Here is a 72,089-nt window from a genome sequence, read left to right as displayed (position 1 = left end):
TGGTAATGTCTTTCCTTACCACCGCCATCTGACCTGGTCTTACGACCTGTTAGCTTCCTTCATCAGACATGAGCACCAGGATGGCAGAGGCCTCATCTGTCTTGTTCCTCCTGTGGCCTGGGTCCTAGCACCATGTCTGGTACAGTGTAGGTGCTCAAGGGAAGTTTACTGTTGAAGAACTGTCTACCTGGGAGAGGTTACTGTTAGTCTAACCTGCACTATTTGGTAAACCCCTTGCTGTTTTGCAGATCCCGGTCAGAGTAAAACATTCCATGGGAACTCGGGCTGTGAGAAACATCCTAACCACCTGACTGCAGAAACATCCTTATCACATCCTGCTGGGCAAAGGCCCAACAGCCTGACTTCAGGAACATCCTTATCATCTTCTACTGGGCAGCAAGCTATACTGTCCAGAGTGCTCCCTCCCAGCCCCATGATTACCCCAGCCTGTGAGCGGCAGTGGGCGCTGACACTATGCTGGTTTCCCCCTCCGCAGGGTTTTGCTAGTAATAAACCTGTGTTGCTGTTGAAGCGGCCAATCTCTGTGTGTGTGTGTGTGTGTGTGTGTGTGTGTGTGTGTGTGTGTGTGTGTGTGTGTGTGTGTGTGTGTGTCTTTCTTTAACTCTTGCCTTGCCTTCAAATCCTTACAATAACTCCACTTCTCCATTTTACCATGGAGGATACAGGACTCAAGTAGAGCAAGTAACTTACCCAGAATTGCACAGCCAGTGAGTCACAGAGTCTGAACTTGAACTTAGTTCAGCTGAATCCAGAACTCCCGTCTTCCTGAGAGTGCAGGAAAGGAAAGGTGGACATGCAGCTGGTGAGCAGCCCACATGCTTTTTCTAGGAGACCCCAAGGTGGGCTCCTGGGAATTGTGTCTTCATGGTCACAAAAGGACTGCTCACCTGTGCTGTGCATCAGCTAAGTGTCCCCATTGTCCCAAATCTGCATTTCTTTTTATTCTTTTATTTATTTATTTTATTTTGAGATAATGTCTCACTCTCTTCGCCAGGCTGGAGTGCAGTGGTGTGATCTCAGCTCACTGCAACCTCCACCTCCAGGGTTCAAGCTATTCTCCTGCCTCAGCCCCTGAGTAGCTGGGACTACAGACGTATGCCCAGCTAATTTTTGTACTTTAAGTGGAGATGGACTTTCACCATGTTGGCCAGGCTAGTCTTGAACTCCTGACCTCAAATGGTCCACCCACCTCAGCCTCCAAAAGTGCTGGGATTACAGGCATGAGCCACTGTGCCAAGCCTCAAATCTTCACTTCTTTTCAAAGATTTTTTTTGTTTTTTTTTTTGAGATGAAGTCTCACTTTTGTCACCCAGGCTGGAGTGCAATGGTGCCATCTCGGCTCACTGCAACCTCCACCTTCTGGGTTCAAGCAATAGTAGGAAATCCTACTATTTGTGACAATGTGGATGAACGTGAAAGACATGCTAAGTGAAATGAATAAGCCACACAGAAAGATAAATATTACATGGTCTCACTTATACATGGAATCTGAAAAAGTCGAACTCATGGAAACCAAAAGTAGAAGAGTGGTTACCAGCAGTCAGGGGGTGAGGAAAATGGAGAGATGTTGGTTCAAGGGTACAAATTTTTAAATATAAAATGAGTAACTTTCTGGAAACCTAATGTAGGGCATAGAGACTCTAGTTAATAATAATGTATTCTATACTTGAAATACGCTAAGAGAGTAGATCTTAAATATTTTCATCACAAAAAACTCAGGAGGCTGAGGCAGGAGAATCGCATGAACCTGGGAAGCAGAGGTTGCAGTCAGCCAAGACTGCTCCACTGCACTCCCAGCCTGCGTGACAGAGTGAGACTCCGTCTCAAAAAAAAAAAATGCTATGTATGTTGATGGGAATGTTAATTAGCTTGGTTGTGGTAATCATTTCACAATGTATACACATATCAAAATATATTGTACACCTTAAAGACATAATTTTTATTTGTCAATTATATCTCAATGAAGCTAGCCAAAAAAAAAGAAAATCTGCATCCCAGCCTTGGGCAGTGGTAGACAGTGGATTCAATGGTTAATAGGATGATATGGCTGGGAATGACTCTCAGAAACATGAGGACTTGGTTGGATGGCTAACCATCCCAAGTTAACCTGGTGAAGAGGAAGGCAAGAGACCTGGAGCCAGATTCCAGAGTTAAAATCCCAATCCAAAGCAGTCTTAGGGTAAAACATTGGTTGATATCATCTTTCTTTCTTTTTTTTCTTTTTTTTTTTTTGAGACAGGGTCTCGCTCTGTCACCCAGGCTGGAGTACAATGGCGCCATCTCTGCTCACTGCAAGCTCTGCCTCCTGGGTTCACGCCATTCTCCTCCTGCCTCAGCCTCCTGAGTAGCTGGGACCACAGGCACCCACCACCATGCCCGGCTAGTTTTTTGTATTTTTAGCAGAGACGGGGTTTCACCGTATTAGCCAGGATGGTCTCGATCTCCTGACCTCATGATCTGCCCACTCGGCCTCCCTAAGTGCTGGGATTACAGGCATCAGCCACTGCGCCCGGCCGATATCATCTTTCTAGAGCCAACGACAACAGCAGCACTTATTTCCTGTACCATTAATTTGTGGGATGATTCAGACCAAATTCCTCAGCCCTCTTCAGGACATTTTGGCTAACTGAGGTCTTCTTGTCATGTTGGAGAAAGGGAGCAAGATGGGGATTCTGCACAACTCAAGCTGCAACATGTGGGGACAGACTCAAGTAGATCACCATTGAGGCTTTTTGTGGTAATGTGGATACTGGGAAGCCTGAGGAAGGCTGTGGCCACAAACAGACTCATTGAATTTACCCCTTGAAATCTGCACATGAGCCATCACATTTATACCTGCAGCTATGACCTTTCTCTTGAGCCTCAGACCCTTATATCCTCCTGAGCACTGGTTATTTCTACTTTGATATTTAAAAGGCCCCTGAAAATTAACTCCTCTCAAACTAACTGTTCATGTGGACAATTGACATGTCAGAACCAAACCTTAGACTTCTCCTCCAAACTTACTGTCCCTCAGTACCCGTTTGCTGTGAAAGCAACATCATCCTGACAGGTGTTCAGAATACAGCTTTTTGGTATTTCTTGACTTATTCCCCTGTTGCCTCTTCTCCATCCCATCAGCAAAGCCTCTATCCCTACCTTCAGGATATGCCTGTGTCTTACCACGTCTTTGTCTTCATCTGTTCTTGACACCATCACTTCTTGACAGGATGACTGTGGCTGCCTACTAACAATATTCCTTCTCCTGCCCTTGCACCCAGTCTGTGCTCCAGCCAGCACCAGAATAACCTCCCAGGTCACTCCCCAGCTCAAAACCCCAATATATTTCCACTCATCAGAGTAGAAGCCAAATTATACCCATCACCCATGAAGTCCAGGCTGAGCTGGCCACTGGTTATCTCTCTGATCTAACTCCAGAGCTGGGCCTTTGCTCACTCTGCTCCAGTCTAAAAGATCACCTTGCTGCTCCTTGAATGCACGAAGATGCACCTGCCCCAGGGCTTGGCATTTGCTCTTCCCTCTGCCTTGAATTACTACCCCTGCTATCCAAATGATGGTCTCTCTTCTGTTACAATCTCTGCTGAAATGTCACCTTGTCAATGATGTCTCTCCAGATCACCTGTAGTGATCATCCATTAGGAACAGTGTTGACACCCACCCCCAAACCACCGCCTCCTATTAACTTCCTGCCCCATTTCTCTTGTAGCTCTCATTATCATTCAGCATGCCAAATACCATCCTTATTTGTGTATTTCTCTCCTTCATTGCTAGATTGTAAGTTTGATGAGGGCAGGATTTTTTTCCACTTTGCCACTGCTTTATCTCCAATGACTCTTACAGAGTAAGCACACAGTAAACACCTGTTAAAAGAACGATTGAATTGCATGAGGACAAAGAAACTTTTATTTTACTGTCATAATGCCATGACTTCCTCCAAATCTCCATGTGGAGCTCTATGCCAGCTTTTTTCTGCCTCTACTTAATTTTCTCCAAGACCTTCCTTGGAAATATCTGTATGCTTAAGAAGTTTTAATAGAAAAGAGTGGAGTAACAGGTAAAAATAAAATAAGTGATGAAATATACTTAGCAGCCATGAAACCTCAACTTATAAAATGCAGAGAAGGCCAGATTTGTTACATTCTCACCTGTTGGGGGTGGCTGAGGAGTTGTTCTTTGTGTGGCCTAAATCAGAACTTAGATGGCAAAACTGACTAGCTCAAATCTCAGGCTAGTGAAATCTGCAGGAAGCAGCAAGTAAGTCTTGTGAAAAATGTACCAAACTACAGAAGCAGGGATGCCAGCGGAAAGAGATTTTTGATTAAAGAATGCAATAGAATGCTGAGGCCTCTAGAAGAGGCAGGAGTGAATCTCCTAGGGAAATTAAGACATTAATAACAGCTGTCTATGTGGGATATTTGGAAAAATAGTGCACACATAGGCCCATGGAAGGTCTATGTCCAAAGACCATAAGCATTTACATTAGAGTGATTAACAAAGGGCTTCCTCTGTGCAGAGCCATTCTTCAAAGATTGGGAGAGGTGGCCACTTAATCCAAATTGCAGTTTTCAACAAAAACTTACAAGGCATACAGGAAATGGGAAAACATGCATAGCCCATTCAAAGGAAGAAAATGAATATCCAGATCCGTCTTTGAAAAAACACAGGTCTCAGACTTACTAAATTAAGATTTCAAAACAGCTGTCTTAAATATACTTAAAGGGCTAAAGGAAAACACAGACAAGGAAATAAAGGAAATCAAGAAAACAATATATAAACAAATAAGAATATCAACAAAGAGATTGGAATTGTAAAAAGAACCAAATAGAAATTCTGGAGCTGAAAAATAGAGTAACCTAATAGAAAAATTGACTAGAAGGATACACAAGCAGACTTGAAAAGGCAGAAGAAGGAATTAGCAAACTTGAAGATAAGTCCATTGAAACTATCAAGTTAAGGAGCAAAAGAAAAGAGTGAGAAAAAGTAAACAGAGCCTAAAAGACACCATGCACCAAACACATATACATTATTGAAATCTCCAGACAAAAGAAAGAGAAAAGGGCAGAAAAATTATTTGAAGACGTAGTGGCCAAAAACTTCCCAAGTTGGAGGAAAGATGTAAATATACAAATCCAGAAAGTTCTGTGAATCCGTGTTGGTTAAACCCAAAGTTACCCATAGTACATTCATGCAAAATTATGTAGCATTTGAAGATAAAAAATTTTGAATGCATTTTATTATAGCATCCAAATACATAGGGATACACTTAACAAAAGTGTGTAAGAAGACTATAATGAAAACTAAAACTTTGCAGAGAAAAATAAAACTACTGTTAACAGATGACTTCTTTCCAAATGTATCTGTAGATGCAAAGGAATACCATTCCAAATCCTAGTTGGTTTTTAAAAATAGAAACTAACAAGCTGATTTTAAAATATATATGAAAATTCAACCTAGACTATATAAAATATATATGGAAAAACAACCTAGAATAGCCCAAAGAATTTTGAAAATGAAGAAATTTAGAGACGTTACACTACCTGACTTCAAGATTTAAGATAAAGTCACAGTCTTCAAGATTATAATGTACTGGTGAAGACAACAAAATAAAGCAATGAAAAAGATTCCAGGAATAAACCCACACATATATGGTCAAATAAGTTGTTCCACAAAAACCCAAAAGCAATTCAACAGAAAAAGAAAACAATTTTTTTCAAAAAATGATGTGGAAACAACTAGATATCCATATGAGGAGGAAACAAACCTCAACCCTTACTTCACACCTTTTATAAAAATTATTCCAAAGGGATCATAGGCCTACTCATAAATAAAGTAAAACTAGAAAGCTTTTAGAAGAAAAACTAGGAGAATATGTTTATGACTTTGGGTGTGGACGTAAATTTGTTAAGGAATTCACAGAAAGCACTGGGCATGTTGTTTCAAAAAAATTGAGTTCATTAAAATTTAAGTCTTCTAACCATCAAAAGACACTATTAAGAAACAGGTAAATCTCAGACTGAGAGAAAATATTCATATGTATCTGTCAAGGGACTTATGTCACGATTATATTTTCTAAAAGTTGCTACAATTCAATAATAAAAAGACTAATATTTAAATTTTAAAAATGTATAAAAGCCCTGCCCTCCACAATCTTCAATTTATAGCAGAAAGCAAGGAACACACACATACACACACAGCCTGCTCAAAGTGAGTCTGCCCTGGAACACGTGGGAGCTGGCCTAGCTCTGCATAAGAAGGGAACACTGTATAAACTGACTTAGTGGAGAAGGTCATCCGAGAGGAAATGAGCCCTGTGCACTGAGCTCTGAAGAGCAGGAGGGCTGAGGTGGTGCAGGGGATGGTGGTGTTTGTGGGACTTAAAGTAAGATTATCTGGAATTATCTGGGTGGATCCAAACTAATCCCAGAAGCGCTTAAAAGCAAAGAACTTAGCCCAGAAGCAGAAGACAGTTGCATGCATATACTACAGTTTGGTTATGCACTTCCCAGTGGATGGACATTTGGGTTGTTTCTAGTTGCGGGCTGCTGTAAACACTTTTCTGCAAGGCTTTTTGTGGACATGTGTTTGCATTTCTGTACATGTTGTGAGTTAAATGGAAGAGATATGTATAAATGTTTTAAGAAACTTGCAAACAGTTTTCCAAAATGGTTGTATCATTTTACACCATACAGTAATGTATGAGAGTTGCTGTTGTGTTAGTAGTGATTAGCCTTTTTCATTTTAACAATTCTGGTAGGTCTGTATTCGTGTCAGGTTGCGATTTTGATCTGCACTTCCTTGATGATTAATGATGCCGGGCATCTTTTAATGTGCTGATTTCCCATATATCTTCTTTTGTAAATTGTCAGTTCAAGGTAGAGATTTTAGCATATGGTAAATAGGTCACATATTGGGTTCAATAACGAAGATGTAGAGGGGTGGGTCTAGAATTTTCTATTTTAGATGCAGTGAGATTATGCTGGGCTCAGTACAAAGTGAATCTTCCCAGAGAATATCCTGATTTGGATCCTACCAAGGCTACTAAGACCCAGTTGTGTAATTCACTGAGGTACAACTGGCCAGAGCAGTGTGGAGATGGAGATGCTGTCTGCACTCAAGTCTAATGATGTAAGGAAAGGAGGAGCTTCCTTAGGAGAGTACTTTCCCTTCTCAGCAACTCTGAGCTCAGGTTGGTGATGGGCAGGAGTGAGCAGAGTTCAAGTTTAAATTCTTTGAAAGGTAAAAGAAGCAGGGATGTTCTGGAGACGGTGAGCAAAATGAGAAAAGCTCAGAAACTTGGTGTTGAGATTGGACATGGCCAGAGAGGGCTAGAGGGAGGAAGCAAATGGAAACCAGAGGGAATTGGAAAAAAATGCCAAAGTGGGGCCCATGGAGTTGAGAGGACACATAGAGTACCTTCGGCTTCAGCTCCTGGCATGGCCGCTGAGCCAGCTTCCCCACAGTCAGGAGATCCACTGCTCAGAGACCCCCTCTCCACCCCATATCCCCTCTAATCACTGATGGGCTCATACCTAACACTGCTATACTTGGATGGTGCATGGTGTCTGGCAGCTTTACAAGAGTTGTCATGTATGCAACAGTGGTACATCGCTTTTCATTTATGCCGAGTTTCACAGTTTAACTTCCCACAAACATGCTAACTGTGATTTGTGCAGAGCATAATTATTTCCATTTATAGAGGAAGAGACTGAGATTCAGAAGGATTCTGTCTTGCTCAAGAATACAGATCTTGGCAGAGCTCACCATAAGGCCAACGGAAGCCATGGAGAGTGCTGTGAAGTGTGGGAATTGCTGCAGGTGGCATCTAAAAGGAGATTTATTGAGGATCAAGGCAGAGGTCCCCAGAGGACAAACTGTACATCTGATTCCTTCCTGCTGCTTTTCTTCCTGGCAGAAATAGATGATTGAATTCATCTTTCTCCTGGCACCTTGTCTCAGAGCCTTACCTTGCCACAGTTCCAGACCCATCCAGGCCATGACTGCCATGTAGATGACACACCTCTCTGCTCACGAATAACTGGCCAAGCCTGAGGTAGCCAGGTTTTGGAGCATTGATAATATGGGCTTTTCCTGTGTTGCCCCTAAACATGTTGTTTCATTTTGTCCCCTTGTCATGGGGTCTTCACACAACTCCTGCTTTAGAGGATAAGAAAAGGCTCTTGCTCTAGCAACTGTAGACACCAGTGTGCACTAAAGAGGGAGGTGAACCTTGGCAGAAGATGGAAACTTTTTTTTGGAGAAGGGGATTTTTGGATCAGTGCTTGTGGCTCTGACTCTCTTTCTTAAAGGGAACACCCAAGAATATGAGGATTTTCTGTATCTAGAGCTTGAAGACTAGCCTTCTCCAGTATTTTGCGCTCTTCCTTAAACGATCACAATATAGTCTGAGGTCAGCTTTCTTCAAAAAGGAATGACTTTACAGGCAGAGAAGATAGCTATAGGTGGAGACTGTTACCTCATACTGTAGACTCAGATGTGTAGGATATGTTGAGATCCAACTGCCCAAGCTCAATTTGGAGGACATGCCATTCTTGGTACTGTTCATTTTGAACTATAAATTTCTTTGTCTGCTTCTCAAGACATCTTTCTGGCTTGTGTTTAGTGCTTAGGACACCAAACCACTTTCCTTCAATTATGATAACAGTGAATCATTTCTGTGTGCTTACTATATACCACATAACTTAGTATACAGCATGTAACTCATATAAGTTAAGAATTTTTTTTCATTTTATCATCACAACCACCTTGGGATTGCCCATTTTCCAGAAGATCAAATGAGCTTTCTGGAGGTGAAGTGACTCTCCCATCTCCCAAAGCAGCAGCTCCCAGCCAGAGCTGGCCCTGCCTGCACCCAAGACCTCGGCAAAGCAACCAGAGCCAGAAAGAACCACGAGAGAAGCTTTCAATAACTTTCAGCCGCTTTGTCCCCCTTTGTTTCTCTTCTCCTCTGCTGCATTTTTCTCCATCTTCAGGTACAGTTCAGGATGTGGATGCCTGTCCCCACACAAAAACACTTGAGATTCATTCCTCATACCCTAATTCATCCCAATTTACCCCCCTTTACAGTCAGATCTCACCTACCTGTTTGGTCAGAGATGTGTGTTTTAAAATCCCTGAGGAAGGAGGCAGGGACTATGCCCTGAGATGATTATTGGTGAAGTGGATTTATGCTTAATTTCAGTTTAAGAGAATGTTGTTGTGTCTCTGCCTAGGACAGGCAGCCCGTTGTGGCCCTGGGTGATGAGGGAAGCCCACAGAGGCCAAGGATTTTATCACCTGTGGCTGTCAGTGTCTGCAGAGCCAGAATTGAGCTAATCCCATGAAAGAATGAGCACTGGTGGGCAGTTGTATGGCAGGTTGCTACGGGGCTTCTTGATCTCTCAAATTCCAGGTGACAAGATCAATGCATCCTTGAGGGGCCCCTTCCCAGCAGGCTCTGGTGGCTACAAACTGGTTCAGGTGTGGAAGATCATACCACTTTACCTTTGGTTTTTCTTTGAAAAACAAACAACGAAAGACAGATGAAAACAAGAATTCTACCAGTGGGCAGACAAGAATTCTCTTCGGGAAAAGGGATGTTTGTGGCTCTTCCTCACATTGGCCTTGAAAGAGGTTGTTTGCAGAGTGGCTATTATTAAAATGTCCAAAAAATAGAAAATGCTGGTGAGGCTGCAGAGGAAAGGGAACGCTTATACACTGTTGGCGAGAGTGTAAATTAGTTCATGGAAAAATTATAAAGAAAGCAGTTTGGAGATTTCTGAAATAATTTAAAACAGAACTACCATTCCACCCAGCAATTCCTTTACTGGGCATATACCCAAAGGAAACTAATTGTTCTTCCAAAAAGACACACGCTCTTGCACGTCCATCACAGCACTATTCACAGTAGCAAAGCCATGGAATCAACCTAGGTGGCCATCAGCAGTAGACTGGATAAAGGAAATGTGGTACATACACACCATGGAATACTATGCAGCCATGAAAAGAATGAAATCATGTCCCTTGCAGCAACATGGATGGAGCTGGAGACCATAATCCTAAGCAAATTAACATAGGAATGGAAAACCAAATATCATATTCTCATGTATAAGTGGGAGCTGAGCATTGGGTACACATGGATGTAAGATGGGAACAGTAGACACTGCAACTACTAGAGGGAAGAGAGAAGGAGGGTGGAAAGGGCTGAAAAACTACCTATTGGGTACTGTGCTCACTGCCTAAGTGACGAGATCATTTGTGCCCCAAACCTCAGCATCACACAATATACCCGTGTAACAAACCCACACATATACCCCCTGAATTTAAAATTAAAGTTGAAATGATTTTTTAAAAATGGAGCCTAGGCCAGAAGCTGTGGCTCATGCCTGTAATCCCAGCACTTTGGATCACTTGAGGTCGGGAGTTCAAAACCAGCCTTGCCAACATTGTGAAACCCTGTCTCTACTAAAAATACACAGACAAAAAAAAGAAAATTAGCTGGGCATGGTGGCAGGCACCTGTAATCCCAGCTACTTGGGAGGCTGAATCACTTGAGCCCTGGAGGCTGAGGTTGTAGTGAGCGGAGATCATGCCATGGCATTCCAGCCTAGCTGTAGTTGAGCCAGAAGGAGATGTTTTATGTGAAGGCTGAGGTGGGGGCTCTTCAGAGCCTCTGTGAGCAGGAGGGCCTAAGCCGTGGCGGTGGACAGAGTTGCAGCTTTCTATCTCTTTGCCCTTTGGTCTGGACCCACAGGTGAACAGTACCAGCCTCCATCCCGAGCACACGCTCTGCAGACCTTCACATCTCACGGTTCCATGTGAGCAAATGGACTGGGAAAGCTGTGTGGCCTGAGAAAAGGCAATGCCATGGCCTGGCTCTCACACGTATTTTGTCTTGGATTTTGAATAAGTCTTTTTTTTTTTTTTTTTTTTTTGCTTGTTTTGTGTTTTTGGTGGTGGTGGTTGTGGTTTATTTTACACTGACCTCTTGGAACAAATCCCATGGTTATCTGTGATTTTCATGCCCTGTTTCTGCTGGCAACCCTTCTGAGTGGGGTGACTCACTTTCCTGTATAAAGAGTCTGAGTGGCCCAGGTAGGAGGTGGAAGCAGCCATCTGGAAGGCCACTGGGACCCTTATGTCTGTCTCTTGGCTTCAGGTGACCAGCTGGGCTTTGATAGGAATGATCTGAATGGAGACAGAAAACAGTGGAAACTAACGCTCCCCACCCAGCCCTGTTTATATGAAGCATTTGGTTCTTCCCTTGACTCTTGAATGATGATGAGATTCAGACAAGGCATTGACATTATGGTAAGAAAGGGAGAAAATGTATCTGTCTTGTCTGTCTATCTATCTGCTGGATATATATCTCCAAAAGCAGACAAACCCAAGGCTGTAAGGTGAACTAGGGTCTGCGTTTGGACTCCATAAAAACAAAATCCATATTGAACAAAGTGATGTTTGTATGCAGTGACTCTCTGGGTGACCCGTGTGTATCTGTCCATTGTGTGCAAGCCCTGAGCCCTGTTTTCCTCAGAAGATAGTGAGTGGTAGCCGTCTCCTCAAGTGAACCACACATCTGGAGCACAGATGGCCCTCTCAAGGTAATTGATCTTACACATTTACTGTTCACCAAACAAGTGTCTGATGCATACTTGGGTGTATTCCACAGCATGTGGACTGCAGTCCCCTGTGTTTGCCAGGAATGCTGTGCTCCATGTAGAGGTTTTCCTCTACTCCTCACTGCAATTTGCACACTGCTCCATGGACACTTGGAGGCCTGTGCTCTGTTCCCTGTAACTGGAAATGTGCTCTGAACTTGTCTGTCTCCCTTGGCTGCTCCTGGCCCTTGGTACCAGCTCCCAGGGGTGTCCACAACCACTTGGGACAGAAGCTGAAGGTGGAATTTCAAAGAGAAGCTTGCTTGGATCTTCAGCGACAAACTTGGATGAGCTACGGCCCCAACATGGGCCCTCTCAGAATTGCCAGAAGGAGGCTTTGGCAGGTGCCACAGGTGTCACGGGACCGGCCTCCCTCTGCTGCATCCATGGATGCAAGCCAGCCAACATGCAGCCAGAGTGGCTGGATGGTGTCACAGCCCTCAGATGTCCTTCCTTCCATGTTTTTTAAAGAGTCCCAAATAATTCACTTGAAGTGTCTCAAAGGGGAGTGAGTTTTATGAAAATGAATCCTTCCTCAGTTAATTGATCAAATGGGTGAATCTTGACCCGCTCTAGTTTCTTCCCCTGGTCAGAGTGGGGAGCTGGTGTTAGCTGTGGGATTCACTGCAGCGTCCTACCACAAAGGCAAAGAAGATGAAAATGCAGCGTGCAGTGCTGGGCTTGATTCCCAAGTCGCAGTCTGGCTCCCACTATGGTAGGCGGAACATCTCTCTAGCCTGCTCACAGAGATGGAACTAGGGAATTGAGGGAAGAGTTAGGGGGCCAGGGAGATTTACTTGAGTCTGATTTTCCAGGTGAATGAGAAGGGAGGGCTTGGTGGAGGATTTGGTGCTGACACGTTCTTGGGAGAGGCACGTCATCACCAACAGCATTTGTCATGATTGTTGTATTTTAGCAATAAGATTCAGCTCATCAGATTTCTTGGGCCGCCTCAAAGATGCTGACACATTTTCTGTGCTGTGATTGTTCTGAAGGCAGAGTAGCTCTAACAGCTGTGAGAAGCCCAAATAAAAATCAATACCGCCCACCCAAAGACCACCTTTCTGAAACACTTTTCTCTAGAAAACAGTGCCCCCTTTCTCCCAAGCTTCTTCTTATTTTTGGATTCCATCTCTTTGCATGTGCTACTCTAGTGTACCATGGAACACATTTTGGGAGCTGGGGGCTCTGCTTACCTTTCAGGGGGACAGCCCTGTCTGACCTGACATTGGAGGATGCTTTCCAGTGTGAAGGAGTGTGAGGGAGCCGGCACAGACACAGGCAGTGAGAGCAGGGCCACTTTATTGGTATAGAGACTGCAGAGGGACCGGGGGCTTTAGCTGTTGGCAGCGATGGTGTCCTTAATCCAGTCCACATAGTTGTAGACCTTGGTGTAGACTCCAGGCCTGTTCTTCAGGGCACAGCCATAGCCCCAGGAGACAACTCCTTGGAGCTTTCCCTTGGAGACCACAGGGCCACTAGAGTCACCCTGGAGGGAACAAGGGACAAGTTGTATGAAGAGAGAGATGGAGGAGGAATATAGCTACTTTTACTCTGAACCTTAAAAGACCCCTTTCTAGCCAGCTCTGTGGCTCCACGTCCTTCTCACGGTGGCCCATTCTCTGTTCTTCCTAAGCAGGCAGCGTGCAGCACAAGGGAGCCTTCCTCATTTCTCCATGGGGACACTGCAGGGAGCCTCCTCAGCCCCGCCACCTTGGGAGTTCAAATCTTTTTCCCGGGTGGGGCCTGGGTATCGGTGGGAGCCTCAGCATGGGAAAGGATCAAATCACCTGGCAGGAATCCTTGCCTCCCTCAAGGAAGCCCACACAGAACATGCTGTTGGTAATCTTTCCAGGGTAGGAGGCTTTACACTCAGCCTGGGTCAGCACCAGAGCGTCCAGGCACTTCAGCTCGTCTGGGTAGTCAGCTGTGAGGATCAGGAAGAGACCAAAGAAAGTAGAAATGTGGGTGAGTTACTTGCCTGCTTTTCTCACTAGCTCTGACCACCCCAAGATCATCCCTGCATACTTTTATGACCACAACCCTTGCTGTTTCATGGATTGGCCTGAGTGTGAGAGGTTCCTGTCTCGTGTTCACTCTCTGCTCTGGAGAGTCAGCTGCTGTCAACAAGTTTTCTTCTCCACCACCTCTCCAATTCATCTTACCCAAACTCAGTACTTCCGTGCGCTGAAGCCAAGCTCTCCCAGGCAGCCTGGCTGGGAGGTTTGCAGTCAGGGGCCCCAATGACTTATAGCAGTGAGCTGCTGACAGCACCTACTGTTCGCTGATGAGGGAGCCACCAAAGAAGTGGGAGCCAGAATTCAGGGACACCTGGTAGGGGAGAGAATTCTCCTCACAGGTGTAGCCCCCAACGATCTTGTCATCATCGTCAAAGGGGACAGCAACTGGAGTGGAAATAGGAAGGGAGAAGGCAAGTCTAGCATGTTAGGGGTGGTGCTCCCAGCCTGCGGTTGCTTCCTGCTAATTAGAAATCCTTAATAAGCACAGTGAAGGCAGGCAAGAGAGGGAGCGCTGCCACCCCACCCCTGGTGAGCATCACTGGGTGTGGCTCCCAAGTCTCTGTGTCTGCAGGGCACTTAGGTACCCTGCGGGGGCTCACATCTCCTTACAGCCCAGCCTGGGAAATATGCAGTGTCACCTCCACCACAATCCAGCCAGCTCGGATTCAAAAGAAGGGCACTCATGGGAAGATGACCACTGGCCAGTGTGTTTCATCAGGCTGGCATCTTTGAAGACAAGATACCACACCGTCCTCAAGTGATCCGAAGTGCTGGGATTACAGGCATGAAACCACACCACAGTCATTTGAATTTGTGTTGTTACTTGGCACTCTTATTTTTTTCCCTGCTGCTCTTTTTGCATTGAAGTCCTTTTGGGATGACGTCAATAAAACTCTTTCATGTTTTTAAGATTGTATTTGTTTAGTATTTCTTTTTCAACCTTTCTACATGTAGCCTTTTGTTGTTTTTATTCTTCAGGTGGGTATTTCATAAGCATTGTGTATTTTTTCAGCCTCATGATTTATACAACTAGAATCCTTAGTCTATTGTCTTAAATGTAGTTCTGTATAGTTTTCTATAGTAGGTGATTTCCTTGGTTTTGAGTTATGTTTCTTATTTTGTTTTGTACATTAATTTTTCTCACATTTTGGTTTCTTCTTCCCTTGTGCATGACCCTATTTTTGTTGACTATTTTTGTCATTTCATTACTTTGCCTTTCAGAAGTCCACAATTCTTTTCATTTTTTGATGATTAACTGTAACATTTTATTATATAATTATATTAAGAAAATCCGAGATTAGTCTTATCTTTACCCTTCTCCTGAAGCCTATGCGAACTTTAGAACAATGAACACCTATGGTTCCCTTCAGGATTTCCAATATTTTGGATAGTCAGAATGCTAGGTCTATCACAACTAGAAGTATTATTGTTTTATTTTACCAATACTTAATTACAATTACCTACCTATGTGTTAACCATCATCTTTAATCGTCATTGTTTTTGCACAAAACTTTAGTATACCAACTCAGAGCAGAAAGAGGATCCATCATATTCTGTGTCTGCCCTGTGAAGCATGCTTCTTTGCTGCATGGCCTTTGATTCCTGGTAGCAGATTAATCCCAGGCAAAGATGAAGAACCCTATTATGGGCTATCAGACCCCAATACCAAGGCTTTTCTTGTGCCACAGCCCTTTGGTCCCAGGCCTCTGACTCTAACTTCTATCTCCTTTTCCGACAGTTCTCATGGATACTGAAGTCCCCCAGACACCAAGAAAACTGGTCACATTGACTAATTTTAAGAGATGGCATTGAAGTAGTCTCAGAAAATGAAAAGTCATAGCACATACTAGCTGTTGACAATGTATGGCTTCGGCTATGGCAAACCCGTAACACAAATGGAAGTGTCAGGCAAGAGAAGCCACCACGAGCATTAAGGAACACAAGAGTATATTATAGGAATGAGGCCTGACACAATTTGGGGAGAAGATGGATAAGTAAAAGTTTGAAAAGGGTCAGAAAACACAACTCTAACCAGCTCTGGTGAAGGTGGATGAAATGGACTTTGCATTAAGTTTTGCATTAAGTTGGGTATATCCATGCACTACATGGAACCCTGAAGGGGCTGGTGTAGGAATCTATGGAAGATGGCTGACTGTATGTGCCAACAGCCCTGTGAGTTCTCAGACAAGTTTGGTAGCGGGACTGTAGTCCCTCCTGGTCAGTAGGGCTGGCAGTCAGTATGAAGAGCTGGATGTGAAGCAGGCGAAAGTCAGTATAAATTGGAACTCACTGGCACTTTTGATGCTACTCCTCACTGTCTGGAGCCAGTGATGACTTCAGAACTCAGTGGCAGCTGTTTTACTTTCCTCTGACAAACTTAATGCATTTCTTCCCCCATGATCAATTCTCACCCAGAACTGTACTAGGAAAAAAGTTATCTGAAACATATTCCTTGCTTAGCTAGGTTGACACAGTGATAAAACACTACAGGAATATCCAGATGCTCCTTGACTTGCAGTGGGGTAATATCCTGATAAATCCAGCATAAATTGAAAACATCATAATTCAACTTACAATATCCAGCTTATCTGTACATAACCCCATTAAGTCAAGGAGCACGCTGAAATGCATACTGCTTTTGCACCATTGTAAAGTTGAAAAGTCATTGAACCATCATGAGACCATCTGTACCTGACAATTAGTGTTTCTCAAAATAAATAGGAAGATTTTCTTCTGATCTGAAGGTCTTCCAGCCACTCCCTCCCAGACATATCAGAATATTGGGCCAGAGGTCACCCATAGCAAGCTGTCCTTACTTACTCTTCGCAGAAAAAGTACAGTTACAGTATGAAGTGGCCTCATTTTAATGAGGCCCAACATACCCAGGAAATAAAAATGCAGCCACAGGAGCATACAGATGCCCTTCAATAGATATGTCAATATTAACATAATGCAATAGCTATATTTGTTATAAAATGATTTCTCTATTGCACAAACATAATACGATGGGCGAAGTCTTAATCTTATCTTTTCTAACTACCTATGCCAGAGAAGTAGAACTAAATATTAAATGAAAGCACAATTGGGAGGCTGTTATAAAAATGAAAACACAGGGCTTTCAAAACAACTTTCCAGCTCCTTGTAATTGATACACATTTCCAGCATCAATCCATTAAAACAAGTATCTCAGCATGTTCAAATCAAAGAATTTCTTATGCCTCCTAGAAACTAGTTTCACTGTCCAGTACTTAGTATGACCTCCATTACAAGAGAATAAATGTAACTAATTATTCTCACAACCTCAACAGTGATTAACACAGAAACATACAAGCTAAATCGAGAAATTTTATTAGAATGTTTAGAATTAAGTCCATCTATATATGAGGGAAATTGTCATGAGATACTCACGAGGTAACTGTCTCATTTAGAAAATGATGAAGTGGCTTCAACATGATTATGAAGAAACATTGGACTTCCAGCCGAGGCACTGGCCTGGGCACTATCAATATTTATGGTAGCGCCAACTTGTAGGTCTAGTGATTAACAACCATGAGTTGTCTTGGTGTAATTACTTTGAGGATATGAAACAGAAGCAGCAGACTCCAATGCCATTCATTACCCAAACATACACTCCTTTCCTTATAAGAAACTCACTTAAGTCATTGCAATGCTCTACGTCTCAGTGTATCTTTAATAAATTTGGAAGTTGAATTGGGAAATCTTTAGGCCACTTTAGACACTGTATACGTTTTTTGTTTTCTTTTGAGACGGAGTCTCACTCTGTCGCCCAGGCTGGAGTGCAGTGGCACGATCTCAGCTCACTGCAACCTCTGCCTCCCGGGTTCAAGCAATTCTCTACCTCAGCCTCCCGAGTAGCCGGGATTATAGGCGCCCGCCACCACGCCTGGCTAATTTTTGTGTTTTTAGTAGAGACGGGGTTTCACCATGTTGGCCAGGTTGGTCTTGAATTCCTAACCTTGTGATCCACCCTCCTCGGCCTCCCAAAGTGCTGGAATTACAGGCGTGAGCCATCTCGCCGACCTGTACGGTTCTTTGACAGGCAGAGAGATGGATGTAACACGGGTCATGAGCAAAGATTACCACCAGGGGGCAGACTACAGCATCCTTGGGATTCTGTGATCAGTCATCCCTCCTTGCTGGTGAATGGAGACAGTGGTCACAACTCTCCCCAGAGAAGGTGGTGTGGGGCCATCACAGAAGATGCTGCTGCTTCTGCTGCTTCTGGGGCCAGTTGTGAGCCTCCTTCTACCTGGGAGCTTGGGTGGGCATGTGCGTGTGTTGGCATGGTCAAGCGGTGGCCAGGCAATGTGGATTGTTTATGCTCATCGAAGGGAGAGGGAGGGGCCCTGCTCTCTAGAGGTGTAAAGGGTAAGGTGAGAGCCGCAGGTCAGAGGAGATGGGGGATTATGGCCCTAGGGAGATGACAGGAAGATTGCACAAAACAAACAGGATTCTCCAGGAGCTGGGAGCACGAGGAGGGAGGGAGGCTGAGCTCGGCCTGGCATCCTGTCTGATTCGGCTCCCACTGGGCTCTCCTCTCTCTGGCTTCTGTTTCAGCAGGCTCCGGGCTTAGTGCTGTCGTCTCTCAACATCCGAGCAGGGTTATCTGTAAGAGTGGAAACTCTGTGAAGATCGAGTGCCGTTCCCTGGACTTTCAGGCCACAACTATGTTTTGGTATCATCAGCTCCAGAAACAGGCCTCATGCTGATGGCAACTTCCAATGAGGGCTCCAGGGTCACATACGAGCAAGACGTCAAGAAGGACAAGTTTCCCGTCAACCATCCAAAGCTGACCTTCTCCGCTCTGACAGTGACCAGTGCCCATCCTGAAGACAGCAGCTTCTACATCTGCAGTGCTAGAGACACAGCACCAGGAGGGGATCAGAGACCATGGCAAGAACCCCTGCAGCTACCCCTCCACCCCAGTAGGCCCACTGAGTGCTGAGAAGGAAGGCATGGAGAATGGAAAAACCACAGCTTTCCTGACTGAGACATCTGGGAGTGTGTGTGCAGGGGGTGGGGCGGCGGGGGCGGTGAGAAAAAGAAAAGAAGCACTGTGAGTGTGGAGTATGGAGGAGGTGTAGTGTTTGAGACCCACGAAATGGCAATAGAGTTGGGCCTAAAGTGGTCAGTGGACATGGAAAGTTCCCTGAAAATTATAAAACCTGGATTTTGCCCTGACTCTGCCACATTAGTCATGTGTTCTTGAATAGATCTACATATAATCCTAGAGGTACCTATGAAGACAGTTGTATAATCACTGTGTACTTCCTATAATAAACTTCAGTGATTGGCTCTCTTTCTTGTCATCATGCTGGGCTCTCAAGACAAAGATAACCAAGAGGCAGCCAAGTAGAGAGTTATGCATGAACATGTTACCTTAGGGGAGGATGGCAACAGCATTGAATAGCATCCACTCCAAAGTTGTGTTCCATCCTCCTTGGACCAGGACCACCAAAATAAAATCCTGTCACATTTCCTCTGAATGTTGAATGCCACCATGTTCTCCATGGTGTTTCAGTTGATGAATGAACCGGGTAAGACTCGGTATAAAGGGAGGGGAGCATCCTCTATGCCTAGGTACACACCATATGGAATGTATCCCTAGGGAAGGTGCTGGTGACCTGGCTCCTGGGAAAGGTGTCAAGGGGAAGAGGGGGCAGAGGTACCTAGAAGGAAGACCTCAGACAACATGGCTTGTCTAAAGAGTTGGAACGTTCTGCCAGTAGCCAGAAAACAGTAAGTGGAACAGTGAAAATCCTTTCCTAGGAGAAACCAAACATTTACATTGACCACAAATCTCTATGAGCCAATAGAAAATGAGCAAAACATATGATCATACATTTAATAGAAGAAACATGTATGACCAATAAACATATAGAGATATTTTACTTCATTGATGATCAGGATACAATGATACATAGCTTTATATCCACTTGATTAGCAAAATATACAAAGTCTAGAAATATAAAATGTTAGCGAGGGTATGGATTCATAGGATTACTTATAAATTACTGATGGGAGCATAAGTACTATAAACCATTGGGAAACAGTTCAGCATTATCTCATAGTTGAAGATTCCTATATCCCATGACCTAGCAATTCCACTCCTAGATTTACATCAGAAGAGGCTCTTGCATACATGACTCAGCAATTCCACTCCTAGGTTTACATCAGAAGAAGCTCTTGCACACACGTATCAGAAGACATAAATACAAAAGTGTTTTTAACAGCACCAAACAGTAGAAAAACATGGCACCAACCCACATATGCACTGAAAAGAGTGAATGAATAAACTGTGGCGTATTCACATGAGTCAAAATGAATGAACTATAGTGAAGAGCAAGGTTATAGGTGAATCTTAGCAATATAATAGCAAATGTAAAAACTAAGTCTAATGAGATTATGCAAAGCATAATGTGCTTTTCATAAAGCTAAAAACAATTCAAGAAAATAATTTTCAGGACTAAAATATATTAGATCAAATTATATTGAAAAGAAAGCAAAGACCAGTTGTATGCTGCAGCCTACCTTATCAGCTCATGGGAGCTGACTGTATACATTTTTCCCAACTCCAGTTTTAGTGACATCGTTTTGTTAGCTTGAAACTGGCCATAGTGAGGGTATTTACACCACAGAAATCAGCAAACACAACAAATTACGCTTTGCTTTATTTTCCTCCAGAGAGTTAGTTGTTAACCCTTTACCTACACACTACTGGCAGGGAATAATAATGACCCAAGTTCAGGATTTTTATAAGGCTGGGGCATGGCAGGAGATAGAATGAGAGAGAACTACATAGCTATACATTTAAATATTCTAAAGGTCTATCTTGCATAACGTTGAGGAGGAGATATTTTACAAGTTCCTATTATATTTTTAAATAAATAAATAACTATTCATTGACAAGCAATGCCTGTGTGTTATGAACCACAGGTTAAGATAAATAAAATTGTATGCATATAGAATCAAAAAGAAGAGAAAATAAAACAAATAAATGAACAGATTAGAGTTCTTACAAGAAAAGGATCAAGAGCATTTTATAGTCAAAACCAGGAGTGAAATAGCAGTGGGTCAACTGCTACCATCCTCATATAGACATCGGCTGCTGAATTAATCACAGCGGACAACCTACCACCAAACAGACCTGGACCCTTGTCAACTCCTTTGCAACAGAGAGCAGGGGTTTAGACACTAAGGGTGAACGTGAAAGCATGGAGATGACACCTGGCCCCTGACCAAGGTGGAACTGCCTGGAATAAGATGGGAGCCAATTCCACAGTGGACATGCTGCTGCTTTTCATCTCCACTATGACCACATGTTGCTGGTGGTTAAATACCCCACCTGGGTTCAGTCACCTCAGACTGTGCCATTGTCACTGAACTCAAGGACCAATTTTAGTTGTAGCCTTTTACTCTGTTAGTGTTTTCAGCCTGGAGAACAGAGCTAGTAAAATTCTTTTAAAATATTAATATTTTAATTCCATGCTTCACTAATGGCATGGAAAAGACAAGAGCTTTTAAGGCTCTGGCATGAAATAGGGAGACAGTGGTTACATTCCCATTTCATGCAGTCACTATTTCCCTCTACATTAAGCTGAGGAGTGTAGTGTTTCAGTGACATTTAGCATGGAACAGTGCTGGGTTCAGACCTGCCTTTCCCAAACCAGCTGACTTGTCAGGACACAGCCTACTGCCTACCTACATTACCTTAGGAAAGAAGACAACAGCGTTGAAAAGCATTCAATCCAAATTTGTGTTCTGTCTTCCTTGCACAAGTACCAACAGAATGAAATCCTATCACATTTCCTATAAATTTTGAATGCCATAAATTTTTCACGAGCAATTCTTTTTGAAGTGTTGGACTTTCTGTTCTGATTTTATATTCTACTCTCTGGGCTTTGTTGTATTTGAAATCAAGTTCACCTTTCAGAGGCAGCGATGGGTGAGGTAAGAGTCAGACTCTTACATCCTCCTCCCCAACACACACACACACACGGAGGCACTGTGTTTCCCAGTAATGGAGAAGCCAAGGGGAGAATTTCAGAGGTTTTTTTTTTGAGACGGAGTCTCGCTGTGTCACCCAGGCTGGAGTGCAGTGGCATGATCTCAGCTTACTGCAAGCTCCGCCTCCCGGGTTCACACCATTCTCCTGCCTCAGCCTCCTGAGTAGCTGGGACTACAGGCACCTGCCACCATGGCCGGCTAATTTTTTGTATTTTTAGTAGAGACAGGGTTTCACTGTGTTAGCCAGGATGGTCTCGATCTCCTGACCTTGTGATCTGCCCACCTCAGCCTCCCAAAGTGCTGGGATTACAGGCGTGAGCCACTGCACCTGGCCAATTTCAGAGGTTTTGAGGGAGCTAGGGTTTTCTAATTCTTCTATATCCTTGGATATCCCCATTCTTAATGTCAAAAATAATCTCTGGAGCTGGTTCCAGGAGTCTCAACCCATTTGCTACAGTACATGTACCATCTCAGGTGTCCAAAGGTGAATATTTCATTAGCTACTTCACAACTTCATACCCCTGCTGCTGTCTTTCCATTCTGGAATGTGGAAAGGAGTGGGACTCCTATTAACTGACCAGTAGTCAATTTCAACTACCCACAAATATGTGAGTGTCTTGTATCTGTAATCTCCTATCTGATGCTATTTTTGGAAACCAGTTAAGACTCTTTTATCCTAAACAAATGAACTATGTCACATTTCTGGAAAGCAATTATTGATGAAATACTCCCTGGAGGGTCTGAAGTCCCTGATATTGTATATTTAATGGTTATCCTCCTTTTAATAAAAGGTATGGGAAGAAATTTTAAATATTATTCCTAAATACCTTACATCAGATGAGCTAGAGTTAATTAAGTGGAACGAAGGATAATGAATTCAAGGGCATTTAAGAAAGATTAAAGAACCAATGCAAAATGTTTTAATCAGGAAAGAAGTCAGCAGCATGGCAGGAGCAGGGGGAGGAGGCGGTTGAGTACAGGGCAAACTTGAAGAAGGCAGGAAGGCATCAGACCACTCAGAACCTTACTGGTCAAGGTAAATGATACAGAATTCAACATAAAGCTTAACAGGAGACACTGAGGTTTTCAACATTTGACTTCTGTAGTAATCAGATTCGTGGCTGTGTATCTGTGTATTTAATCACCCTGGTCACAAAGTGAAGAAATAATGGACTGTGCAGGGAAGGCAAAATGTTACCTCTACATTTTCGGCTGGGCCTGAGAACGGAACAGATTAACAGGAGGAAAGCATACGCATGTATTTAATATAAGTTTTACATCACATGAAAGCCCCCATAATTAAAGGAAGACCTGAATATGCAGTTAGAGTTCAACACTCATATACTGAATTGGGCAAAGAGTCATACACTGTGAAAAGGTGAAAAAGTAAAAGGGCTTGGGCTAGGGTTGCTGGTTGAATGGCAAAGTGACTAGGAAGGTGAGGGTTAGTTTAACAAGTTTTTTGGTACAGATTCCTTGGCCTCAACATCATCCCCTCCTATCTTTCATGTTAAGAATGTTCTTTCTTCCTGGTATAGATAAGACATCTTTTATATGGGAGGCTTATTCCGTTTTTCAAGAAGACAAGGGGAAGGGTCAGAGTACTCCTCTTATACCTGCTATTGTCTTTAATGCCTCTAGCTCAAAATAATCCTTATGCCAAAGTGGCATATTTTGGGCGGAAGGTTAGGGGGCTTATGCTGCCACCCTCCAACAGTGTGGACAGAGTTGATGCGGAGAAAAAAGTTAGCTCAGGCAAGCAGTAGTTTAACTCGGATAATGATGATGGTGTTAGAAATATGGGGAAAGTGAGACATTTAAAAGGAAGTAAATCAAAGGACTTGGCAATTGATTAGACATGAGCAGCAATATGCAGGGGGTGGGGGGTGGTGATTAAGAGACTGCGACAGACAGACAAATAAGGAGGACCAAGTGGGAAGAAGATCAAGATTTACTTGGAGATTGGGAGTGCCTTTGGGACAGTAATCTAACCAAGAATATGCAGGGAGCAGTTGGATGTACAAGTCATGGACTCAGAAAATGGATCTGGATAAGAAGTACACCTTTGGGACATTTAGCATCACTGGAAGAATGAAAGTGCCTCCAATCCCTTGATATAGAGTTTACAATGAAAAAAGCAGAGAACATAGGATAGAGATTTAGGCAGCACACCTGCCTTGGGGGACTATAAAAGGTTGAGGGAGGCAAAATGCACTGATAAACCACCATCGGCATTAGACTAATGGCTGAGTAATCGTGTAAGTAACTGCTAGTAACAATGCTGTGGAGTATGTGCCTGGTACCACACCAAGTGCTGCTTTTTTCTTAATTCCGGTCTGATACTTGGGATGCCTCCCTGCTGCCTCGCTGCGGAGCGGGCCACTCCCCACTCAGGCAGGCCGAGGCAGAGCTCAGCGAGCATCGGATAAATTCTCTCCTTTGACCACTAGAGGGTGATGTGGATCTTTCTATAAAATATCTGCCGCTCATCAAGTGCGGACTCAAGAGCTTCACCGGGTATTTCAGATGAGATGCTTAGGTACGGATTGACCGAAAAAATTGCAGATATCCTGTAAGCCAATTGCTTTTTAAAATGGCAGGATCTCATCTTAACATTTTGTAATACCCTTAGCGTTTACCCATATCTGGCACCTGTAGTTGTGTGATTTCTACATAATTGATAAATACATAAATGAATGATACCGTGATTTCTATTCAACATTGTGCTGAATTTGCAACCAGTGAAACAAGGGGGAAAAGTTGAAAATGAGAAAGGAAAGAAAAATAAGTAAGTATTGGCGCATGACAAGTTTATTTATAGAGATTCAAAAGGGTCTAAAGAAGCAATGCATTATCAATAACAAAATGTAGTAAGTTTACTGAATTTAGCATAAATATAAAACATTATTTTATTTTCACATACTAGAAGCAGTTATGTTTCTTAACAAGAGAGACAATTTACAAATAATAATAATATAAAATATAAAATAAACACCTAAGAACAAATCTATTAGAAGATTAGCAAGACTATCATGCAGAAAATTATTACAATTTTAGGGGAATGAGGGCCGGGCGCAGTGGCTCATGCCTGTAATCCCAGCACTTTGGGAGGCCGAGGCGGGTGGATCATGAGGTCAGGAGTTCGAGACCAGCCTGGCCAATAGGGTGAAAACCATCTCTACTAAACATACAAAACAATTAGCCGGGCGTGGTGGCGCTCGCCTGTAGTCCCAGCTAGTCTGGAGGCTGAGGCAGGAGAATGGTTTGAATCCGGAAGGCAAAGGTTACAGTGAGCGGAGATCATGCCACTGCACTCCAGCCTGGGCGACAGAGCTAGACTCTGTATCTAAATAAATAAATAAATGTAAGGGGCGCAGTGGCTCACGCCTGTAATCCCAGCACTTTGGGAGGCCGAGGTGGGCGGATCACCTGAGGTCAGGAGTTCAAGACCAGCCTGGCCTACATGGTGAAACCCCGTCTCTACTAAAAACACAAAAAATTAGCCAGACGTGGTGGCGGGTGCCTATAATCCCAGCTACTCGGGAAGCTGAGGCAGGAGAATTGCTGGAACCCGGGAGTGCTGTGAGCTGAGATTGCACCATTGCACTCCAGGCAGCTGGGCGACAGAGTGAAACTCTGTCTCAAACAAAAAACAAAACAAAACAAAAAAGTCTGAAATAAGTAAAGATATACAACATGATAATGAAAAAGTGAATCCAATAATCCAATAGTAAGTTTATTTCAATTTCTGCAGTATTATCTATATATTCAATACCACAGTAATCAAACTACAAAATATTTATTTCATGAAATTTGGCATATAATCTAAAACTAAGTGAAAAAGAAGAACAAAAATAAGCATTATTTAAGAAGGACAGAAAGTGACGTGAATTGCTCTACCAATTATCAAATTATGTTATCACTCAGGATAATGAAAGAAGCGTGATTGGCCGGGTGCGGTGGCTCACGCCTGTAATCCCATCACTTTGGGAGGCCGAGGCAGGAGGATCACGAGGTCAGGAGATGGAGACCATCCTGGCTAACACAGTGAAACCCTGTCTCTACTAAAAATACAAAAAAATTAGCCGGGCATGGTGGCAGGCTCCTGTAGTCCCAGCTACTCGGGAGGCTGAGGCAGGAGAATGGTGTGAACCCAGGAGGCGGAGCTTGCAGTGAGCCGAGATAGCGCCACTGCACTCCAGCCTGGGTGACAAAGCCAGACTCCATCTCAAAAAAAAAAAAAAAAAAAAAAAAAGCGTGATTAAACAGGCAAATGGAAAAGAGAAAATGAAAAATAGACCCATGAATATATAGGAATTTCACATACGATAGAGGTGTTATTGAAGCTATATGGAGGAATTATATAACATACAATAAGTTATTCTGGAACAGGTGGTTATCCATACAAGGAAAGATGAATTTAAACCTTACTTCACAATATATGCCAAAATAAATCACAAGTGGATTAAATGCTTAAATACAAAATTCAAAATGTTAGGTGTGTTGGTGAATAATAAGGATTATATCTTCATGAAATTGGGCTATGGGATTTTTTTTATATAAAGAATTTAAAAACATGTTTACCCCAAATAAAAGAATAATGCATTCTACTAAATTAAGAAATCCAACAAAAAGTAGCACAAAGAGAGTAAAGACGTAAACCACAAACCGGAAAGATATTAGCAACACATATAGCTGACAAAGGTTGGGTATCCAGAGTCTATAAAGAACTGTTACAAATAAATAACAGCTAATCAACCAAAAAGAAATATGGACAAAGGGCAGTTTACAGGCAACACTGGTGGCCTATAATATATCAAATATGTTCAACCTTCTTAGCAACCAGAAAGAAGCAAACTAAAACTATATTGTACCATGATATAATATTAACAAACTAGACTGGCAAAATTAAAAGCATATTAAATAGCAAGTGTAGTCCTAGATGTGGAACATTTGAACACACTCATGAACTGTTGGTGGGATCATTTATTTGGCTTAATCACTTTGGAAAGCATTTTGTTATGTTATGTTATGTTATGTTATGTTATGTTATGTTATGTTATGTTATGAAGTTGACATGTTGACTTGAAGACTCAGTCTTTACATTGCCAGGTATGGCAACAATCTTGCACCTAGGTAAGCAGAGACATGTTCAAGAATACCATACTGTTTGTAGCAGCACAAACACCCCGGGAAAAATTAGTGTGTATTAATTCAAGAACAAATAAATTCTAGCCAATGAATATAACGTAATACTAGATACCAATGGAAGTAAATTGTCTAGATTATGTGTCAACATATTATCACAGACCTAATGTTGAATGAAAAAATAACATTACAGAAAATATATAAACTAGCTGATTCCTCTTAGACACATTTCAAAGACACAGAAAATTAAATACTACATAATTTACAGATTCTTGTGTAAATGCTAAAGACTGTAATGCAAAGCAAGTGAATGACAAATTTAAACTTCAGTTTACATCTACCTGGGCATGACAGAGGAACAATGAGGAAATCTAAAAGAGTAACATGGACTGAGAAATTTTCAGCAATAATCTAACTCTTAAGCTGATTGGTTCAGGCAAAGGTATTCATTTTATTGCTTCTATATATGCATTGCATATTTGTCATAAATATTGTTCTGTATAGTTCAACATTTAATTCTTTAATGTAGCCAGACGCGGTGGCTCATGCCTGTAATCCCACCACTTTGGGAGGCTGAGGTGGGCGGATCACTTGAGGTCAGGAATTCAAGACCAGCCAGTGACATGGTGAAAGCCTGTCTCTACTAAAAATACAAAAATTAGCCAGGTGTGGTGGTGGGGGCCTGTAATCCCAGCTACTCGGGAGGCTGAGGCAGGAGACTGCTTGAACCCGGGAGGCAAAGGCTGCCGTGGGCCGAGATCACGTCATTGCACTCCAGCCTGGGAGACAGAGCAAGATCCGTCTCAAAAATAAATAAATACATAAATAAACAAATAAGAAAAAATTACTTAATGTAAAGCTGCTGCTATGTGATTTTATAAGTGTGTCAAAAGCTACTATCTGTAAAGACTGAGTTGTATGATTCCTTACCTGAGATGGAAGGGAGGAGGGGAAGAAGCAAACTGACAAGTCAAAAAAGTAAATAGAGTGTAAATTAGTTCAACCATGTGGAAGACAGTGTGGCGATTCCTCAAGGATCTAGAACCAGAAATACCATTTGACCCAGCAATCCCATTACTGGGTATATACCCAAAGGATTATAAATCATTCTACTATAAAGACACATGCACATGTATGTTTACTGCAGCACTATTCACAATAGCAAAGACTTGGAACCAACCCAAATGCCCATCAGTGATACACTGGATAAAGAAAATGTGGCACATATACACCATGGAATACTATGCAGCCATTAAAAAGGATGAGTTCATGTCCTTTGCAGGGACATGGATGAAGCTGGAAACCATCATTCTCAGCAAACTAACACAAGAACAGAAAACCAAACACTGCATGTTCTCACTCATAAGTGGGAGGTGAACAATGAGAACACATGGATATAGGGAGGGCAACATCATCCATGGCGCCTGTTGGGGGATGGAGGGGTAGGGGAGGAGGGATAGCATCATCCACGGCGCCTGTTGGGGGATGGAGGGGTAGGGGATGGAGGGATAGCATTAGGAGAAATACCTAATGTAGATGATGGGTTGATGGGTGCAACAAACCACCATGGCGTGTGTATACCTGTGTAACAAAACTGCACATTCTGCACATGTACCACAGAACTTAAAGTATAATAATTTTTTTAAATAAACGTATGAGTGATTTTACTTAAAAAAAAATAGCAAAACAGTGAGTCACAGAAAAAAAAAACTAAAAGCATGCTGAAACTTACACTATTTTTAACAGCTAAAACAAAGCCTGCCCTCCTACATTCTATGAAATTGAAATGATTCTTTCCCGTGTACAGAGCATCTACAAAGGCTATGGGAAGTGATCATGTCACAAGCAGGTTGCTGACGGGGGCGGAGGAAGCGGGTGAGGAAGCCTTACAGAAAAAGCTACCACCACGATTTCTGTATGAGCCAACCATGTGCCTCAGACTTCTCTGCTGTGTGGCCCTTTCTTTCTGGGGAGCAGGTAAGTCCCTGTTCTGAACTGGTGAATTCCAGTTCCAAGACTCTCTCCTGTGGCTGCAGTATCATGCTCCCTCCTGAGCTTTTTCTCCTTCCTTCACAGCCTCCATGGACACCAAGGTCACCCAGAGACCTAGACTTCTGGTCAAAGCAAATGAACAGAAAGCAAAGATGGACTGTGTTCCTATAAAAGGACATAGTTATGTTTACTGGTATCATAAGACGCTGGAAGAAGAGCTCAAGTTTTTGATTTACTTTCAGAATGAAGAAATTATTTAGAAAGCAGAAATAATCAATGAGCAATTTTCAGCCCAATGCCCCCAAAACTCACCCTGTACCTTGGAGATCCAGTCCACAGAGTCAGGGGACACAGCACTGTATTTCTGTGCCAGCAGCAAAGCCACAGTGCCGAATGTTAGCCCTTCTTAGAACACAAACTCATTATGGACCCAGCTCAGGAAATAAGTGTATGTCAGGTTGGTACACACTATAATAACAGAAAGCCAACTTGAAAGACAATAAATCAGAAGGAAAAACTTGTAAATAACAGCTCTAAGTGAGCAAAAAACAAAGGGGGAGGGATATTTAAAACAGCTGATGGGGACAAAACCCCAGGGAAGGGGGCAGAAGGCATAAAAAGCTCGGATTCCTCCGTGTTCACGACATTAGTTAAGATATACTAAGCTACCTTCTCTCTCTCTTTTCATGTGAGCTTTAGGGATTTCTAACAATCTTTATTTAAAGAATGGGATTCTGTGCTTTTCACTTGGTAAAGCTGTGAGTTCAGAAATAAGAATGACAAGCAGATCAACTGTGTCTTTCAGGTAGACCCTGATCATCTGACTCAGCACATTTCCTTGAACTAGAGACAGACTCTAAAGGGCTTTTTGACTGCTTCTCACAGCTCTTCCTGCCATAGAAGCTTAGTGGGAACCATTAGCAATTCCCACCCTCTGGAATGATACAATCACAAAAATTTTTAAAGCACCTTTATTGAGACATAAGATATATGTAGAATAGGTAGGCAATAAACATATGCAACCGATGCAATAAAACACACCCTCATTGTAAGTGTGTATACTTCAACAGATTTTAACACATTTTTATATCCATGTAACCATGATGACAATCAAGATACGAAACATTTTCATCATCTCAAAAAGTCCCCCACATCTCTTTATTGAGGTCTCGTTAATTTCTCTCAGCGTTGCTTTGTAGTTTTTATTATAGAGATCTCATACATATTTTCCTAAATTTTATTTTAATAAATTATAAATGTACTCAATAAAAATATTTTCTGCCAAGATTTCACATCAGCCTGATTCAGCCTAATTCAATTTCATCTTTACATTTTTCAATTGACATCTCTACCTCAGCACATTACATAAAAATACCTTCTCCAGAAATTGCATATGGTTTGGAGCAACCATATGTGAGCTCACAGCATCAGCCTCATTTATCATGTGAACCAATCAAGGGTTAATGCCGCTCTGTTTCCAGGTAAATTATACTCATTCACATGTATTGGAAAAGCTGTGAAATTTCTGCAAGGTGTACTTTAAGAAGAGGTATATTTTGTTAATGAAAACATACCTATGAGTTAAGATTAATTAAAGGGAATATTTTGCAGTTAAGTACGTGATTTGGAATGAGGGGTTGGGTGTTGCAGCCCTGCTGGTCAAGCCTCTGAATTCCATTCTTGTTTCTCCCATAGGCCACCTTCATCAGGTCTACAGTTCTACAACACAGAGTGTCAGTAGTAGGGAACGTTGTTCATGTGAGAACAGGGAATACTTGGGATTCTGTAGTTTCTGCTCAACTTTGCTGTGGACTTAAAATTGCTCCAAAAATACAATTCACTAATTTAAAAATGGATACAAGTATTCAGATGGAGAACTACCATATTGGAGGCACGAAATGGGAACATACTGTTGAATCTGTTGCAATACAGGAAGGGTGTTTAATGACAAACTTTTTCATTAGGACACTATTTAACACTGACTACAACGAGGATCTTAAATACAGTAGAACTGTTTAAATTCTATCATTAAGAATAGTGTATATATTACCAATATTGGGATCTGAGGTGTCTCAGAATTAGTAACACATAGTACTGTAGAGATTATTTTAAAACATAGTGTGGAGATAGTTTTGTGATTCCATTTTAGGAATACTATTTCTGATTACATGATTTCTTAGCGTAAAGCCTCACTCTTTCATGAAAGAGAGTATATACTATCATACTATATCCCTGTAGTTTTCTATTCCAATAATGCTCTTCAGGAACAAAATATACATGATAATCATGATGATGATATGGATACTGATGAATATAATTGATAATGCAGACAGTATGTAGAAAGATAGATGATAGAATTTGTACCATGTTTCCAGGACTAGAATACAATCATGGTAAGTATAATATAAAACTTGTTATAATTGAAGTCTGTAAACAGTCTAAAGAAGTAGTTTAATTTTTTTTCCCTTGACACCTTGACAAATCTGCAAACGACACATATAGGCTAAGTACTTCCGAGGCTATATGAACTTCCTAAAAAACATTTCCTCTCTGTGGATTCCAGCATAATGCATATTCTCTTCTAAGGCAGAAGTTTTTAACCTGGGATCCATGGACCTCCAAGGAATGCACAGATAAAATTCAGGGAATCCATAAATTTGAATGGGAAAATAGATCTTTATTTTAACTAATCTCCAACTGAAATATACCTTTCCCTCTATGATACAGTGAGTAAACCATAATAGTTTTAGTAATACCAGTGACAAAATCAATAGCAGAAATCACAAACATTTGCTTATATGTTGCATAAATGACAGTTGATATAAAAGTCAGATATTTTCATATCACGTTACATGCAGTAAATATATCTTCATCACTATGTTGAAATCGTGACAGTTTTCAGATTCACCAGGTTATATTTTATTTCATGAAATTTAAAAGTGTTCCTATATTAATATATGAAAATTAAAAAAAATTTGATGTCTGCATTTCAAAATAATTGTTTTTCTATATTCTAGTTTATGCATTTAAAATATTATCCTGAGATGGGGTCCTTAGGATTTACCAGTCTGACAAAGAGGTCCCTGGTACAATGTGAAGAACTCCTGGACACAGAATTAGATCCTCAACGCAGGCATGATTGACAACCTGAAGCCTAGATTCACACATTGGAAGCAACCATGTTGGAAGCATTCTTTCTCAGCGTTTTACCCACACTGCTGCACCTCTTAATGCTTCTCACTTTAAATAATTACTTTGTATTCTCTCTCTCTCTCTCTCTCTTGCTCTCCTGCTCCTTTTTTTTCTCTCTCTGCCTTCTGTTTTTCTTCTAGAAGGAAATAGCAACAGCTTCTAAACCCCACCAGCTTGCAACCAAAAGTTTCATCACGAAAGCATCTTTTAACGGCAGATAACCTCAGAACAACATTTGTCTACCAAAACAAAAGCATTCATTAAGAAATCATCGGAATTGAACAATGAGAACACATGGACACAGGAAGGGGAACATCACACACCAGGGACCGTCGTGGGGTGGGGGGAGGGGAGAGGGATAGCATTAGGAGATATACGTAATGCTAAATGACGAGTTAATGGGTGCAGCACACCAACATGGCACATGTATACATATGTAACAAACCTGCACATTGTGCACATGTACCCTAAAACTTAAAGTATAATAATAATAATAAAACAAATCATCTAGGATCCTATTTTTATTTACTAAAACTATTGGGAAGAACCTATGTTATACAGTGAATTTACACTCATACAAATTTCTACTCAGTGTTGGAAAATGATACTTTAGTCAGCTGGTACAACCCTATGACCATAAATGTCTGATTTCACTTGATATAGTATTGACTTCCTAACTTCCTGTGAGTTAGAATATCAGGTCCAGAAAGTAATAAGAGCAAACACAAATATAGTGTTTCTCATGTACTAAGAACTGTTCTAAATGCTTTATTTATGTAATGTTCAGCACAGGTTTGGGGGTAGTTACTTATTATCTCAATTTTACAGGTAAAGTCAAATTGAAGAGAGGCTCTGTAACTTTTACAAGGTTACATAGCTGCTAAATGGCACAGACAGGACTAAAGCCCATGCCGTCTCCCAAGTCCCTGCCCTAATCCAGTGTCACTAGGGGAGGGGCACTTCAGACGCTTTGCTATTCCTAAAATTACCGGAGTAGCCCCTACCCCATCTCTACTGTATTAATTATTTATAGTAAATACAGAGGGTGTAGAGAATTGGTTCTTTAAAAAAAAAACAACCACAAAAAACTAAACTTCCAAACCCCTTCTTGTGTTTAGTTGAGCACAGGTGCATGGTACTCTGTGTATGACTCTGACCAGGAAATGAGGGATTGGCTCTTCTGACCATGCGGGCAGGCACTTGTCCATTTAGAAGGGATATAAAAAGCTTCTATAAGCAGAAGAGGAGGTGCATGTGACTTGATCTCTCTCATTCTTAGTCTCACCATCTGCAAAATCACCTGTGACAATCAGTCATCATGTAGCAATGACAAATTCTTTATATTAAGCCCTGGGAAGGGGCTAGATCTCAGCCCCTTCCCTTGGCCTCTCTCTCTCTCAGAGCCTGTGTCTGTAACTTCAGAGAGATTTCATCGCTGCCATGGGCAGCTGTGTCCTCTGCTATGTGACCCTGTGTCTCCTGGGAGCAGGTGAGCTCAGCACCTGCTGACCAGTTGGTCAATTCCTATCCTGGCCTTGCCAGGCCCCTCCCTGGCCAGCACCTCCCTTCTGGGCATGATCTCTAGCCTTTGTCTCTTGGACCCTTGGATGCTGACATCTATCAGACACCATTCCAGCTCACTGGGGCTGGATGGGATGTGACCCTGGAGTGGAAACAGAGTTTGAGACACAATGACATGTACTGGTACTAGTACTGGCAGGACCCAATGCAAAATCTGAGACTGATCTATTACTCAAGGGTTGAAAAGGATATTCAGAGAGGAGACCTAACTGAAGGCTACAGTGTCTCCCGAGAGGAGAAGGGGCTGTTTCTTCTCATGGTGAAGCTGGCCCACACCAGCCAAACAGCTTTGTCCTTCTGTCCTGGGAGCACACCACAGTGGAAGCACAGCCGTTGTCTCTCTGTGCGGAAAGGTATCCTAGCCCTACAGCCCCCACCACATCCTCTAGTTTAATTTTTTCATTTTTAATATTTTCTTCAGATTTTCCTATGTCCTGTTACTTTTGCAAACACAAAGGATACAAAACTGAAAAGAAAATAGATCCTTTATCCAAGGAGCTAAGAGTCTAGCAAGAAAGTAATTATAATGGAACGGAAAATATAATATATAATACTACAATCAGAAGTCATTTGGGAGCTTAAGGGAGGACGCGCACAATTCTGTCTGACTGAATCAGAGAAAGCAAAGGGGAAGTCACATTAGAACTTCACCAGATAGACCTGGTTCTGAGTAGAGCATTCTGGGCAAAGAGAACAACTTTTGCAAAGGCATATTAAAGAGTGTGACACTTTGGGGAACAGTTTACAAAGAGAAAGATGATCATCAATGTATATGAATCAAAAGAAATGGAATATATCTGAGGAAGTAGACAGAAAGGAGTTTTTGAAAAAGTTGAGTTTTTGGTTCCATGAATATATTAAGTATGAAAGTCCTTTGTAGGCTGTTGCTCAAAAGAGAGAGCTGAAGCTTGATTGTTATCAGCAGACAAGCAAATGATACAATTTTTCAATTTTCCTCACATAACTTTGATCATTTACAAAGGGCACAATTTCAAACAATATGAAATCATGTTAGCAGTAGCAGTTCCCATTTGGGATAACAGGGTTCAATTGTCTATGGAACAATCAGGTAAAAACTAGAAGTGCGCAACTGCATAGACAAGATGTGAAATTGAGAAGCCATAAAGCTGGACTAGAGGTTGAGATGCTGCAGATTTCAGCATGTCAATAATTGAACTGTGGGGACAGAAAATTCCATCCAAATATAGATTTAGATCACAGAGATCAAATGCATGGGAATTAAGACTGTGGTATTCTGGTTCCTTATGGAGATTAAAGAAGCCTGAGAGTGAGGAGTGATTAGAACATGGGATGTAAAAACAAAAGAGGGAAAGAGAGAGAGTGAGAGTTTTGTTTTGTCTGATATTTCTAAGAAAATTAGGGAAAAAAATAAAGGTAACCCAGGCAGAAGAAGCCACAAACACTTCTTGGGTAACAGGGAATAGTCGGTAAAATGTTATATGTTAGTTTACTGAGGTGAACAGAACCTTTTCCATGAGGTTCCATTTGGAAAGATACAAGACTTAGCTAAGATTCCAAGAAATCACCAAAGTAGGAAATGAAAAACCTCCATGAATGAAGTTGCATGAGTCTGCCTACCAGTGGATAAAGGATAGGATAAAAGAATAGCTGCAAAGGATAAAAGAATAGCTGCAAAGGATAAAAGAATAGCTGAGGCACTAAAGTAGAAGCTCCAAGTGAGAGGACTAAATCTAACAATTATTATAAGACAATTATTATAAAATCACAATAATAAAAGTGGTATAATATAGGGGCATTGATATATAAATAGATCCAAGGAAAAAAATACATGTGCATAAACACACAGCAATGGTACTGCAATAATCAAAGAATATATTTTTCAACAAATGGTGATGGGAAAATTGGGTATCTATATAAAGGAAAACAAGTGCAATTGGACACATCTCAATACATAGCCAAAATCAATCCCAGCTATATTAAAAGCATAATTGTAATAAAATCATAAGGCTTCTAGAATACTGTATAATATAAGAGCACATCTTCATGGCCTTAAAGCAGGGAAAGATTTCTTATTCCCTCAATCAGTAGGGAACAGATTGATAAAAATGGCTATATAAAAATTGATATTGAATTTATCAAAGTTAATTATATAAGAGTGACAAGATTGACTGTATAGTGACATATCATTAAATATCTATATATTTATACCAAATTAATATCCCTATCTATATTTATATATTCAAGAAAAGCTAGTATATATAATTTATTTTTTAAAAACCTAGAAACTAATTTTTCTACAGGTCAATGAGAAAAAGGTAACTGTCAATAGAAAAAGTGAGTGAAAACCATAAGCTCCTAGCAAAATCTCACTGGTCATTAAACATGTAAATGTTGCTAAATTTAATAATCAGGGAAATAGAAATTGAGTCCAATGAAATATATACCCACCAGAATCTCTACGATGATAAAAATAGTAATCTATCAAGTGTTGGCAAGGCAAAGTGTCAACAAGAATTCTCTGAATCACTGGCTAGAGTGTATATTGGTAGATCTATGTTGGAAAACAATTTGGTATTATCTGGTAAAGTTCAAGATGTGTGTACCCACTATCCATCAATTCCACCCTTGAGAAAGGCTTTTCTAGAGAAACACTTCTATGAAAATCAGGACAAGGATATTCACTGTAATACATCTGTAATAGCAAAAATGTATAAAATATCCAAATGTAACTTAACAGAACAGTAAATAAATTATGGTTTATTATTATAAAGAAATTACACAGCAGTAAAAATTCATGAACTAAAACTAAACACACAAACATGACTGAATTTCACAAATTTGAAGAAAAATTACATTACAGAAGAAAGGTACAGTATTGTCTCGTTTGTATAAAGTTTGGAAGCATGTAAAACTAAACACTATTTTGTTTGCTTATGTACCTATGTGTTAAAATACAAAAGAGAAGCAAATAAATATAAAAGCAAACACCTCAGTAGAGTTACAGAACAGAAGCATGGGATCTGGGAAAAGAAATAAGAGCTTTCAAATATTCTGGTAATATTTTATTTCTTGTGCCAAGTTGTTTTTTTAAGTGATCATTTTGTTGGTATGTTATCAAGTTATTGTCTATATATTCAAAGACAATCTTTGTAATGTGGAGGAAACAACCTCACTGAACAATTAAATAAGTAAGGAGAAATCTATGGATAGATATAAATTAAACGGTTAACATTACTTACCTGAAATGAGGATGAAATGGAGGAAGAAAAAAGTAAAAAAATGAATAAATCACCAAATATGCACTATTTAAAATAAATAGTTACAGAGAGAAAAGCAAAAAAGGGAGGTTATCTAAAAGAAACACTAGTAAATGAACAAGCTAAAATACACCAAAAAGAGCTAAAAGGTGAAGTATTTTTGAAAGCAGTGGCTAGTTTCAGAATCATAAAAATAGCAATTACAATAGAGATCTATATTATACTAAAAGATAATTAGATAATTAATAGTCAGAAGAAATGTCCAGTCTTGAGTTAGAAACTGATGCTCAAATTAATGGCAAAGGACATTTTTGAAACAACTGTAAAACTTTGCATAAAAGCTAAATAGTAGATAAGATGAAAATGCATTAATGAGAAAGGATGATGATCATTAACTGAAAAAAAAGCTTATCAAACAGAATTTCCAGAATATTGTTTATAATAAAAAATAATGTGTCTATATATCTACACATTTATATATGGGGAGAGAAGGATCTAGAAAGACTCTCACTAATGTGTTAACAGTGATAATTGCTTTCTGGCAGTGGTATATTTTTATTTTGTTATTTTATTTTCTAACTTTCTAAAATATCAGTGCTTTGCTTATATTAGCAAAAATAGACATAAAATATTTTAAATGAATACAAAATAACTTAGTTATATTTACTGAGTTAGGAATAAAAGCTTTTTTTCCCGATACCATGAAGTGTTTTTGCTCAGAAACATGAAGCAGTAACATGATGATTATGAGGCTGTGGAGCAATCACGTCACAAGAAGCTGCAGACGGGGATGAAAAAGCTTTGCGACGTCAACGCGACCACGGGCACCAGGCTCCTCGGCTGTGCAGCTCTTTGTCTCCTGGCAGCAGGTGAGCTCTGAGCACAGAAGAAAAACCCTTGTCCTGGGCTGGCCAACCCCCAGATCCAAGCTTTGTTGTTGTTGTTAAGGTCTTTCCTGGACTCTGTCTACAGCATCTGTTTCTTTCTCTTACAGGCTGTTTTCATGCCAAAGTCACACAGACTCCAGGATATTTGGTCAAAGGAAAAGGAAGGAAAACAAAGATGTATTGTACCCCCGCAAAGGGACATACTTTTGTTTGTTGGTATCAACAGAATCAGAATAAAGAGTTTATGTTTTTGATTTCCTTTCAGAATGAACAAGTTCTTCAAGAAACGGAGATGCACAAGAAGCGATTCTCATCTCAATGCCCCAAGAACCCACCCTGCAGCCTGGCAATCCTGTCCTTGGAACCGGGAGACACCGCACTGTATCTCTGCGCCAGTAGTCCGTACACAGCACTGAAATGTCAGTTCCAGTTAGCACACAAACTTGTCACAGACCCAGCTCAGGAAGCAGGTGATGTATTAGGTTGGAAGGGAGTAACAGAAAATAACTGGAGCCAGCTTAAGCCACAGTGGAATTTAACACAAGGATAAACGGTGTTTAACAGAAGTCAAGAGGTGATGGACAGACAGTTCTGAAAAGGCACCACTAGGGCCAGGCTCTAGAATGACTATCTCTCCAGCTCTGATTTTTATTCAGTTTTGCTGCTGCATGCTTTTCTCTCCCTGTACACCATCCCTTTTTCTCCAGGCCTCGTGGTGAGGATGAGATGGTCACTAAAGATTACAAATTCAGTTGCCATCATTTCCCTACAGTGACAAATACCACCCCAGCTCTTTCTAAGCCTGAGTTCAAAATCCCAGGAGAAAAAAACAGATCGGTCATGATCCAGCCATGAACCTTCTCATAGAGCACTCAGCAGTAGGCATGTATGTATGTATTTAAAATCACATAAATGTTACTTTTCCACTCAGCTCAAGCAAGGGAAATGCTCTGTTTTTCAGTATGTACATTCGGTCTGTTGGTTCTATATGATAGAGAGTACTCATACCCGTTTCTTTGGAAATACATACCCAGATTTTGTCTGGTTTCCTGCCAGAATTGAAAATTATTGTACAAATACCTTCATAGACTTGTATGATTGCTTTATAGGATTATATACCCAGAGCAAGTTGTGATTGCTGAGACATGGAATTCTATGCATATTTCATCTATCTAAATACCACCACGGGTTCTTCAGGATCACCATATACATCTGCAATCCCACATAAAAGTGAATAGGGTGTTTTCCTACATCCTAATATCTCCTTTAATCCTTATCCAGTGATCTAGATTGTTCTCAGTCTAGCAATGTAAAGAGGTTCCAATCTCTCTCTCTCTCCATCCCCTCAGCCCCGCTCACCCAACACCAGAATATCATCAGTGTTTACCATAAAGATACAGGTGACAATTTTTAAAAAACTAAATAAAACCAATAATTTAAAGGAACTGAGAGATTACTTTATACTACTATAATAATAAGTGGCAACAATCTAGAAAGCTGAATAATGTTCTCTCCCTCCTTTTCTTTCCCTTGCATTTTTCTAACTACTAATGAATTTGAGCACTTCTTCATGTGATAGTGGTCCTGGATTTCTGTTCTCAAAATGGCCTATCCATATCCTCAGGCAAATTCTCTATTGAGAGTTCTGTATTTTCCTCAACAATTTGTAGGAAGTCCTAAGATATACAAGATATTAGTCTCCTTTTTGAAATTTTAGGCACTGGAAATACCACCATCCAATATGGCACCACCCCTGTCCCAGACTTCAAAGAATCAGTAGATATGGGAGGAATCAGGTGGTCTCTTACCTTAGCAGGTGCATGCATGTTATCTCCATTATGTGAATGAGACTTCTATCTTTCACTTCCACTCTGCTGAGTGCTCAACATGCTGTCTCTTCCATTATTACTCATGTCTTTAAGCAGCATAGAAAAGTTACCAGCCATGGCTGTCCCCAAACTACTGTCACCCATCGATAACCCTTTCCATCCAGAACTGCTGAAAAAATGCTTCACTCCATTTAGCTGTGCTTTTTTACAATCTGGGGTAAATTTGATTCAAATTAATTTTCATTGCTCTAAGTAGATTATGCTGTCTGGTTACAGCAAAGGACAGAAAAACTTCACACATCTTTTTGGAAGACTTAATACTTGCCCACACATTATCTCTTTTAGGGCCAAATTCCATCCACTGCAAACACCAGTCTCCTTGAGCTCTTGATATGACAGCTGATCCATTTTGATTCCACAAATGCTTGCAAAGCAACTCCCATTCACTGAGACATATAGGCATTGAGAAACTTTCAGCTACACTACATTGAATTTTGGTTTCTTGGGAAAGGGAGAAGAGTAAAAAGAACCATAAAAATGTATTTCAAATAATGTGTATAAGGATGACAAAATATAGATTACTTTCATGAAAAACATTAGAACATTATATTCTCTTTGGGAGTGATTTATCATTGGATAAATTAAAACAAATTCCTGAGGAAGTCTGGGAAAAAATAAATTTAGGAAAACAAATTTTAAATGACATCCTGAAAACCATCAGGGTTTACCATAAAGATAACAATCTAAAAAAATCCAGTGAACAATTTAATAATGAATGAGAAAATATGAATACAGAAAATTCATATGAATATGGAATGAAATATTAGTAAAAATGTGTTTGAGAACACTTACAAATGAATTTTGTTGTCCAATTTGATTAAGAGTCTAGTCAAAGTGTTACTCTTTTAAACTACTTATAATGGTGTCAGTTTGACAATATGGAACAAAAACCTTTAAAATGCTTATTTTTGGGATTTGGCTTTAAATCAAAAGAGATAGTTATTACTGTACTTGTCCTATTGCCTTAAGCCACTATAAAACTTGAAAAAATTATCAGACAACTATTTTCAGACATCAGACAACAGGCAGTATGGGGTCGCCATCACTGAGAAAGAGGAAAACTAGAAGGGGAATTTCACTATTGTCCTAAGACTCTGCCTTGGTATAATTTCTGGGCCGCAGCTCCAGGATATGAAGCCCAAGCAGGGGGCAGTGGTGTCTCCAGCATAGGGAGGCAGAGATTGAGTTCAGAGCTGTGGACATGGCTGATAGTGATAGGGATAAGCTACTGCAGAGAAGGAAGCTATGCAGAATAAGACCTCCAAATATTGTATGAAGTCCCCTTAAGTCTTTGGTCAAAAACTTAGCAGCAATTGCATAGGAAAAGCCTCCATAAGACCTAGCAGAGAGCAGTTGCTGGGTAGCTGTGAGAGGAATGGAGATTCTGACAGTCATACTGGCAAGGGAGACAGGAATCCTGACCGGGCAGAGCTAAGAGGCCTTGCTGAAACCCCTGGGAATGCAGCTGGCACCACATAGGGGTCACATCTCAGGAGAAGGACTACCAAAGTCCTAGAGTAAACCACTCCAGAACTGCCCTAACAAAGCTCAGCAAGTCTCAAAAGGATCTCACTGATCTGCCAGTTAAGTTTGCTGCCTTTTGAAGAAAAATATCTCAGCACTCTCTAAATAAAGGCAAATATATATATAAATATATACATATATAATCTGTAGATATATATGTCTGTAGAGACAGATGTATCTCTAGAGTGTCAACAATGTAGCATCTACAATTTTGATCTTGAAATGAAAGAAATATTAGACATGGGAAGAACTAGGAAATGTTACACATGGGGAAAAAAACAATAAAAACCAACTCTGAAATAACAAAAATGTTGGAAATTTCTGATGAGAATTTTTAAGCAGCTATTATAGAAATATGTTCAAGAATTTGGAGGAAAGTATGGTCATGATTTAATCAACTGATGAAATTGATTAATCCATAAAAATCAAGACAAAATGGGGAAAGACACAAATTACAATATCAATGATGAAGGAAAGCATATGTCTGTAGATACAAAAGACATTAAAATAGTGACAGAATATTATAAGTATATGCAATACATTCTTCAACTTAGATGAAATGAAATTATTTGAATAACACCATTTACCAAAATGATTCAAAATGAAATAAGAAATGTAAAGAACTTCAAATGAAGGAAGTTAAATTTTTTTTTATCAAAAACCTTCTCTCAAAGAAACTCCAGACCTGAATTATTTCTTCATGAATTCTATAAAAAAAATTAAGGAAAAAAGACTATCCTTCTTAAATAAACTTTTTCAGAAAATAGAAGAGGAAGAAACACTTCACAACACTTTTATAAACCCAGCAGAACCCTAATGTCAAAATCTGTCAAACGCATTACAGAACAGTATCTTTTATGGCTGCAAATGAAAGAAAACTTTTCACAATATATGAACAGATTAAATCCAAATATGTCTCAACAAAATACTGACAAACTGAATCCAGCAGCACATCAAAAAGCTTATCCTGGGATGCAAGGCTGGTTCAACATATGCAAATCAATAAACATAAGTCATCACATTAACAGATATAAAGACAAAAATCACATGATTATCTCAATAGATGCAGAGAAGGCCTTCAATAAAATTCAACATCATGTTCAAATCTCTCAATAAACTAGGTATTGAGGAACATACCTCAAAATAATAAGAGCTATTTATGACAAACCCACAGCCAATATCATACTGAATGGGCAAAAGCTAGAAGCATTCCCCTTGAAAACAAGCACAAGACAAGGATGCTCTCTCTCATCACTCCTATTCAACACAGTATTGGAAGTTCTGGCCAGGGCATCAGGCAAGAGAAAGAAATAAATGGTATTCAAATAAGAAGGGAGACAGTCAGATTGTCTTTGTTTGCAGATGACATAATCCTATATCTAGAAAACCCCACTGTCTCAGCTCAAAAGCTTCTTAAACTGATAAGCAACTTCAGCAAAGTCTCAGGATACAAAATCAAAGTGCAGAAGTCACAAGCATTTCTATACATCAACAACAAGCAAGCGGACAGCAAAATCATAAATGAACTCCCATTTGTAATTGCTACAAAGAGAATAAAATACCTAGAAATACAGCTAACAAGGAAAGTGAAGGACTTCTTCAAGAATAACTACAAACCACTGACTGCTCAAGGAAACCAGAGAGGACCCAAACAAATGGAAAAATATTTCATCCGTATGGATAGGAAGAATCAATACCATGAAAACAGCCATACTGCACATAGTAATTTATAGAGTCAATGCTATTCCCATTAAACCACCATTGACGTTCTTCACAGAATTAGGAAAAACTATTTTAAAATTCATATAGAACCAAAAGAGAGCTCAAATAGCCAAGACAATCATAAGCAAAAAGAACAAACCTGGAGGCATCATGCTACCAGACTTCAAACTATACTATAAGGCTACAATAACCAAAACAGCATAGTACTGGTACAAAAACAGACACATAGACCAATGGAACACAGCAGAGAACTCAGAAATGGATCACACACCTACACCATCTGATCTTCGAAAAACCTGACAAAAAAAGCAATGGGGAAAGGATTCCCTATTTAATAAAAGGTGCAGGGAGAACTGGCTAACCATTTACAGAAAATTGAAACTGGACTTCTTCCTCACACTTTATACAAAAACTAAATCAAGATATATTAAGGACTTACATGTAAAAGCCAAAACTATAAAAAGCCTAGAATAAAATCTAGGCAATATCATTCAGGATATAGGCACAGGCATAGAGTTCATGATGAAATTGTCAAAAGCAATTACAACAAAAGCAAAAACTGACAAATGGGATCTAAAGAGCTTCTGCACAGCAAAAGAAATTATCATCATAGTGAACAGGAAACCCACAGAGTGGGAGAAAATTTTGTAGTCTATCCATCCAACAAAGGTCTAATATCCAGAATCTACAAGACATTCAAACAAATTTACAAGTTAAAAAAAAACCCTATTAAAATGTGGGCAAAGGACATGAACAGACACTTCTCAAAAGAAGACATTCATGCGGCCAACAAACATACAAAAAAAAAAAAAAATCTCAACACTGCTGATCATTAGAGAAATGCAAGTCAAAACCACAATGAGATACCATCTCATACCAGTCAGAAAAGCCATTATGAAAATGCTGGCAAGGTTGTGGAGAAATAGGAATGCTTTTCCACTGTTGGTTAGAACCTAAATTAGTTCAACCATTGTGGAAGACAATGTGGTGCTTCCTCAAAGATCTGGAATGAAAAATACTATTTGACCCAGCAATCCCATTACTGGGTATATACCCAAAGCATTATAAATCATTCTATTACAAAGAAACATGCATGCATATGTTCATTGCAGCACTATTCATAATAGCAAAGACACAGAATCAACCCAAATGCCCATCAATGATAGACTGGATAAAGAAAATGTGGTATATATACACCATGGAATACTATGCAGCCATAAAAAGGAATGAGATCATGTCCTCTGCAGGGACATGGATGAAGCTGGAAGCCATTATCCTCAGAAAATCAACCCAGGAACAGAAAACCAAACGTTGCATATTCTCACTTATAAGTGGGAGCTAAACAATGAGAACACATGGACACAGGGAGGGGAACAACACACAGTGGAGCCTGTTGGGGGATGGAGTGGGGGGAGGGAGGGCATTAGGAAAAATAGGTAATGCATGCTGGACTTAATATCTAGGTGATGGGTTGATAGGTGTAGCAAACCACCATGGCACACATTTACCTGTGTTACAAACCTGCACATCCTGCACATGTACTCCAGAACTAAAAAAAAAAAGTAGAGTTGCTATAAAGTACATCTATTGGGGGGGGGGGGGCGAGAACTAGATAATTCACTCAAATTTTGATTAGCAAAATCTTCCAAAAATTAATTTTCTTCAAAAAATAGAAAATATACGTTTGGATCAAAAATAAATAAGTAATAAATCCAAATATGTATGAATATATCTATATATTTGTGTGCATATACATATGTGTATATGTGAACAATTCTACAATATGACTAAGTGAGTTTATTGCGGGAGAAACAGTGGTTTAGCATTCCAAAATCAATATACTTCACCATATCAGCAGAATAATGAGGAATAATCACTTGACCATCTCAACAGATGCAGAGAAACCTTTGACAAAATCAGTACTAAATCAAAAGAAACACTATCAGTAAACTGGTAAGACAGTTATCTCAATCTGATTAAAGTTATAAATGAAAAATTTACAAATAACATCTGATCGAATAGTGTGTTGAGCACTTTCCTCCTATAATGTAATAAGACACAAGCCATGAAGTTTACTCATTACTTTTTACTTTAATTATAGATGAGGTCTCACTATATTCCCCAGGTGGGACTTGAATTCTTGGGCTTAATAAATCTTTGTGCTACGATGCTCACTATTTTTATTCAATATTATATTGGAGATCTTAACCAGCGTGATAAAGCAACAAAAATAAAAGTTTTAAACATTGAAAAGGAAGAAGTAAAAGTACAATTATTTGCAGATTACATGATTGTTTAGATAGAAAATCGTAAGAAATCAAGGAACAACAACTAGAAATAATTAGTGAATTTACCAATATCACAGGATACATCAATATTTTAAAAATCAAATTTTTTTTACCAGTTGCAAACAATTGAAACACAAACTTCAGAAAATAATACCATTTACAATAGTACCAATAACAAATTACTTAAGAAAAATTTAGCAATAGATGTTCAATTAAAAACAACAAAACTCCACAAAGAGAAACTAAAGAAAATATTTTTAAATGGAGAGATATATCATGCTTATGGATTGGAAGTTTCAATGCATTAAGATGGTAATTCTCAGCAAGTATGTTGGAAAACCTGGATAATCATATGGAAAAAATGATCCTTCACTGCCACCTACCACCATAAATGAAAATTAAATTGAGATGTTTCATAGATGTAATTATAAAAGCTGAAACCACAAATGTTCTAGAAGAAAATATAGAAAAACATCTTTGTGAGTTGAGAGTAGGCAAAATTCTCTTAGGACACCAAAAACTCTAAGCAGTAGTAAAGAAATAAAATTACTTATCCTTTGGCAGCCTTTTATGCCAGAGGATGTGTGTTATACAGATCAATAACTCACACATGGAATGAGGGGTTCAACAGTCCTTAGAATCACATACATACGCACAGCACACAGATGGACATGGTCTGTGGGTAAGACGAAGAAGTCTGTGTTCTGCCTATGGTAGAGTATAGGTCAGAGCAAAAGTAGATTATAAATACGATTTGAGAGGTGCGTGAGCCAGCCCAGAGTAGAGAATATATCGGCCTGTGCCGTTAAGAACCCTCTCATTTGACCAGAAAGTGGGATGTCTTTTTCAATTTCCTTCCCATGCAAATGTGTGTCCCCTCCATTCATTGCTCTGATAATGCTCACTCACTCCTCCTCGGGCATAGATTCTGCTCCCAGAATGATTTCTGCTTCTCCTTTCCTTGCTCTGCACCTACAGACTTCTGTCAGAAATGCCCAGGAAAATGGTCTCTCAACCACTAGATATGAGTCCTCTCTTCTCTCAGCTAATGTGATCACCACGAATAGTTCATATTCAGCTCCCAAATATTCCACTCAGATTACTGCCCACAGCAGGGGACAGCAAAACAGCATGTTTACTTTAAGAAATGCAAATAAGGGCAATGATTTTTTTTTTTTTACATTGAAGACAAACCCAAAATAAAAGTTCTTATGATCATTGTCTTGTTTATATTCATCAGACCCCTGGCTAAGCCATTTACTGGAACAAATCCACATTTTTATTCATATTGCTAACAGAGAACTCTAACCAGAAAAAGGGAGGGGACACTGGAGTATGTCATCTGGAGTGTAGACAATGGCTGTAAAATGTGGTTGGGGGCGGGGCGCGGTGGCTCAAGCCTGTAATCCCAGCACTTTGGGAGGCCGACGCAGGCGGATCACGAGGTCAGGAAATCGAGACCATCCTGGCTAACACGGTGAAACCCCGTCTCTACTAAAAATACAAAAAAAATTTAGCTGGGCGTGGTGGCGGGCACCTGTAGTCCCAGCTGCTCGGGAGGCTGAGGCAGGAGAATGTTGTGAAACCAGGAGGCGGAGCTTGCAGTGAGCCGAGATTGCACCACTACACTGCAGCCTGGGCAACAGAGCGAGACTCCGTCTCAAAAAAAATAAAATAAAATAAATAAAAAATAAAAAAAAATTTGCTTGGGTACTCCTAAATAAAGCAACAACTATTCAGAATTACACAGAAGAGGCAGAAGTGGTGAAGGAGGTGGCAGATGAACAAAAGAGGCCATGAGGAGTTGGTAATTGCCAAAGATGACTCATGTGAGGACACAAAGGCTCATTATTTTATCAAGCCTACTTTGTATATGTTTGAAATTTTTAGAATTAAAAGTAAAAATATCTAAAAATAAGACTTTACCAATTTGACATGCAGCAGGAATGATTAGGGTAGGATGCCATGGTGTACCCATGCATGAGGGAGAGCCAGTGATATGGACAGGAGACAGAAGTACTGGGTAGAAAGGGTGGTTTCCCAGCAAAGGACCCACCCTCAAGCCTGGAGACCTGCAGCTGTAAATGGGGACAGGCATTCCTGTTTTCATCCCCAAAAAGTTGTCTTTTGACCCACCATGCCCCCTTTCTTGTACCCAGGTAAACCCCAAACCCCAGGCTTCAGAGGCAGACAAGCAGGCTAGGAGACAAGCAGAGGGAGGGTGAAACGACATGGCAGAGAAAAAGAGGAGGAACGTCTGAACCCCGAGAGGAGCTCAGCTGGGGGTGGTCAGAGAAGAGTTCAGTCCCTGGATGGCCAAACTCCAAGGGGAAGATCTTCTTCTCACCCCATCCCCCCTTCCAGCTCCCCATCCAACCCACTGAGAGCCACTGCCACCACTCAATAAAACCCCACATTCATCCTTCAAGCCCGTGTGTGACCCAATTCTTCCAGGACGCTGGGCAAGAGCTCAGGATACAGAAAGCTGTCACACTGGCCCTCCGTCTTTGCAGAAAGGCAGAGGGTCCACTGAGCTGGTTAACACTCAAGCCGTGCGCAGATGGCAGAACTATCTGCACACTTGGGCTCCTGCATCTGTCCATCTGCGTGCTCCCTTTCCCCTCAGGGGTTTGAGCCCCTGCAGCAAAGAAAGAGGTGAGCAACACTCCTGTCGCACGTCCTTCCAGGGGGGTCAGGGAACTCTCCTTTTTCACCAGGACAAGCACAGATCTGAAGCAGCAAAGAGCCAGTTGTTTATTACATTGGACAATGTTTCACACTATCACTATAACTGTTCTGTACTTGCAATCTGTTGTGTTAAATATTAAACTCTTTCCTCCTAAAGTCAGGAATAATTTATTTAGAATAAAATGAATTATTTAATGAACCACTGTATTTTCAGCTAATTCAAAATAGGAATGAAGGTGTTAAGTGCTTCTTTGAAGCACATACCCACATTAAACTAACACCTTTCTACAATAAACCAATATTTTTAATAAAGCTCTGTGCCCAGAAAACACTGACCAGAAAAGCAGGAGCCACTAAAATATAGGAGCAATTTGAAACAAAGTTAGGAACCCCGTCATTCTTAAAACAAAAAAGTCTCAAACTTTACAGAGAATATATTCAAATTGCATAGTTTACCAAGAACTGACTTAGAATAAATGATTAAGCGCAGAAAAAAAAGGAGAACAGTTATATTGTCCTATCATTCAAGGGAGACTAGACTCCCTTTATTCAAAATTCAACTTGGTTTTGAATTTTCTCCAGCCTACTTTATCAGGAGGATGATGTCTCCTTGAACAACTGAAATAGATATGCCCTGAGAAAGGGGAGAGATACAACTCTCTGGTGGTTGTCAGTAAAGCACCAGAAAGAGAAGAGAAGCAAGTAGAAGAATTTCAGCATCTGCTAAGAACACATAATACATAAGCCTACATGGCATCTTTAAGACCCAGTACCTTGGGAGGGACAATGACATCACTTCCTGAATCCTCCTAGTTTTCTATTTCCGTGCCCTGCTTCCCTCAACATCCAGAGCTGGAAACACCTCCATCATTCCTCTTCATGCCATGGCCTCCCTGCTTCTCTTCTGTGTGGCCTTATGTCTCCTGGGAACAGGCGAGTTTGGAAAACAGATGGGGAAATCACTGCCTTAAATTTTCCAGGTTCTGGAGTAAGCCTATCCATAGAGATTGCAGCTTGAAGACATTTACCAGTCTCTGTCTTCAGTTTTTGTCTTATTTCCCCACAGGGTCCATGGATGCTGATGTTACCCAGACCCCAAGGAATAGGATCACAAAGACAGGAAAGAGGATTATGCTGGAATGTTCTCAGACTAAGGGTCATGATGGAATGTACTGGTATCGACAAGACCAAGGACTGGGGCTACAGTTGATCTATTGCTCCTTTGATGTCAAAAGATATCAACAAAGGAGAGATCTCCGATGGATACAGTGTCTCTCGACAGGAACAGGCTAAACTCTCCCTGTCCCTAGAGCCTGCCACCCCCAACCAGACAGCTTCTAGGTTACTTCAGTGCCACCAGTGATTTGCACAGTGCTTCTTGGCCACCTGCTCTCTACACAGAAAGACAGACACATGAGTGAGTTGTTTGCTCTGAAGGGTACCTGGATGTGGTTTGTGGGATGTGGGGTGTTTAGAGCTTTCAGTGGTCTTAGGTAGTGTGAGCTAAGGGCCACTTTGGATCAATGTCCCCAAGCCATGTGATGAATCTGAAACCACAGAACCAATCTCCCCCATTTTATTTTTCCTAGGGAGCTAGCCCAATGGTGATCTTTCAGGAGAATGAACTTGAGCATTTGACAGAAGCTCATGATTTTCAACAAGAGCATTTCTTATAAGCTCAATACAACGTAGTTTTTATAGTCCCTTTGCCATTATCTCCACCCGCTTTGCAATATCCCACACTTTGTTCTGTTCCCACAGACAACTCTTTTATCCTGTCTAACCTTTCTCTGCCCCAGTTCTTCCAAGCTCAGCTCCACCATTTAGCTCTATATTTGATTGCCTTTCTACTAAAAACAAAATAACTAGCTTGTTTTCTAAAACTTCACTGTAAGTAAATTTAATTATCATTCAATCTGACTCAGAAGTTAAAGTTCAAGTATCAGAGACTGTGATTTACAAAAGTAATTTTTCATCTACTACCCCACACTTTGATCTCTGCTGAGATTCATTTTAACCTGCAGATGCAGACAGACTTGCAATATTATCTGGATGTACTGAATTTCAAAAAATAAAATTCCCTGTCCCCAGTATGGGGTCAAAGCTAGGAGCTTGGAGGTGCCCATTTTCTTTCCAGGCACTGGAATAATTCCCTGGTTCCCCTGCCGTGGGAGTTCTTTTAGGAGCCAGGGAGGCCCAGGCACATTGATCAAGGACTGCCAGAGCTTGATGTAAAAGTCTTCCTGAGAGACAAGTTGATGTCGTCCTCCTGGGTTTTGTCTTCTTGTCACATAAGCCTCAATTATTTCCGCAAAAGAATCCATGGGACTTGGTGACTGTTCAGAAAGAAAGAATCCAACTTGTTCCCTTTTCTACCTGTTCTCATGTGAAAAGAATGTTACGCTTAGGGATTCTTTCTCATCTGCTTTCTATTTAAAAAGCAGGTTTCTCCAGAGTTTTGTTTCCTGCTTTCTATGCACACCTTGTCAAGTCTTATCAGCAATAATTCTTTCCTCATAAGCTATTAACTGTCCCAATTAATTGTCTCCTGGACATTTCTGATAGATTTCCCCATGATTTTTCCTTCTGCCCTCCTTTTCCCTCAGTATACATATTTTTCCTCCACCTTCCCATTCATTGTCATGACAACTTCTTTCATAGGTTCCTGCCTGGCGAATTCAACTATCTACTGGACACTTCCAGCTGGATGCTCCATAGGCGATTCAAACTCAGTTTACCCCCGAAATGAACTGTCTCTCCATCCTTGCACTTGCCCATTTTGGCCACACACTGTATTTCTATCTCAGTGATTGGAACAGCCATTCTCGGTTCCTCATTTTTGCTATGCTTCATATTAAATCAGTTTCTAAATCTATTACTTCTATATCCCACATTGTCATGGTTTGTGTTCTCCAAAAGCAGATTTTGAGAGGGAAATTAGTGTGCGAGAAGGTTTGTGGAAACTGCCCTTGCAGTCCACGTGGGCAGAGGGAAATGGGGCAGAGGGAGAAGTTGGGCCTGTGCTGTATCCTCAACAAAGTCCTTCACTGACCCCACAGGGGGCTCTGAGTCTAGATGGTCCTTTAGCACCATCCCAAGGTGAGATGGCAGGTCTTATGCCTACTTTCCTTGTAACCATGTCATTATATGTGAGTTGCTCTGAGAAGCACTCATGAATTTAATGGTGAGGAAGTGTCTCTTTAGAACAAGGCCATTCACAGAGAGATGTCAGCATCACAGTTTCTGATACACACATATTTGTCTGATTCAGCTACCCCTCTCCCTCCTCATTGCTTCTACCTCAGTGCAGACCCTCATCATCCATTGCCTAGAAATAAATGCAATGCCCTCTCCCTGGTTTACTAGCTTCTTACCCCTTTCCCTTACCCTATTTCTCACATTGCCACCAGCATGACCCTGTACGATGTTCCTCACACAACACACAAAGCCCTTCAGAAATGGTTCTCAAACGAAACATCTGGCCAAATTGCCCGAATTCACTCCAGCACATTAGACTGTAGTTCAACTGAACTTTTTATATTTCCCTGAATATACCACGCTGAATTGCACAGGTGTACCTTTGCCAAAGCTCTTTCCTTCATTTGAAATGAGCTTCTTTATTCCCTTTTTGTCAAAACTAATTTTTTAATTTCAACTTTTATTACAGATTAAAGGGCACATGTTGTGCAGGTTTGTTACATGGGTAAATTGTGTGAAGCTGAGACTTCAGGTTCCAACGATCCCATCACCCAGGCCATAAGCATAGAAACCAACAGGTGGTTGTTCAGCCCATGCCCTGCTCCCTCCTTCCCCTGTCTAGTGAACCCCAGTGTCTATGGTTTCTATCTTTACAATCATGTGTATTCCATGTTTAGCTCCCACTTAAAAGTAAGAACATATGTGCCACATTTTCTTAAAGAATACTATGCAGCCATAAAAAATGATGAGTTCATGTCCTTTGTAGGGACATGGATGAAATTGGAAATCATCATTCTCAGTAAACTATCGCAAGAACAAAAAACCAAACACCGCATATTCTCACTCATAGGTGGGAATTGAACAATGAGAACACATGGACACAGGAAGGGGAACATCACACTTCGGGGACTGTTGTGGGTTGGGGGGAGGGGGGAGGGATAGCATTGGGAGATATACCTAATGCTAGATGACGAGTTGGTGGGTGCAGCGCACCAGCATGGCACATGTATACATATGTAACTTACCTGCACATTGGGCACATGTACCATAAAACCTAAAGTATAATAATAATAATAATCATCATCATCATCATCATCATCATAAAAAAGAAACAAACAACAACAACAACAACAACAACAAAAAGTAAGAACATATAGTATTTGATTTTCTGTTCTTGCATTAATTGCTTAAGATAATGTCCTCCAGCTCCATCCATGTTGTGTAAAGGGAATGATTTTTTTTTTTATGGCTGCATGGTATTCCATGGTGTATATGTACCACATTTTCTTTATCCTATTCACTGTTGATGGGTGCTTAGGTTGATTCAATGTCCTTGCTATTGTGAATAGTGCTGCAATGAACATAATGGGTACGTGTGTCTTTATGATAGAATAAATTATTTCCCTTTGGGTATATACCTGGTAGTGGGATTGCTGAGTCAAATGGTAGCTCCATTTTAAGTTCTCTGAGAAATCTCCAACTGCTTTACACAGTAACCGAACTGGTTTGCATTCCCACCAACAGTGTATAAGTGTTCCCTTTCCTCTGCAGCCTCACCAACATCTATTGTTTGAAATAAATCTTGAGTGCCTGGCTAATCCTCACATATACTTTAATTCTCAGGTCAAAGATTATCTATAACAGTTTTTACAACTTCTGTAGACAAAGACTCAGCTTTTCTCTTGTGTGTGATAGTTTATGCATTTCAAACTTATCATAGTTGTTATGTTCCTTCATATTTCTTTTCTTTAGCTTTTATTTTAGGTTCATGGGGACATGTACAGGTTTGTTAAACAGTTATGTGCAAACTGTGATGATGACTGCATTCTTTTTATGGCTGCATAGTATTCCATGATGTATATGTACTATATTTTCTTCATCCAGCTTACTGTTCTGGCCTTTTAGGTTGATTCCATGTCTTTGCTATTGTGAATAGTGCTGCAATGAACATCTGTGTGCATGTGTCTTTATGACAGAATGATTTCTATTCTTTTGGGTATATACACAACAATGGGATTGCTGGGTCAAATGGAAGTTCTGTTTTAAGTTCTTTGAGGAATCACCATACTGCTTTCCATGATGGCTGAACTAATTTACACTCTCACCAGCAGCATAGAAGCAATCCCTCTTCTCAGCAGCCTCGTAAGGATCTGTTATTTTTCGACTTTTGATAATAACCATTCTGACTGGTGTGAGATGGTATCTCATTGTAGTTTTGATTTGAATTTCTCTAATGATTAGTGATGTTGAGCATTTTTTCATATGCGTGTTGATCACATGTACACCTTTGGTTGAAAAGTGTCTGTTAATGCCCTTTGCCCACTTTTTAATGGAGTTATCTGTTTTCTGCTTGTAAGTTTAAGTTCCTTATAGATTCTGGATATTAGACCTTCGATGCATACACAGTCTGCAAATATTTTCTCCCATTCTGTAGATCGTCTATTTACTCTGTTGATAGTTTCGTTTGCTGTGCAGAAGCTCTTTAATTCGGTCTCATTTGTCAATTTTTGGTTTTGTTGAAATTGCGTTTGGTATCTTCATCATGAAATCTTTGCGAAGTCATATGACTAGGATGGTATAATATTTCCTAAGTCATCTTCCAGGGGACTTATAGCTTTAGGTTTATATTTAAGTCTTTAATCCATCTTGAGTTGATTTTTGTATATGATATAAGGAAGGGATCTAGTTCAATCTTTTGCATATGGCAAGCCAGTTATCCCCAGCACCATGTGTTGAATAAAGAGTTCTTTCTCCATTGCTTCTTCTTGTCAGCTTTGTCAAAGACCAGATGGCTGTAGGTATGTGGCATTATTTCCTGGCTCTGTATTCTGTTCCATTGGTCTATATCTGTTTTTGTACAGTACCATGCTGTTTTAGTTACTGTACCCTTACAGTATAGGTTAAAGTTGGGTAACATGATGCCTCTAGCTTTGTTCCTTTTGCTTAGAACTGCCTTGACTATTCGGGCTCTTTTTTGGTTCCATGTGAATTTTAAAATATTGTTTTTTCTCATTCTGTGAAAAACATTGTTAGTAGTTTGATAGGAATATTAGGTTAATGCAAATGTATTTGCAGTTTTTGCATTGTTGAAATTTGCCATTTGGTATTGAAATACATTCTTAAGTAAATGTGGTTATGTTATACGTCATTTTAATGCACATTTTCACTCTATGTTTTTTGCTAATTACTTATTACTTGCTACTTATTTGGTATTTATTTTAGACTATCCACATGGTGTTAGACAAAAAGCAGATTCAAGCGATTTTCTTATTTGAGTTCAAAATGGGTCGTAAAGTGGCAGAGACAACTCGCAACATCAGCAACGCATCTGGCCCAGGAACTGCTAATGAACATACAGTGCAGTGTTGGTTCCAGAAGTTTTGCAAAGGAGACAAGAGCCCTGAAGATGAGGAGCATAGTGGTGGGCCATCAGAAGTTGACAATCACCAGTTGAGAGTAATCATCGAAACTGATCCTCTTACAACTAGGCGAGAAGTTGTCAAAGAACTCAAGGTTGACCATTCTACAGTTATTCAGCATTTGAAACAAATTGGTAAGGTGAAAAAGCTTGATAAGTGGGTGCCTCATGAAGTGAGCAAAACTTTTTTTAAATTGTCATTTTAAAGTGTCATCTCTTTCTACGCAATGAACCGCTTCTTGATCAGATTGTGACATGCAATGAAAAGTGGATTTTATATGACAACTGCCAACAACCATCTCAATGGTTGGATCGAGAAGCTCCAAAGCACCTCCCAAAGCCAAACTTGCACAAAAAAAAAGGTCATGGTCACTCTTTGATGGTCTGCTGCCAGTCTGATCCACCATAGCTTTCTGAATCCCAGCAAAATCATCACACCTGGGAAGTATCCTCAGCAAATTGATGAGATGCACCAAAAATTGCAATGTCTGCACCTGGCATTGGTCAACAGAAAGGACCCAATTCTTGTCCACAACAACACCTCACCGCAGGTTGCACAACCAATGCTTCAAAAGTTGAATAAATTGGGTACAAACTTTTGCCTCATCTACCATATTCATCTGACCCCTCACCGACCAACTACCACTTCTTCAAGCATCTTGTCAACTTTTTGCAGGGAAAATGCATCCACAGCCAGCAAGATGCAGAAAATGCTTTCCAAGAGTTCGTTGAATTCTAAAGCATAGATTTTTATGCTACAGGAATAAACAAACTTATTTCTCATTGGCAAAAAAAATATGTTGATTGTAATGGTTCCTATTTTGATTAATAAAGATGTGCTTGAGCCTAGTTATAACGATTTAAAATTCACCAAAACTGCAATTACTTTTGCACCAACCTAATACCATCGAATCTATATTGCTTTGGGCAGTATGGCCATTTTAATGATATTGATTCTTCCTATCCATGTGCATAGAATGTTTTTCCATTTGTTCGTGTCATCTCTGATTTCTTTGAGCAGTGTTTCGTAATTCTTGTTGTAGAGATCTTTCACTTCTCTGGCTAGCTGTATTCGTAGATATTTGTTGTGTGTGGCAATTATGAATGGAATTATGTTCCTGACTTGGCTCTTAGCTTGTATGTTTTTAGTGTATTGGAATGCCAATTTCTTAATGTTGATTTTGTATTTTAAAACTGCTGAAGTTGTTTATCAGATCAAGCAGCTTTAGGGCAGAGACTATGGGGTTTTCTAGATATAGAACCATGTCATCTGCAAATAGGGATAGTTTGACTTCCTCTCTTCCTATATGGATGTCTATTTCCTCCTTCTGCCTGATTGCCCTGATCAGGACTCTCAGTACTATGTTGAATAGGAGTGGTGAAAGAGGGTATCTTTGTCTTGTGCTGGTTTTCTTTTTATACTGGCTCTTCACAAGGCTATATATTCTTTAGTTAAGAGTAGACATCTCGATGGACCAGTGACTATCACCCTATTAACCAGTCACAGGAGCACTGCCGTGCATTTGGTATTTTAACTTTCGGGTATGCTATCACATCACAGAAGGCCTGGTCCCCTCCCCATCACCTGCAGCCGGACCTGTCTTTGATTCCTACCAATCACCTATATTAGTTGTGCCTAAATTCAATACTCCAACTGGGCATAACCACCCTAAGATGCTAATTAATTCATACTTGAAGGACATAACAGTAATTAATAGACAAACACACACAACCGCTCCCCTTATTGGACTTTTAAAATAAAAATCTGCAACCCCCCCTCCCCCATCTCTGACTTCATCAACCCAGGAAAAAAGACACCTTGCCAAACTCCAAAAACAAGTAAGCCTTCATTCAACTCTGCCAGAGCCCAAAATATTTGTATTTTAGCTTTGGGTATCCCCAACAGCTACCCCTCAACTAATGCAAATTTTTTAAAGAAACTAAGCCCCCACCAATCTAATTCTACTTTTACAACAATTATATCTAATATGCACGCCCATCCGTTACTAAGCCCATACCCTAAATTTACACACCCCAAAAGGCATCACCTGTTACTTTGTACTACACCAACCACTCGCCAGTACTAACATCTACTCCACCAACTCCTGCTAACTCAACTTTAAATCCCTGAACCCTACAACTGTGAATATTGCCTGTATCTTCTTCTATACTCCAATTTTGCACTTAACATATATACACAGTTAATGTAGCTTAATTATTTAAAGCAAGACATTGAAAATGTCTAGATGGGCTTATACAGCCCCATAAATAGACAGGTTTGGTCCTGGGCTTTCTATTAACTCTTAGTAAGATTACACATGCAAGCATCCCCATCCCAGTGAAAGTACCCTCTAAATCACCTTGATCAAAAGAAGTAAGTACCAAGCACGCACAACTGCAGCTCAAAACACTTTGCCCAGCCACACCCCCACGGGAAACAGCAGTGATAGATCTTTAGCAATAAACAAAAGTTTAACTAAGCTATACTAATATCCAGGGTTGGTTAATTTCATGCCAGCCACCGCAGCCATACAATTAACCTGAGCTAATAGAACTCGACATAAAGAGTGTTTTAGATCTATCCTTAACAATGCTAAGCTTCATTTAGGTTGTAAAAAACCCTAGCTGAAATAAAATAAACTACGAAGGAGGCTTTAATACTTCTGAAGACACAATAGCTAAGACCCAGACTAGGATTATATACCCCCCAATACGCTTAGCCCTAAACTCCAATAGTTAAATCAACAGAACTATTCACCAGAACACTACAAGCAATAGCTTAAAACTCAAAGGACTTGGCGGTGCTTTATATCCCTCTAGAGGAGCCTGTTCTATAATGGATAAAACCCAATTTACCTCACCACCTCTTGCTCAGCCTATATACCACCATCTTCAGCAAACCCTAGTAAAGGCTGCAAAGTAAGCACAAGTATCTATGTAAAAATGTTAGGTCAAGGTGTAGCCCATGGTGGTAAGAAATGGGTTACATTTTCTACACCCAGAAAATCTCACAACAACCCTTATGAAATCTAAGGGCTCAAGGAAGATTTAGCAGTATATTAAGAGCACAGTGCTTAATTGAATGAGGCCATAAAGCACACACACACTGCCTGTCATCCTCCTCAAATATTACTTTAGAGATTAACTAAAACCCCTACTTATTTATATAGAGGAGACAAGTCATAACATGGTAAGTGTACTGGAAAGTGCACTTGGATGAACCAAGGTGTAGCTTAACACAAAGCATCTGGCTTACACCCAGAAGATTTCACCATAATTTGACCACCTTGAGCCAACTCCAGCCCTAAACTTAACTAATAGTACTACCAAATAACCTTAATCAAACCATTTACCCAAAAAAAAGTATAGGCGTTAGAAATTTTACCCTGGCGCAATAGACGTAGTACCATAAGGTAAAGATGAAAAAGTTAACCAAGCATAAAATAGCAAAGATAGACCCTTATACCTTCTGCATAATGAATTAACTAGAAATATCTTTACATAGAGAACCAAAGCCAAAGCCCCCAAAACCAGACGAGCTACCCAAGAACAGCGAAAAGAGCACACCCATCTATGTAGTAAAATAGTGGGGAGACTCATGAGCAGCAGTGATAAGCCTATGGAGCCTGGTGATAGCTGGTTGTCCAAGATAGAATCTTAGTTCAACTTCAAATTTACCTACAGAGCCACTTAATCCCCCTGTAAATTTAACTGTTAGTCTAAAGAGGGACAGTTCTTTAGACATTAGGAAACAACCTTCATGTAGAGAGTAAAAAACGTGATCCCCATAGTCGGCCCAAAAGCAGCCATCAATTAAGAAAGCATTCAAGATCAACATCCAACCACTCTAAATTCTAATCACACCACTGAACTCCTAACACCACATTGGACTAATCTATTACTTTATAGAAGCAATAATATTAATATAAGTAACATGAAAATATTCTCCACTGCATAAGCCCACATCAGACCAGAATAACCCACTGACAATTAACAGCCTAATATTAATAAACAACCCAACAAATTTATTATTACCTATACTGTTAATCCAACACAGTCATGCTCTAAGGAAAGGTTAAAAAAGAAAGGGAACTCGGCAAATTTTACCCTGCCTGTTTACCAAAAACATCACCTCTAGCATTATTAGTATTAGAGGCACTGCCTGCCCAGTGACATATGTTCAACGGCCACAGTACTCTGACCGTGCAAAGGTAGCATAATCACTTGTTCCTTAAATAGGGACTTGTATGAATGGCTCCACGAGGGTTCAGCTGTCTCTCACTTCCAACCAGTGAAATTGACCTGCCCATGAAGAGGCAAACATGAATAAATAAGATGAGAAGACCCTATGGAGCTTTAATTTATTAATGCAAACAAAGCTCAAATAAGCCCACAGGCCTTAAACTACTGTCCCTGCATTTGGTTGGGGTGACCTCGGAGCATAATTTAACCTCCAAGCAACCTATGCTAAGACTAAACCAGTTTAAGCGAATTACTATACATATATTGACCCAATAATTTGATCAACAGAACAAGTTACCCTAGGGATAACAGCGCAATCCTGTTCTAGAGTCCATATCGACAATAGGGTTTACGACCTCGATGTTGGATCAGGACATCCTAATGGTGTAGCTGCTATCAAGGGTTCATTTGTCCAATGATTAAAGTCCTACATGATCTGAGTTCAGACCGGAGCAATCCAGGTCTGGTACATGTGTATTTAAGTCCTCCACACCTCCCATCTACAAGTCTCTTTAGAACAAAGAAAATATGTTTGGTTAAGAGAAGGCTGGAAAAAGAGGGGGTTTTACTGGACAAAAAATGTATAGAGACTTATGTAGCAATTATTATCTGATATTAACATCTGATGGTAATACATGATTGAGAACTAGAGTGAAGAGACATAATCCCAAACATACATGGGAGAATGTTCGGGAAATCAAAGCTATTTTCTTAATGGAATCTGAGTTTTGAGAAAGAAGACATGCAAAGGAGGATGTATATATATGAAAATATATGAAATATTTGTTCTGTTTTAATTGTTAACACAAATTTATATACTCATATATTGAAATGAGTCTATAATATATTCTAATTAGAATATTTAATAAGTTAAGTTTATGGCTGGATCCTAGTTTTAGTATTACAGGCAAAGAAGCAGAGTTAGAAGGAAGGAGGGGAATGAATTACGCATGCTGTATTTGAGGGTCTTTGGAACTTCTAAATGCTGGTAGAGTACACAGTTGGCACTCTGTATCAATGGGGTCCTCATTTGCAGATTTAATCAACCTCAGATGAAAAATATATTTTAAAAATTACAAAATAACAACACAACAATAAAAATACAAAATTTAAAACAGTGAGGTATACCAACTATTTACATGGCATTTACATTGTATTAGCTATTAAAAGTAATCTAGAGTTGATTTAAAGTATATAGGAGGATGTGTCTAGGTTATATGCAAATACTATGCCATTTTATATGAGAGATTGAAGCATCAGTGGATTTAAACTAATCCCCCATGAGTAAGTACCGAGGGACCACTGGGTTGAGAACATGGTGCTGAAGCTCATAAAAAGCCCTTGCTGTGGGATTCAGACATAAGACACTGCATAAAAGCTCAACACACATGCCCTATAGTCAGTGTCTGTGATTCTCTGGAATCAAACTCTATTCTGTGAAAACAGGAACCGTGATGGTACAGGCTATTCTTGGCATGGGAAATGAAACCTCAGAGGTAATCCTACTTCCATGTGGTCCCAGAGCCCTGAGCTAGGAGATGTTTATCACTATTTGGGAAACCAGAACCCTCAGTCTTTCTCCCTTCTGCCTCATCCATCTGAAGACAGGTGAGTCCTTTGCCATAATATGAAGTCTTAATTTAGCATTGCCACATTCTGGCTCCAGATCTTTCCCTCCTGGCTGAATATTAAGACTGCATTTTGTCTCTTGTCCTTGGTATCTCTTCCCTATGCAAACTTCATGAACACTGGAAAGACTACAATGTCCTGAGGATCAAGAAGCCTCCATTGAGAAAGGGTGTAGAACAAAAATGTATAGAGATATATACAAGAATTATATATAATAATGTCTGTCTCTGTAATTATTCACACTTAGCAATTCCCAGCACCTTCTCCAGAGACTGTCCTATCTAAATCAGAAAGGTAGTCTTTGGGGAAAGTGTTTTCATCAATAAAAGGCAAGCTATGCATGAGCTATTCCTGCACTGGGCAGTAAGGAAGACAGTTACCTCTGCCTTCGAGTACCCCTTCATCTGACTAGGACCTGAGACTCTCTCATATCTACTTCCAAGCCCAGGTTGAGCACTTCTCTTATTTTCTTTCTTAGTTGCTTCTACTGTGAGGTACAGATTTTACATCCAGTCACTGCTGAAGACTTTCATCAACTCATCACTCATCCTTAAGTCATCTCACACTGAGAGCAACTGGGAGCCTCCCACTTTCCTGTTTCTTTAAAATTTGTCATAATCTCCCCAAACCTCTAACACCTTTTTCTTCAGCAGGGGGCAGTTAAATTCAATCTACTTTTTCTGTTCTCAGCACTTACTATTAAGACCAGATTTCATAGTAAGGTCTAAGGCCAAATCTCATTAATTATTTTAATGGTTACTTTTGTCTTAATGGAGCCACTGATAGGACAAGAGTATTTCAGGGTTTGGTAAATCAAAACTGTTATATTCCTTCATGACACATGACAGAGGAAGAGTTAGCAGGGGCCCACATGTGTTACATGTAAGTACATACAGACTTGAAGACATGGTGTTCAAATAGTAGAGATATAATCATAAAAACCCAAACCCCATGTCAGCATCATGTGAACAAAATTTTAGTAAATACCAACAGTAGATCTTAGTGAACTAGGGCAAAGGAAGTGGACAAAGCTGGGAGAAATTCTGGGATTCATCTTTGTATCTCACAATCAAAACCAAAGACTTTTCTGTTAAGAAGAAATGGGGGAAAGGGCGGAGGGAGAATGGCACTTGGTTTAAACATTGTTTACTGCAGCAGCACCCAAACCATTTTCAGCAGTATTACCAAAGCATGTATTGGATTGTATTTTCTGTTCTGTCATGATTGATAGTGAAATTAAAAGGCAGATGGACTAAAATCATCCTAGGCAAAGGCTAAGTTGATTAAGCTGATAAAGCCTGAACACCAAGTCAATGAAAAATGAGACTGAAAAAGTTATTATCACACAATAATAACACCATATTTTCTGAGGACCAATGAATCCCAGTTACTGCTCCAAGCTCTTTATATGTCTATATAAATAGATTGCCCCGTTTAATGCTAACAAGTTCTCCTGCTCCTTGTCTGATCAAGCCACGCTGTTCACTGGTTCTCTCTTCTGCATGTTCTTCTCTCTTGGGTTTGCAGAGTTCATTCCTGTTCATCCTTCAGAACTCAACTCAAATGCCGCTTCCTTTCCCAGCCTTTTTAATTAGGTAAAATTCCACTATTACAGGCATTCAAAGCTATGTAGTTTTTATGTTCATAGCTTATAAAATAGTTGCAATGGAATGTTTTGTAAGAATATTAAAGACTTGAGTTAAGATAAGCAAAGCATGAAGCCTACTTTAGATGAGGGAAGTGAACAAAAATATTAGTCATTTGATGGGTTAAAAGGATATAGATGAAACTGTTTCAACAGGATGGCTGTGGGACCCAGGAAGTTTGCAGGGGCTGTGTCATCACACACACACAATGACTTTATCAAGAGCCCATCCTGCTTCCCCACTACTGGGAGACATCCGCTCTAGCCCCAACTGTGCCATGACTATCAGGCTCCTCTGCCAAGTAGCCTTTTATTTTCTGGGGGCAGGTAAGTAATAGGCACAGTTCATTCCAAAATCTAGAAGGAACACTTCCTCTGTGTTGGGTTTGTGCATGGCTCAGCCTCAAAGTTCATCATGAACTCTGTTGCCAGTTTTTGTCTCTTCCCATAGGCCTTATGGAAGCTGACATCTACCAGACCCCAAGACACTGTGTTATACGGACAGGAAAGAAGATCACTCTGGAATGTTCTCAAACCATGGGCCATGACAAAATGTACTGGTCAAGATCCAGGAATGGAATTACACCTCATCCACTATTCCTATGGGTTAATTCCACAGAGAAGGGAGATCTTTCCTTTGAGTCAACAGTCTCCAGAATAAGGATAGAGCGTTTTCCCCTGACCCTGGAGTCTGCCAGCCCCTCACATACCTCTCAGTACCTCTGTGCCAGCAGTGAATACACAGTGCTATATGGATACCGACACTCTGCACAGAAAGGGTCGCCTCTAAGGTGAGGACATCTTGCCTTCAGAAACCTTATCTTAAACTACAGAAACCCCTGCAAATCTTCCCAGACTCCTCAGCCTTGAGGGACCAGTGTGCTTCAAGTAACAGTCTGGACTAAAGACTATCTCTGGCTCAGTCTCTAACAAGCTGAGAAATGACCCAGCCCCATAGTTATCCTGGCTGACTTCTTCCTTGCATCTAGTTATTGCTGTTCAATTGAGCTTGCACAAATTTTATCCTTCAAGATAAATGTGATGATATTTGACAGTTGCCTTATGGCTAGCTGAAGAAAGTCTTTGTCAGCTAAGAAACAGGAAAAGGATCCTTTGACTTTCTGCACAGGCTGTCTTTATCTCTGGTTCATGGTTCGTTCCTCATGTTAAACTCGTTCCTTCATACACAGCCACACAAAGTCCTTGCCCTTACCTGACCCCAGTCCTGCACCTGATGACTTCAGTTCCTCAATCTATGACTTTGAACTTGGAATAAATTTTTATTTTCACGTGAAATAAGTGATTAATGATTATTTTCACTAATCTCCCTCTAAATAAATGTAATTTGAGCTAAATCTGCATGAGGTCTAAGGAAGAGAAAAGGCTCCAACTTTGTCAAAGAATAGTCTTCAACAATGTCCCTGGATTCAGCCCTAAATCTCTTTGGAGACTACCCTTACCAATGGGAGACTATCCTACAGATAGATGATTCTTCTGTCTTGGATATACTGAATCTCAGGGAAGTGTTCTCTATCCACATGAGATCAGACCTGGGACCTTGAATAGATTGATTTATTTTTCACAAAAGCGTAGACTACTGTGGGGCCCTGGGTGCTGAGCTCAAATGTGAAACTTCTGTTTTGAGGTTACCAAAAAGTAAAGTCACAGAGTCTTTGCCCTGGTTTTGCCTCCTTAAAAAGTAGCTTTAATATGTTAGAAAAGAATCTAGAAAACATAATACATATTTTATTGTAAAAGTCATTGCTTGTTCATTCTTCTTTTCTGTTTGTATTCTACAATACTAGCCATTCCTCACTCTTCTTTGTGGGCTCTTTCTATTCTCATTTTCCTTATTTTGTCCTTACTTCTGGACTTTTTATTCTTTTCCTCTTAACCTATGCATACATCTTAGACAATATCATCTAATCTATTACTTGAAGTATATATCTCATTACTTTCAAACTTATTCTCTAGCTGCCTACTAGATATTTCCATCTCTATATTTCATAGGCTCCTCAACTCAACTTGTCCCCAACAGAGTTCATCATCCTCCCAATACCATGTCTTCTTTTGGAGACACCATCATCTACCTTGGGAGGCTCATCTCCAATGGTCAGGTGTCCTTAGCAAACACCTAGAAGATTAAAAACCCCTCCTTACTGAACTCTTAGCCTCGTGCCTTACCCTTCCGGCCTTCTTGCAAAAGTGATATGCATCAGAGAGTTGGCCCTCTGTATTCACAAGTTCCACATCCCTGGATTCAACCAACCACAGATCAAAAATATTTTTTTCAAAAGTTGTGTCTATACTGAACACATACAGACTTTTTTCCTTGTCATTATTCTAAACAATACAGTATAACAACTATTTACATAACATTGTATTGTATTTGGTACCATGAATTTTTTACAGATGACTTAAAGTATTTGGGAGTATATGCAAAGATTATATGCAAATACTATAACATTTTTTATCGGGGACTTGGGCATTTGTAGATTTTGTTATCCTTGGGAGGTCTTGGAACCAATTCCCCAAGATACTGAGGGATAACTGTAGACAAAGGTGATCATGCTACTGGATCCCCTCACCATTTCTCCATGCTTCTTCTTCATATTCAAGATAAAATTTAAATGTCTTCACCTGGCTTAATGGTATTTTGTGATCTGGACTCCAGAAATTAGCTTATCTTGAACACCTTATCCCAGCTATTTTTCATCCTGGCAATCCTGAACTTCTGACCATTTTCTATAGTCCATGTTCTCTTACCCATCTGAGACCCTGTACCTGCTGTCCCTCTATCTCTGAAGTCCGCACTTCTTGTCTACAGGGCTGACTCCTACTCCAGCATCTCATTAATCACTATGCTAACACAAGAAGTCTTCATCTGCTTCAGTTTATTCCTGTCCTCCAACTGGTGGTGTGGGAGGGTCTCTTCATCACCATCCTCCTTATTTTCTAGGATATATCTCTTTTTGGTGCATGGTTTTCCTGGGGCATTTTGATTAAGAATGGTCACATGGTATAAATCAGACAGAAACAAAACAAATCAAAGTCTCTGAGTGGGGATGGATGTCACCCCTGCTGGGTATTTTTGGATGTCATGCTGGAAGCTGATCCAGTGCAATCCTCCTTGTTCTCTGATGAAAGGAAGTTCTAGCTTTGACCCTGGAACAGATCATGATGAATGCTTCCTGGAAAGATGCCATGTGAACTGTGGGGTTCAGAGTAAAGAAATAAGTGACATGTTTATGTTAATAGATATTACTTATATATGAGCAAACCTGGTCTTGCTTTATTATAAAAATAGCAGCTATTGCTCAGTTTTATAGATTTATTGAAGTATAATTTACATGCCATAAAATTCACTCTCTGTAAGGTACTGTTTAATGATTTATAGTAAATTTATTGAGCTTTACAAGCATCCCAAAATACTTTAAAACATTCCCATTGCCCCCAAGAGATCCTTTCTGCCCTTTAGCAGTTATTCTCTGAGGTTCCCCACCCCAGGCAGTCCCCTATCTACTCTTTGCCTCCATAGATTTGATTTTTTTTTTCTTTTGAGATGGAGTCTTGCTCTGTTGCCCAGGCTGGAGTGCAGTGGCATGATCTCTGCTCACTGGTTCACACCATTCTCCTGCCTCAACCTCCCAAGTAGCTGGGACTACAGGTGCCCACCATCATGCCTGGCTAATTTTTTTGTATTTTTAGTAGAGACAGGGTTTCACTATGTTAGCCAGGATGGTCTCAATCTCCTGACCTCATGATCCGCCCACTTTGGCCTTCCAAAGTGCTGGGATAACAGGCTTGAGCCACCATGCCCGGCCCACAGATTTGATTTTTCTGAAAAATTTATAAAAACAGAATATTACAATATGCAGTCTTTGTTTCTGACTCCTTTAAGTTTGCCTAACAATTGAGGTGTTCATTCATGTTGTAGCATATTTCAGTTATTTGCTACATATTTGTTGCAGAAAATTTTTTCATTCTATGGATATAGCATATTTTATGTATCCACTCATCAATTTTTGGACATTTGGATTGCTCCAGTTGTTAATCTATTATGAATAATGCCACTATAAATGTTCTTATATAAATCTTGTTGGTCCATTCCAAAATGGCCGAATAGGAACAGCTCTGGTCTGCAGTTCCGAGTGTGATCGATGCAGAAGACAGGTAATTTCTGCATTCCCAACTGAGGTACCTGGTTCATCTCAATGGGACTGATTGGACAATGGGTGTGGCCCATGGAGGGTGAGCTGAACCAGGGCGGGGCATCGCCTCACCCAGGAAGCACAAGGGGTCGGGGGAGTTCCCTTTCCTAGCCAAGGGAAGCCATGACAGACTATACCTGGAAAATCAGGACACTGTCACTCAAATACTGGGCTTTTTCAACGGTCTTAGGAAACAGCACACCAGGAGATTACATCCCATGCCTGGCTCAGTGAGTCCCACGCCCACAGAGCCTTGCTCACTGCTAGCGCAGCAGTCCAAGATCGAACTGTGAGGTGGCAGCCTGGCTGGGGGAGGGGCCTCCACCATTGCTGAGGCTTGAATAGGTAAACAAAGTGGCTGAGGAAGCTCAAACTGGGTGAAGCCCACCGCAGCTCAACAAGGCCTGCCTGCCTCTGTAGATTCCACCACCGGGGGCAAGGCATAGCTGAACAAAAGGCAGCAGAAACCTCTGCAGACTTAAAAATCCCTGTCTGACAGCTCCAAAGAGAGCAGTAATTCTCCCAGCATGGTGTTTGAGCTCTGAGAACGGACAGACTGCCTCCTCAAGTGGGTCCTTGACTCCTGTGTAGCCTAACTGGGAGACACCTCCCAGTAGGGGCCAACTGACACCTCATACAGCTGGGTGCCCCTCTGGGACGAAGCTTCCAGAGGAAAGATCAGGCAGCAATATTTGCTGATCTGCAATATTTGCTGCTCTGCAGCCTCCACTGGTGATACCCAGGAAACAGGGTCTGGAGTGGACCTCCAGCAAATTCCAACAGACCTGCAGCTGAGGGAGCTGACTGTTAGAAGGAAAACTAACAGAAAGGAATAGCATCAACATCAACAAAAAGGACATCCACACCAAAACCCCATCTGTAGGTCACCATAATCAAAGACCAAAGGTAGATAAAACCAAAAAGATGGGGAGAAACCAGAGCAGAAAAGCTGAAAATTCTAAAAACCAGAATGCCTCTTCTCCTCCAAAGGATTGCAGCTCCTCACCAGCAACCGAACAAAGCTGGATGGAGAATGACTTTGATGAGTTGCCAAAAGTAGGCTTCAGAAGGTCGGTAATAACAAACTTCTCCAAGCTAAAGGAAGATGCTCAAACCCATCACAAGGAAGCTAAAAACCTTGAAAAAAGATTAGACGAATAGCTAACTAGAATAAACAGTGCAGAGAAGACCTTAAATGAACTGATGGAACAGAAAACCATGGCACAAGAACTATGTGATGCATGCACAAGCTTCAGTAGCTGATTCAATCAAGTGGAAGAAAGGGTATCAGTGATTGAAGATCAAATTAATGAAATAAAGCAAGAAGAGAAGCTTAGAGAAAAAAGAGTAAAAAGAAACAAACAAAGCCTCCAAGAAGTATGGGACTATGTGAAAAGACCAAATCTACATCTGATTGGTGTACCTGAAAGTGACAGGGAGAATGGAACCAAGTTGGAAAACACTCTGCAGGATATTATTCAGGACTTCCTCAACCTAGCAAGGCAGGCCAATATTCAAATTCAGGAAATATAGAGAACACCACAAAGATACTCCTCGAGAAAAGCATCCCCAAGACACATAATTGTCAGAATCACCAAGGTTGAAACGAAGGAAAAAATGTTAAGGGCAGCCAGAGAGAAAGGTCAGCTTACCCACAAAGGGAAGCCCATCAGACTAACAGCTGATCTCTCGGCAGAAACTCTACAAGCCAGAAGAGAGTGGGGGCCAATATTCAACATTCTTAAAAGAATTTTCAACCCAGAATTTCGTATCCAGCCAAACTAAGCTTCATAAGTGAAGGAGAAATAAAATTCTTTACAGACAAGCAAATGCTGAGAGATTTTGTCACCACCAGGCCTGCCTTACAAGAGCTCCTGAAGGAAGCACTAAACATGGAAAGAAACAACCGGTACCAGCCACTGCAAAAAACATGCCAAATTGTAAAGACCATTGATGCTAGGAAGAAACTGCATCAACTAATGGGCAAAATAACCAGCTAACAGCATAATGACAAGATCAAATTAACACATAACAATATTAACCTTAAATGTAAATGGGCTAAATGCCCCAATTAAAAGACACAGACTGGCAAATTGGATAGAGTCAAGACCCATCAGTGTGCTGTATTCAGGAGACACATCTCACATGCAGAGACACACAGAGGCTCAAAATAAAGGGATGCAGGAAGATCTACCAAGCAAACGGAAAGCAATAAAAAAGCAGGGGTTGCAATCCTAGTCGCTGATAAAACAGACTTTAAACCAACAAAGATCAAAAGAGACAAAGAAGACCATTACATAATGGTAAAGGGATCAATTCAACAAGAAGAGCTAACTATCCTAAATATATATGCACCCAATACAGGAGGACCCAGATTCATAAAGCAAGTCCTTAGAGACCTACAAAGAGACTTAGACTCCCACACAATAATAATGGGAGATTTTAACACCCCACTGTCAATATTAGATCAACGAGACAGAAAGTTAACAAGGATATCCAGGACTTGAACTCAGCTCTGCACCAAGCCGACCTAATAGACATCTACAGAACTCTCCACCCCAAATCAACAGAATATACATTCTTCTCAGCACCACATTGTACTTATTCCAAAATTGGCCACATAGTTGGAAGTAAAGCACTCCTCAGCAAATGTAAAAGAACAGAAATTATAACAAACTGTCTCTCAGACCACAGTGAAATCAAATTCAAATTAAGGATTAAGAAACTCACTCAAAACTGCACAACTACATGGAAACTGAACAACCTGCTCCTGAATGACTACTGGGTAAACAACAAAATGGAGGCAGAAATAAAGATGTTCTTTGAAACCAATGAAAACAAAGACACAATGTACCAGAATTTCTGGGAAACATTTAAAGCAGTATGTAGAGGGAAATTTATAGCACTAAATGCCCACAAGAGAAAGCAGGAAAGATCTAAAAGTGACACCCTAACATCACAATTAAAAGAACTAGAGAAGCAAGAGCAAACACATTCAAAAGCTAGCAGAAGGCAAGAAATAACTAAGATCAGAGCAGAACTGAAGGAGATAGAGACACAAAAAACCCTTACAAAAATCGATGATTCCAGAAGCTGGTTTTTTTAAAAGATCAACAAAATTGATAGACCGCTAGCAAGACTAATAAAGAAGAAAAGAGAGAAGAATCAAATAGATGCAATAAAAAATGATAGAGGGGATATCACCACTGATCCCACAGAAATACAAACTACCATCAGAGAATACTATAAACACCTCTATGCAAATAAATTAGAAAATCTAGAAGAAATGGATAAATTTCTGGACAAATACACCCTCCCAAGACTAAACCAGGAAGAAGTCGAATACCTGAATAGACCAATAACAGGCTCTGAAATTGAGGCAATACTTAATAGCCTACCAACAAAAAAAGTCCAGGACCAGACGTATTCACAGCCGAATTCTACCAGAGGTACAAAGAGGAGCTGGTACCATTCCTTCTGAAACTATTCCAATCAATAGAAAAAGAGGGAATCTTCCCTAACTCATTTTATGAGGCCAGCATCATCCTGATACCAAAGCATGGCAGAGACACAACAAAAAAAGAGAATTTTAGACCAATATCCCTGATGAACATCTATGTGAAAATCCTCAATAAAATACTGGCAAACCAAATCCAGCAGCACTTCAAAAAGCTTATCCACCAAGATCAAGTGGGCTTCATCCCTGGCATGCAAGGCTGGTTCAACATATGCAAATTAATAAACATAATCCATCACATAAACAGAACGAAAGACAAAAACCACATAATTATCTCAATAGATGAAAAAAGGCCTTTGACAAAATTCAACAGCACTTCACGCTAAAAACTCTCAATAAACTAGGTATAGATGGAATGTATCTCAAAATAATAAGAGCTAATTATAACAAACCCACAGCCAATATCATACTGAATGGGCAAAAACTGGAAGCATTCCCTTTGAAAACTGGCACAAGACAGCGATGCCCTCTCTCACCACTCCTATTCAACATAGTGTTGGAAGTTCTGGCTAGGGCAATCAGGCAAGAGAAAGAAATAAAGGGTACTTAATTAGGAAAAGAGGGAGTCAAATTGTCCCTGCTTGCAGATGACATTACTGTATATTTAGAAAACCCCATTGTCTCAGCCCAAAATCTCCTTAAGTTGATAAGCAACTTCAGCAAAGTCTCGGGATACAAAATCAAAATGCAAAAATCACAAGCATTCCTATACATCAAGAATAGACAGAGAGCCAAGTCATGAGTGAACTCCCACTCACAATTGCTACAAAGAGAATAAAATACCTGGGAATTCAACTTACAAGGGATGTGAAGGACCTCTTCAAGGAGAACCACAAATCACTACTCAATGAAATAAAAGAGGACACAAACAAATGGAAGAACATTCCATGCTCATGGATAGGAAGAATCAATATCGTGAAAATGATCATGCTGCCCATGGTAATTTATAGATTCAATGCCATCCCCATCAAGCTACCAATGACTTTCTTCACAGAATTGGAAAAAACTACTTTAAAGTTTATATGGAATCAAAAAAGAGCCCACATTGCCAAGACAATCCTAAGCAAAAAGAACAAAGCTGGATGCATCATGCTACCTGACTTCAAACTATACTATAAGGCTACAGTAACCAAAACAGCATGGTACTGGTACCAAAGCAGAGATATAGACCAATGGAACAGAACAGAGGCCTCAGAAAGAACACCACACATCTATAACCATCTGATCTTTGACAAACCTGACAAAAACAAGAAATGGGGAAAGGATTCCCTATTTAATAAATGGTGCTGGGAAAACTGGCTAGCCATATGTAGAAAGCTGAAAACTGGATCCTTCCTTACGTCTTATACAAAAATTAATTTAAGATGGATTAAAGACTTAAATGTTAGACCTAAAACCATAAAAACCCTAGAAGAAAACCTAGGCAGTACCATTCAGGACATAGGCATGGGCACAGACTTCATGACTAAAACACAAAAAGCAATGGCAACAAAAGCCAAAATAGACAAATGGGATCTAACTAAACTAAAGAGCTTCTGCACAGCAAAAGAAACGACCATCAGAGTGAACAGGCAACCTACAGAATGGGAGAGAATTTTTGCAATCTACCCATCTGATAAAAGGCTATTATCCAGAATCTACAAAGAACTTAAACAAATTTTCAAGAAAAAAATCAAAGAACCCCATCAAAAAGTGGGCAAAGTATATGAACAGACACTTTTCAAAAGAAGACATTTATGCAGCAAACGACACATGAAAAAATGCTTATCATCACTGGTCATCAGAGAAATGCAAATCAAAATCACAGTGAGATACCATCTCACACCAGTTAGAATGGCAATCACTAAAAAGTCAGGAAACAACAGATGCTAGAGAGGATGTGGAGGAATAGGAACACTTTTACACTGTTGGTGGGACTGTAAACTAGTTCAACCATTGTGGAAGACAGTGTGGCGATTCCTCAAGGATCTAGAACTAGAAATACCATTTGAACCAGTGATCCCATTACTGGGTATATACTCAAAGGATTACAAATCATGCTACTATAAAGACACATGCACACGTATGTTTATTGTGGCACTATTCACAATAGCAAAGACTTGGAACCAACCCAAATGTCCATCAATGATAGACTGGATTAAGAAAATGTGGCACATATACACCATGGAATACTATGCAGCCATAAAAAAGGATGAGTTCATGTCCTTTGTAGGGACATGAATGAAGCTGGAAACCATCATTCTGAGCAAACTATCACAAGGACAGAAAACCAAACATCATATATTCTCACTCACAGGTGGGAATTGAACAATGAGAACACTTGGACACAGGGCGGGGAATATTGCACACCGG

At 40.3% G+C, this 72,089-nt stretch overlaps 2 protein-coding genes, 1 pseudogene and 2 gene segments (V, D, J or C); 4 read left to right on the top strand and 1 right to left on the bottom strand.

Annotated features, from left to right (window-relative positions):
• Positions 1-13,014: 13,014 nt before the first annotated feature.
• Positions 13,015-16,330, bottom strand: LOC134759822 (trypsin-3-like). Its single transcript, XM_063714614.1, has 6 exons — positions 16,274-16,330; positions 15,805-15,946; positions 13,957-14,083; positions 13,707-13,726; positions 13,469-13,605; positions 13,015-13,167 (listed from the first exon to the last, which is right to left on the bottom strand). Exons 1-6 carry the CDS (start codon positions 16,328-16,330, stop codon positions 13,015-13,017), a joined length of 636 nt encoding a protein of 211 aa, XP_063570684.1.
• A 1,590-nt stretch (positions 16,331-17,920) lies between these two features.
• LOC100441330 (T cell receptor beta variable 20-1-like) lies at positions 17,921-24,350 on the top strand. The segment is given in 3 exon segments: positions 17,921-17,981; positions 18,278-18,585; positions 24,298-24,350. Coding segments are annotated over 3 exon segments (422 nt in total).
• Positions 24,351-28,803: 4,453 nt separating this feature from the next.
• Positions 28,804-32,010, top strand: LOC112134954 (probable non-functional T cell receptor beta variable 23-1). The segment is given in 4 exon segments: positions 28,804-28,852; positions 28,952-29,262; positions 30,563-30,625; positions 31,885-32,010. Coding segments are annotated over 4 exon segments (549 nt in total).
• Positions 32,011-33,785: 1,775 nt separating this feature from the next.
• On the top strand, positions 33,786-49,294 carry LOC100936117 (uncharacterized). Its single transcript, XM_054521051.2, has 5 exons — positions 33,786-33,993; positions 37,655-37,748; positions 37,874-37,943; positions 38,032-38,236; positions 48,944-49,294. Exons 1-5 carry the CDS (start codon positions 33,786-33,788, stop codon positions 49,168-49,170), a joined length of 804 nt encoding a protein of 267 aa, XP_054377026.2. The 3' UTR covers positions 49,171-49,294.
• Positions 49,295-62,278: 12,984 nt separating this feature from the next.
• Positions 62,279-62,903, top strand: LOC100938057 (T cell receptor beta variable 25-1-like; annotated as a pseudogene).
• The last annotated feature ends 9,186 nt before the right edge of the window (positions 62,904-72,089 follow it).

The sequence above is a fragment of the Pongo abelii genome, chromosome 13 (genome assembly GCF_028885655.2).
Source record: "Pongo abelii isolate AG06213 chromosome 13, NHGRI_mPonAbe1-v2.0_pri, whole genome shotgun sequence".
NCBI lineage: Eukaryota > Metazoa > Chordata > Mammalia > Primates > Hominidae > Pongo > Pongo abelii.
The sequence above is the reverse complement of the archived record's forward strand: the minus strand, read 5'-3'. Positions and strand labels throughout refer to the sequence as shown.

Excerpts from the sequence above, each read along its gene's own strand:
- LOC134759822 (XM_063714614.1), bottom strand. The coding sequence starts at position 16,330 with ATGCATTTCAGCGTGCTCCTTGACTTAATGGGGTTATGTACAGATAAG. Across the intron at positions 13,727-13,956 it reads GGCTCCCTCATCAGCGAACA|CAAGGGTTGTGGTCATAAAA; the intron begins GTAGGTGCTGTC and ends TCCATGAAACAG. Across the intron at positions 13,606-13,706 it reads CAAGGGTTGTGGTCATAAAA|CTGACTACCCAGACGAGCTG; the intron begins GTATGCAGGGAT and ends TGATCCTCACAG.
- LOC100936117 (XM_054521051.2), top strand. The coding sequence starts at position 33,786 with ATGCAAAATCTGAGACTGATCTATTACTCAAGGGTTGAAAAGGATATT. Across the intron at positions 37,749-37,873 it reads TCTTTGTCTCCTGGCAGCAG|GCTGTTTTCATGCCAAAGTC; the intron begins GTGAGCTCTGAG and ends TTTCTCTTACAG. Across the intron at positions 38,237-48,943 it reads AGACCCAGCTCAGGAAGCAG|GGTCCATGGATGCTGATGTT; the intron begins GTGATGTATTAG and ends ATTTCCCCACAG.